Source organism: Triticum aestivum, chromosome 1A (genome assembly GCF_018294505.1).
Source record: "Triticum aestivum cultivar Chinese Spring chromosome 1A, IWGSC CS RefSeq v2.1, whole genome shotgun sequence".
Lineage (NCBI taxonomy): Eukaryota > Viridiplantae > Streptophyta > Magnoliopsida > Poales > Poaceae > Triticum > Triticum aestivum.
In genome coordinates this window covers 596,843,786-596,915,226 of record NC_057794.1, presented here as the reverse complement: position 1 = coordinate 596,915,226, position 71,441 = coordinate 596,843,786, and the positions used below count along the sequence as shown (strand labels likewise).

Genomic DNA, 71,441 nt, shown 5'->3' with positions numbered 1-71,441 from the left:
AAAAAATCCTGCCGAGTGGAGAGCAATCCTCCCACTCGGGGGCTTAGCTGCAGTCCAGTAGTCGCCTAAGTTTAAAAAATCCTACCGAGTGGAGAGCAACCCTCCCACTCAGGGGCTTAGCTGTAGTCTAGTACTCGCCTAAGCTCTCCCACTCGGAGGCTTAGCTGCAGTCCAGTACTCACCTAAGTTTAAACAATCCTACCGAGTGGAGAGCAACCCTCCCACTCGGGGGCTTAGCCGCAGTCTAGTACTCGCCTAAGCTTTCCCACTCGGAGGCTTAGCTGCAGTCTAGTACTCGCCTAAGTTTAAAAAATCCTACCGAGTGGAGAGCAACCCTCCCACTCGGGGGCTTAGCTGCAGTCTAGTACTCGCCTAAGCTCTCCCACTCGAAGGCTTAGCTGCAGTCTAGTACTTGCCTAAGTTTAAAAAATCCTACCGAGTGGAGAGCAACCCTCCCACTCGGGGGCTTAGCTTCAGTCTAGTACTCTCATAAGCTCTCCCACTCGGAGGCTTAGCTGTAGTCTGCTACTCGCCTAAGTTTGTAAAATCCTACCGAGTGGGGAGCAACCCTCCCACTCGGAGGTTCGGAGCTACACCACAAGTACAACGTGCGCTTCATCCCTATCCGCAAGGACGACGAGGTGCAGGTCGACTGCAACCTTCTCCTTCGGAGCAACGCCACAAGTACAACGTGTGCTTCATCCCTATCCGCAAGGACGACGAGGTGCAGGTCAACTGCAACCTTCTCCTTCGGAGCTACGCCACAAGTACAACGTGCGCTCCATCCCTATCTGCAAGGACGACGAGGTGCAGGTCGACTACAACCTTCTCCTTTGGAGCTACGCCACAAGTACAACGTGTGCTCCATCCCTATCCGCAAGGGCAACAAAGCGCAGGTCGACTGGGGTCGCCACCTCAGAGCTGCATCTCCAGCACAAAGACTATTCCGAGCAGAGAACAAAGTCCACTTGAAGGCAAAACGCAAGCATATTCGGAAATAAACCAAATTCGGATAAATCCTAAGGTTCCAAGCAGCAAGCCAAAAGTATTCGAGCATCAAGCCCGAAGGAGTTTAACGGTTACAGCAACCACTCGGCATTCCGAGGCAAAATTAAAGCAGATTCAAGTCTCATAAGTTTGTTCACTCGATAGGAGGAGGGCTGGCAGGCTCGACGAATTCGTCCAGGTCGATCCCATCCGTGATCCGAGTGGCAGCAGCGATGAAAGTCTCCATGAAGGACTAGAAGTCATGCTTTTTGGTCTTACCGACCTTAATTGCCGCCAGCTTGTCTTCACGAGCTTCCATGCAGTGGAATCGCACCAAGGACAGCGCCACGTCAGCACCACACCAGGCGGAGGACTTCTTCCATTCCTGCGCTCGGTCAGGGATCTCGTTGAGTCGACCCATCAGGGATTCCAGGTCATTTTGAAGCGTCGCCCTTGGCCAGAGCAATGAGTCGACTCGTGAGACTGCCTCCTTCAGGCGTGCGAGGTAGCTTGTGACGCTGGCGACACGAGACTCCAGTCAGAGCACGTTCATTGCAGTTTCGTCGCAAACTGGAGAAGCAATAGGATCCAGACCCATCTCGACCTTTCCAGTTTCCTCGTCAAAATCTTGGCAGAATTCTGCAGCCAAAAATCAGTGAGTCGACCGGATAGGATCCGTTCGCAAGCATCAACACAGTCAGTTTAAAAGAAATACCTTCCAGCATAAGATAAAGCTTCTTGGCGAGAGTTCTCAAATAAGCCTCCAGCTTTTCGTTCAAGGTAATTTTGTCCTTCTTCAGATGAGTCAACTCTCGGTTAGACTCGTTGAGACAGGACTTCAGCTTGGTCACCTCCCCTTCCAGTGCTTCGACTGAAGCCAGCTTCTGGACTGCGAGGGCAGTTTTATCTTGGGCTTCCTTCTGTGCAGCGGCGAGGTCCAAGTCCTTCTTCTCCAGAGCCAACTTAATTTTCTCTGCAAAAGAAGCAATCAGATCAGACAAGAGTTCGAAGAAATATTTTAAAAAAGACAGTCGACAGGCAGTTACCTTCCATACCAGCAGCTTCGTCTTGAGCTTTCTTCAGATTCCGCTGAGCCAACTCCAAGTCGAGGTTGAGTTGCCTCTGCTTCTCCTCAAGTTCAGCAAACTTGGAAATGAGAGTACAAGACTTGTGCAGAAGGCAAAAGACGTGTCAATCGACAAGATCAAAGGTTGTTCACTTCCGAGTGGATAAAACTTAAAGGAGTTCGCTTAGACCCCGGCCGACTGCACACAGTCGACTGCGGTCTCGGGAGCTACACCCAGCGGGTGCACTTGGCATGCCCCCGCTGATTAAGACCCGACTCGACCGGTCCGCCCGGGTCAAGTCAAAAAAAATGTTCAGACCCCAGTCGACTGCGGTCTCGGGGACTACACCCAGTGGGTGCACTTAGCGTGCCCCCACCGGTTCCGATCTCATTCGACCGGTCGACTGGAAGAAAAGAAAGGAAGGTAAAACTCAGACCCCAGTTAACTGCCAGTAGTCGACTGCGGTCTCGGGGACTAAACCCAGTGGGTGCACTTGGCATGCCCCCACCGGTTCACATCCTACTCGCCCAGACCGAGTGGAAGAACGCAACTACCAAAGACAATAAAACACCCAGTGGGTGCACTGATTCGACGCAAACAACAGGAGATTGTATAGAAGAAAAAATTTCGGGTAGCATATCCTGATAGAGCAAGGTCGGTTGAAAGTCTACTTATCTGGACATTGGCCGGGAGAGCAGCGCTGGCGTCATAAGCAGCCTGGCTATTCTCATGCACCGTCTTCATCCGTTCCATCATCATGTCAGCTTGACGGATGGCTTCCACAGCCGCTTCCGACTGGTTGTCCGGAACGGGGTAGCTGGTGAAAAAGAGAGCAGACGACCCAGGTGTAGCAGCTTGGAGCTCCGTGGCGTGGAGTTAGATGACTGAAGGAATCACCGGTGCAGTCGACGGTGCGGGGTGCTCACTCGACAAGGGTGCAGTGAAGGTTACAGAGGCCCTACCCGTGTCTTCAGGTTGACGGACGGGTGTTGTTGTTGTGGGCCCTTTCTGAGACATCTTGCCAACTACTACCTTCTTGCTCTTCCTGGACTTAAGAGCCACATCTTCATCGTCATCTGGAAGATCGATGATGTTGGGTGGAGCTGCAAGACAGATCATTCGACCCCAAGTGAACCACTAGAATGCAATCGACTAAGGAATCAAGAACAAGATCATAAGAGTTTCTACCTGGGTTAGAGGTAACCGCGTCTTCCATCTCCTCGTCTCGATACTAGAGGGAAGAGGTTCCCGATGTAGCAGCACTGCAAGTGTCCGTACTCAGTCGGTTATGTTCTGTTGCTCGAGTCGACGAAAAGAACAAGTCAGACGATTACCCGGAGATGGTAGGGACGGTCACTTTGATCCTGGGCAAAGCTTTGGGCAGTTTGGAGGAGGTGGCCTTCGGTGCTCTTGGAGCTGGAGGCGGCGCAACCTTGGGCTGCTTTGGGGCCTTCTCAATCGGCGCTGGAGAAGACATCCGGGGGCGCTTCGAAGACTGCCCAGTCGGTGCGGTCGCCAGGTCCAGGGTGCTTGCCAGGTCGTGTGCGTGCTTGGATCTCCTCTCTCTACGAGGAGGCGTGTCGACTTCTTCGTCATCGCTCTCCTCGTCCTCCTCTGCATCCGAGTGCCACTCGCCGTTCTCGCCCCCGCTGGCTCCCTCCTTGACGTCTTGCTCCTACACTCCGTTGGGCATCGAGTACATGTCAATGAGGGCCTGAAAAGACAACGATCAAAAGAAATTCAGTCAACCATCAACAAGGTGTCACATAGTGAATCGGAAAGATACTTGGTAAAACAGAATCGTACCTGCTCCGGCTGGCACGAGTGGTCGAATGGAATCACCCTCCTAGACCCCCGGGGGTTGTCTTTGTTGCTGGTGATTCCCATCAGCCACTTCTCCAAGATGTCCTCGCTGATGTCTTCCGGGTGGATCCGAGTGGAGTCCTCGAGTCCAGAGTACATCCACATCGGATGATCATGGGCCTGAAGCGGTAGGATGCGTCGACCGAGAAAGACCTCCAGGAGGTCCATCCCAGTCACCCCGTCACGGACGAGTTGGACGACCCGCTCGACCAGCACCTTGACCTGCGCCTTCTCTTCTGGGACCACCTTCAGGGAGGAGGGCTTCTCCACTCGAGCCAGAGAAAAGGGAGGAAGTCCAGTCGACTGGCCTGGGGTCGGCTAGTCCTTACAGTAAAACCAAGTCGACTGCCAGCCCCGGACCGAGTCGGGAAGGATCATTGCTGGGAAGGTGCTCTTGTTCCTCATCTGGATCCCCAGGCCCCCACACATCTGGATCACATGCGTCCTCTCATCACTCGGATTGGCATTTTTGACCGACTGGGAGCGGCAGGTGAAGATGTGTTTGAAAAGACCCCAGTGCGGTCGATAGCCCAAGAAATTTTCACACATTGACACGAAAGCAGCCAGATAGACTATGGTGTTTGGAGTGAAGTGGTGGAGCTGAGCCCCAAAGAAGTTCAAAAAGCCCCGAAAGAAAGGATGGGGAGGCAGAGAAAATCCGCGATCAACGTGGGTGGCAAGGAGAACACACTCACCCTCCCTTGGCTGCGGCTCGGTCTCGTTCCCCGGGAGCCGCGCCGATTTGTGGGGGATCAGTCCCCTCTCCACCAGGTCGTCGAGGTCGTCCTGGCTGATCGTCCAGCGGAACCAGTCGCCCTGGATTCAGCCCGGTGGTAGACCGGATCTCGACGAGGATCCGCCTTGGCTGGTCCGCTTGCCCTTCGCCTTCGCGGTCGCCTTCTTTGCGCGCTCCAGTGCCACCGTCTTCTCTTTCCCATGGCGGCGGATTGAGTTCGAGCGAGGGTTCAGCGACGAGAGCAGAAGTGAGCGTGGCGGAGAGGTCGAAGGAAGAAGAAAAGAGAATGGGAGCGCACGGGGCAGAGACCCGGTCTGGTGCCTTTTATAAGGTCGTTCCCCGAGTGACTGACTGGTAGGCCCAGACGATCTAAACAAATCCCGCAACAGTCACGCGCGTAGTACGTGGCGAAAAAGGTGGCACGGAGATCGAGGAGACTTGCCTAATCCATCCCGATTACCATGGCCCCGCCCGTATGGCGCGCTTCTCGTAATTTGAATCCCGCGAAATCCGCGGAGAGTAGAGCAACTTGTCAGACTGAAAACGTCCTCTACATTATCATTCGGAGTTCTACCGTGAAAATTCACTCGACAAAAACCAAGAATGGACCAAGGCGACTGAAGAAGAAGTTGACGTTGTCTCCTCAGTTCATGGCTCCAGAACAAGTTAAATTCACAGCACGAAGAATGAGTCGGAAGTGTTCTCAACTCCTTCCCCCACTCAAACCCTGATCCATTCGGGGGCTCATGACAAAGCTATGTACCTAGGGTGGGGTCATGGATCTGTCCAAGATACCCTCCCCAAGGACATCTCTTAAAGAACCAGAAGCAGTCGAAGAGAAATCATCATCCACTCGACCATGAAGCTATGTTCCACTCGACAGCCTTGAAGACACTCGATCATGCGAACAACCATTCGACCATCAGAAGATGTGAAGCCACTCACTCCGCAACGGTCGGGATTTAAGTCATAGCTTTAATAATCATTTATAGCACTTTACTCCAGACGTTACCAGTAATGCTACTCCTTTATGAACATTGAACCCTGTGTAACGGAGGGGAGCTGGGGTCCTGGCGCACTCTATATAAGCCACCCCTCTCCTCTGGGACAAGGGTTCGCACCTTTTGTAATTCACATGCATATATCCAGTCGACCGCCTCCGGGCTCCGAGACGTAGGGTTGTTACTTCCTCCGAGAAGGGCCTGAACTCGTAAAACTCGTGTGTACAACTCCTCCATAGCTAGGATCTTGCCTCTACATTCCTACCCCCTATTCTACTGTCAGGCTTAGAAGCACGACGGTACTAATTTGAGGTCTCCTTGTGGAAGTTTTCGTTTGTCACTCGTTACAGGATTTTTGTACGACAAGAAAAACAGTTCAGTCTTTTTTCTCTCCGCCTCGCATACCCGATTGGGCCTCTGGCCGTCCATCAGCAGCCTGTGTATTGTCTCAAAAAAAGCAGTCTGAGTTGTGGCCCAACAACAAAACAGGCAAAAAATAGTTGTTGCTGTCAGGTATCAAACTCACCACCTACCATGGGTCTTCCTTAGGTAGATCCAACTGATCTAAGTCATGCTTGCATAAAGAGGACAAGTTTCATATGTATTGTATAGTACCACCTCGCCTCTTTGCGTATAATTACACCAATTTATATATGAGTACAAGTTGAAATCAATAAGCTTCTTGAGAGTGATAAGGAGAGGGAATTATACAGTTAAATTGGCTGAAGCACAACAGACACGCCATTCAAGGAGGGATTACTGGGAGAAAATGATGCCATTAAATGGGCTGATGCACAACGGCCACTCCATTCATGGAGCAATTAGTGGGAAAAATTTTAATTAGTGAAGTAATTAATTAACTAACGAGGAAGAGGATTTGTGAGACATGGTTTGAAGGATTCGAACCAGCATTGTGTGATTTTTCACTCGACGTTACTTGATTTTCTCATATTGTAGATACTCTGATTATGTTAATTCTAGGACCACTTCTCAAGCAAATATACAGACTAACTATTCACTTTTAATATAATTTGAAGGTTTTGTTGCATATTATTGATAAAACACATATAATTTTCCACAAAAAAGACCACACTATACCTGGCCATACCTCGGGCCGGGCCGGGCCTAGCCAAGCCCGACGCAAAAAACCCAGGCCCGGGCCCGGCCCGGCCCCATTGGGCCTATTTTTTGAGCCCGAGCCCGGCCCGAACACGTAAAAGCCCGTCGGGCTCCCGGCCGGCCCGGCCCGACCTTCAAAAAGTGCAAAAACGATGGGCACGGGCCTGGCCTGGCCCGGCCATCGGGCTCAAAATCTAGGCCCGAGCCCGGCCCGGGAGCAGCGTCGGGCCGGGCCGGGTCGGGCTTTTTCGGGCCGTGCTTCCCATGGCCAGGTATACATATAATACATATGGACTCGATTTTTTTGACAAAAAATTGCAGGTGTCTACTGTTCGACTCTATCACGTTGGATGTTAAGGAGACCGTGGTGTACGATACCTGTTTCAAATATGGCTGGGGCTCTACCCATTCGTGCTGACACCGTCGAGATAGAGGTCAGAATCATGGATGGTGACGGACGACTTATCCAATACCAGGAACCCCATCTCGCTTGTTCTGTCAATCGCATACCTAGCGTCGAGATCACATTTGCACTCGCAAAGTTTTCGGGTTTTGCGTGGAAACTGAAATGTCATCAACAGTTCACATGGTTGTGTAACTTCCCTAACTTTCATAGAAGAACTCCAAAATTCACAGCCAATAGGCCATGCGTTGTCGACCTACTACAGCCTTAACGTGGCTAACACATTTTTTAACAAGGTTCATCATCCCATTCACCAGGAGGGCCTTCACTTCCTTCACTACTTATAAGTTTAGTTGTTTAACTACATTGTTATCTACTTCACGGTAATTGGTGACTTAGTTCGTAACGATGTATGCATCAACTTTGGTAATTGGTGATTTAGTTTGGACTTGGCAGGATGCATGCACCAAGTTGGACAGAGATTGGTGTTGAATAGATGTATAAGTTGGCCACCATTTGTGATGGTAGCAAACATTAGAATTGACAACTTGGATGGGTCGGGCATGGCAGCATTTGTTTCTCCTGTTGCAACCCACTTGCACATTTGCTATGAAAAATATATGAAGCACTCTTGAACATAAGAAAAAGTGTCGGTCGCCTATCAGGATTTCATCAACCAAATTGTCCATCTTTTATTAGAAAAGGCATAGTACCATAGGAGTGCAAGGAAATTTTATTCCGTTGCAACACATGGACATGTGGCGGACTGAGACGAGGAAGGGGGGAATAAGTGGAGGCATGAGACGTGTAACAATCTCTCCTGTTGCAACGCACGGGCATTTGTGCTAGTATTATCTATTTTGCATGTCTTATCTGCATTAATATGTTATTTTATATTATTTTTTGGGACTAACCTATTAACCTAGAGCCTAGTGCCAGTTTCTGTTTTTCCTTGTTTTTGAATTTCACAGTTAAGGAATATCAAATGGAGTCCAAATGGAATAAAACTTTACGATGATTTTTCTTGGACTAGAAGACACCTACGTGACTTGGAAAGAGGGCCAGATGAGTCCCGAGGAGGCCACAAGCCTCCAGGGCATGCCTAGGGGCGCCCTGAGGGCTTGTGGGCCCCTCGGGAGTCCTCCAACCCTAATTCCACCTCTATATGTTCTCAAATATCCTACCAACATCAGAATTATCCACGAAAATACTTTTCCGTTCTCGTAAGCCTCTGTTCCCGTGAGATCCCATCTTGGGGCCTTTTCCAGCACCCTGCCGGAGGGGAATTCGATCACGGAGGGCCTCTACCTCAACCTTGCGGCCCTTCCGATGATGCGTGAGTGGTTTACCATGGACCTAAGGGTCCATAGCTAGTAGCTAGATGGCTTCTTCTCTCTCTTTGATCTTCAATACAACACTACTAGGGAAAACCCTAGTAGTAGCGCGGTTTTAAAGCCCACTAGTAGCGCGGGCAGCCGCGCTACCAATAAGGCGCTACAGCTATTACTTAGCAGTAGCGCATGAAACAAGCGCTACTGCTAAGACACATAGCGGCAGCGCTTGTTCTATCCCGCGTTGTTGCTAATCTAGCTAGTTGTAGCGTGTTTTTTATCCATCGCTACTAGTACTCTTTTTTTCATTTTTGTGTATTTATACGCCGTTATACAAATTTTGGTACAATACCAATTATGAGGTTTATATCATTATGTGCATAACAGTGTGTCAAATGAAGGTGGATTAGGTTCAAGTGGAGGCAATATGTGGTGCATGTCAAAAGTATACTTCTAATCCAAACTTGATCTAGTTTGGACTATTAGTACTTTCGATGTGCACCACATGTTGCCTCCACTTGAATCTAATCCGCCAGCACAAGCTATTTAATCATCATCATAGTCATTACCACCAACAGTATTTATTTAATCACCATAGTCATAGTGTAGCACATCATCATCTTCAAACTCATTCTAGCTAGCTAATCACCACCAACACTAGCTGTGGTAGCTATCTAATCACCACCAACACTAGCTAATAATAACCAACATAGTCATTACCACGAACACTAGCTATTTAATCATCATAGTCATAGTGTAGCACATCATCATCTTCAAACTCATTTCTAGCTAGATAATCACTCCTGCTGCTCTCTCTCTCAGGTAAAATAACATAAAACATGTATAGCACTCCTCCTTCATCAAGTTAGATCATGCAGATGAACCTGTCTCCTAATCATGGGCTACGCTTCTGATTGTTGCCCCCTAGTACTTCTCTGCGATCATTCACAATTTTGCTCCAGTCTTTCACTATTAAGCATTCCTCGTTATTAGAAATCCTGAATGCACTAAAGTGCATTGTAGGATATCTTGGCCGTAAGCTAACAATATTCATGGTACCTTTAGTCTCGATCCAATCAGGCACAACATTCATCGGGAGTCCCTGTTGAAGAACATCGTATAGTAACATACTTAGCAATGAAGTTTAGCTTAAAAAATAATGTATGCAAAAGATGAACTGAGGACAAATAGTAAAAATCTTACCATCTTTCCTAAATAGATGTGACCGTAGTTCAGTACAAACACTATTGGTCGCACGTTTTCAGTACTAACATTTCTAAGTGCAGGAAGAAAATTTGTCTTGACAGTATCAAGATCCTGAAGCCATGAAACATAATGACTTAGCTCCTTGCAGTTTAGTTCAGCCCCGGGACAGTAGTAGGTCCTATCTACCAAGCACTAGTCATGCATGTTTGCTTGAACGGAAATAAGCTGACAATAGAAATTAGTTGTCAACTATTTTTGAATAAACAATATCAAAGGCATAAATATGGTTAAGAAACTCACATAATGGTATAACTGGAGGCGTCTGCACATCGATCTAGATGTCGGTATTACCTTCAATATCATCTTCCGGACGAATATCAAAGGTGATAACCATATCAGGCTGAAATGCATAAGTCTTGCATAGTGATCGCCACGTTTTGCATCCAAAATAGGTGTAGTCATCTTTGTTGTATAATTTTGCATGGCAAATATAATCATGCTCGGTCTTCAAGTAAACTTTCTTTACCTCCATAGTACGACTGAAACCTATCTTATCCAAGACAAAAACTCTTGCATGGCAGGGGATACACTAGTAGAATAGTAAAAAAATTAAATTATAAGTTGAAGCAAATGAAGGAGATGTCATGCTTAATTACGAAAAAAGACCTGCCGTTGTGACTTAATGTATCCATTTCAAAGTTCTCGTCCATCTTGATGCTGAAGTGCCTAGCATCATCTAGGAAGATGCCATCGCACATGCCACACTAGTCTTCGCAGTACTTGCAAATACCGAAATCCTTTTCGTCATTAGACATTTCCTATGTTCATAGTTGAAACATTAATTGAAAATCGATCAAAGACAACTACCAGGATACTTAACACACAAATCCGGGACACTCATATTTCCTACATATTCTGGCACAAGTCATGCCAAAATTCACAGAAAAATCCGGCATGACCTTTGCTAAAATAGGACATATCGAGCGCCTGAAATTTGCCGGAACGGAAATGAATCAACACTCCGGCAAAACATAGGCCACTCGGAGGTGTAACCTGCACACATGATCGGCCACTTGGTCAAGCACATATCCTATTTGAGCAACACAAGATATACACTTCAAAATATCTTATAGGACTCATATTGACATGAGCATTCAATAAGCAAAACCAAATCGTAAAATAAGTAAGTATTCAAATTAGCATGCATTCAATAAGCAAAAGTAAATCATCTCACGCGTCCGTACATCATCGAATATTATCACTAATACATCCCGAATAGTATCATACATATAACATCACTAATACAACTAAAACCCTAGCGCACGACGGTTATCGGCGCGGGCGGTGGACACCCACAGAGAAGGAACCATCACAGGATCATAGCTCAAGTGAGATCCCTAGAGAACCTTCCAGGTATTGGAGAACATGTGCTCCAACGCGAACAAGTAGCGACGAACATGCGTTTCCTCCTCACTGACACGGTGACGCACCACCTCCATGGGGTCCTCGAGCCTCTGGACCGTCACTGGCCCACGCGACCGCCACCAAAGAAGGTTCGGGTCAACGACGGGCTAACTCCTCACCAACCTGCGCCCCCGGTAGGTAGCGCCTCCCAATACCACCCCGGCGGAGCCCAGTCCCGGACATGACCCATCTGGTGACGCATGTGTCCTCTGCCGACTCGACGACGAGGATGCGGGATAGGCATCGTCGACGTCGATGCGGGAATAATTGCTTTAACTAAAAAAGTAAACTAGTTCTATTAATTTTCATACTAAAAATAAAATAGTTGTATTAACTCAACTAGTTCAATTAAGCACTTACTATGAATAAAAATAAACTAGTTTTAATAAAAGTAAACTAGTTCAACTAGTTATATTAATTTTCCTACTAATTCTATTAAACACTTACTAAAAACAGTAAAAAAACTAGTTAGATGAATTCTAAAATTTAACCCTAACTGATGAACTCTAAAATTTAATGAACCCTAACTAATTTGATGAACTCTAAATTTAATGAACCCTAACTAATTTGATGAACTCTAAAATTTAACCCTAACTAATTCGATGAACTCTAAAACTAATTCTACTTAACAACTACTGCCATAATTAGCATCTAATTTGATAAACCCTAACTAATTAGATGAACTCTAGAATTTAACCCTAAGAACCCTAGCTAGGCAGAGGTAGGGGAGGAGGAGGAGGAGGGCGTGCTCACCTCTGGCGCCGGCGGAGTTAGAGAGAGGGGCACGCGGCGTCGAGGTCGGGGACGGGGTCGGGGTCAGGGAGGCGGGCGCACGGCGGAGGGCGGCGATGTAGGGGGGCGTCGAGGTCAGGGTCGGGGGCGGTGTCGAGGTCCCGGTCGGGGGCGGCGTCAAGGGTGTGCGGAGAGCGACGGGTCACGCGTGGCGGTCGACGGCGATACAGGGTGGCGATAGTGGAGGAGTAGGGATTTGGGGGAAGTGGCCGTGGGGGAAGAACGAACCGCGCGGTTAAGTTAAAAGTAGCAGTAGCGCATTCCAGGAAGTGCGCTGCTGCTACGGTGGCTATAGCGCGTTTCTTAACAAGCGCTACTGCTATTCCTTCTCTTTTTTATTTGCTTTCCATTTAATTTTATTTTCGTTAGCAGTAGCGCCTTTGTTCGTAAACGCGCTGCTACAAAACAAGTAGCGGTAGCGCGGTTCTACGTAGATCGCTACTACTATGTGTAGCCTATCGGCTAAGCCATGGGAATTTTAGTATTAGCGCTTTTGTACTTAGGCGCGCTACTGCTATAACTGTATCTGTAGCGCGGTTTAAAACACCGCGTTGCTGCTAATTAGCACCAGCGTGCATTTTTAGCCCGCGCTAATGCTAATGTTTTGTGTATAAGGTTTTCCCTAGTAGTGCAATGTTCTCCTCGATGTTCTTGGAGTTATGTCCGATTTAATATTCTTTTGTGGTGTGTTTGTTGAGATCCAATGAATTGTGGATTTATGATTTATGAATACTATTTGAGTCTTCTATGAACTCTTTTATGCATGATTAAGATATCTTTGTATTTCTCTTCGAACTATCGGTTTGGTTTGGCCAACTAGATTGGTTTTTCTTGCAATGGGAGAGGTGCTTAGTTTTGGGTTCAATCTTGCAGTGTCCTCACCCAGTGACAAAAGGGGTAGCGAGGCACGTATCGTATTGTTGCCATCAAGGATAGAAAGATGGGGTTTATATAATATTTCATGAGTTTATCCCTCTACATCATGTCATCTTACTTAAGGCGTTACTCTGTTCTTATGAACTTAATACTCTAGGTGCAGGCAAGAGTCGGTCGATGTGTGGAGTAATAGTAGTTGATGCAGAATCGTTTCGGTCTACTTGACACGGATGTGATGCCTATATTCATGATCATTGCCTTAGATATCGTCATAACTATGCGTTTTTTATCAATTGCTCGACAATAATTTGTTTACCCACTGTATGCTTGCTTTCAAGAGAGAAGCCTCTAATGAATCCTATGGCCCCCGGGTCTATTTTCCATCATATATTTTCAGATCTATAAACCAAAAAACCCAAAAATACATTGCTGCAATTTATTCATATTTACTTTAGTTTGCTCTTTTATTTATGTTTTATACCTATCTCTATTAGATCTCACTCTTGTTCATGACCGTGAAGGGATTGACAACCCCGTTTTCGCGTTGTGTGCAAGTGTTTGTTAGTTTGTGCAGGTACATAGATTGGAGACTTGCTTGTGCCTCCTACTGGATTGATACCTTGGTTCTTAACTGAGGGAAATGCTTATCTCTACTTTGCTGCATCACCCTTTCCTCTTCAAGGGAAAAATCAACGCATGCTCAAGAAGTAGCAATGCCCAGTCCCGAAATCAAAAAATCCAAATAATTAAACAAAACTCCCCCAGGATTGGTATTGGTATGGACGGTACCCGTGGATTCGGCTAGCTGTGGAGTGTGCTTGTTGGCGGAGGGGGAGTAAACCTTTACTTTTACTGCTTGGGAACCGCCACTAATTTTTTTAGCATGGAAGATATTGATAACTCTTGGACGTAACATTGACAGGAAGGGTGTACCTCCCAAAATTATATTTATCTCTGTTTTAAGCTGTGAGCACTGGCACCTCTGCAAATCCCTGCTTCCCTCTATGTAGGGACTATCTATTTAATTTTATGTTGAGTCATCACCTTCTCAAACAAGCGCCAGATCTAAGAGCAATTTTTTCATCCTCGTGCCTTGTGTATAGTTAATGTTGGATGCATCATGACCGGATCTTTTCTACCATGAATTACAATGTTTAGTCGTTGCTTGAACTTTGGAGGTGCTCTGCATTTATGTTTTGCAGTCTCAGAAAGGGCTAGCGAGATACCACTGTTGTCATATTATATCATGATTGTTTTGACAAAGTGTTGGCATTTGACATATCTTATTATTGCTCTCTAGTTGATTATGCTATTGATATGAGTTAGTATAATTTCTAAGAGCTACTGTTGACATGGCTAGTCATGATCTTTGTTGAAGACCAAGGTGCTACTTAAGCTTATTTATGTAAACAAGAACAAAAGAGTTCTTAAAAGTTTTTCTTTATCACTTTCTGTTTGTCAACTGAATTGCTTGAGGGCAAGCAAAGGTTTAAGCTTGGGGGAGTTGATACGTCTCCGTCGTATCTACCTTTCCTAACGCTTTTGCTCTTGTTTTGGACACTAATTTGCATGATTTGAATGAAACTAACCTGGACTGACACTATTTTCAACAGAACTACCATGGTGTTGTTTTTGTGCAGAAATATAGTTCTTGGATTGGAATGGAACTTTCTAGAGATTTATTTGAGAATAAATAAAAAATTATGGGACCAAGAACCACCAGAGGGGGTGCCCTGGCTGAGCACGATACACCATAGCGTGCCCTGGTGGGTTGTGCCCACCTAGTGGCCCCCATGACCCTAATTCCAACTCCATAAATACCTATTTTCAGAGAAAAAATCAGGGAGGAAGTTTCATCGCGGTTCATAATACGTAGCCGCCGCCACCTCCTGTTCTTCATCGAGAGGCCAGATCTGGAGTCTATTTGGGGCTCTGGAGAGGGGAATCTTCGGTCTTTGTCATTACCAGCCCTCCTTCATCACCAATTACATGATGCTCCCCACCGGGAGTGTGTAACTCCTTCGTAGGCTCACTAGTCGGTGATGAGTTGGATGAGATTCATCATGTAATTGAGTTAGTTTTGTTAGGGCTTGATCCCTAGTATCCACTATGTTCTGAGATTGATGTTGCGATGACTTTTCTATGCTTAATGCTTGTCACTAGGGCCCGAGTGCCAAGATTTCAGATATGAACCGTTTATGTTTTCACCATTATATCTATGTTCTAGATCCGATGCAAGTCATATGCACCTGCTGAAGGAAATATGCCCTAGAGGCAATAATAAAGTTGTTACTTATATTTCCTTATATCATGATAAATGTTTATTATTCATGCTAGAATTGTATTAACCGGAAGCTTAGTACATGTGTGAATACATAGACAAACAGAGTGTCACTAGTTTACCTCTACTTGACTAGCTCGTTGAATCAATGATGGTTATGTTTCCTAACCATAGACATGAGTTGTCATTTGATTAACGGGATCACATCATTAGAGAATGATGTGATTGACTTGACCCATCCGTTAGCTTTGCACGATGATCGTTTAGTTTGTTGCTATTGCTTTCTCCATAACTTATACATGTTCCTATGACTATGAGCTCATGCAACTCCCGAATACCAGATGAATACTTTGTGTGCTACCAAACGTCACAACGTAACTGGGTGATTGTAAAGGTGCTCTATAGGTGTCTAAGATGGTGTTTGTTGAGTTGGCATAGATCGAGATTAGGATTTGTCACTTCGATTGTTGGAGAGGTATCTCTGGGCCCTCTCAGTAATGTACATCACTATAAGCCTTGCAAGCAATGTAGCTAATGAGTTAGTCACGGGATGTAGCATTACGGAACGAGTAAAGAGACTTGCCGGTAACGAGATTGAACTAGGTATTAGGATACCGATGATCAAATCTCAGGCAAGTAACATACCGATGACAAAGGGAACAACGTATATCGTTATGCGGTTTGACCAATAAAGATCTTCGTAGAATATGTAGGAACCAATATGAGCATCCAGGTTCCGCTATTGGTTATTAACCAGAGACGTGTCTCGGTCATGTCTACATAGTTCTCGAACCCATAGGGTCCGCACGCTTAACGTTCGGTGACGATCGTATTATGAGTTTATGTGTTTTGATGTACCGAAGGTAGTTCGGAGTCCCGGATATGATCCCGGACATGATGAGGAGTCTCGAAATGGTCGAGACTTAAAGATCGACATATTGGACGACTATATTTGGACATCAGAATAGTTCCGGGTGAGATCGAGCATTTACCAATGTACCGGGAGGTTACCGGAACACCCCAGGAGGTATATGAGCCTTATTGGGACATAGTGGGAGAGAGGAGAAAGGAGCAAAGGAGGGGGCACCCCCCCCAAGCCCAATCCAAATTGGGAGGGGGCGGCCCCCCTTTCCTTCCTCCTTCCTCCCCCTTCCTTCTCTCCTAATCCAACTAGGGAAGGGGGGATCCTACTCCCGGTGGGAGTAGGACTCCCCTTGGGGGGCGCCTAGGAGGCCGCCCCCCTCCCCCTCCTCCACTCCTTTATATACGGGGGAAGGCGGCACCCCATAGACACACAAGTCGATCTTTGATCTCTTAGCTGTGTGCGGTGCCCCCCTCCACCGTAATCCACCTCGGTCATATCGTAGTTGTGCTTAGGCGAAGCCCTGTTCCGATAGCATCATCATCACCATCATCATGCCATCGTGTTGATGAAGCTCTCCCTTGACACTCTACTGGATCGTGAGTTCATGGGACGTCACCGAGCCGAACGTGTGCAGATCGCGGAGGTGTCGTACCTTCGGTGTTAGGATCGGTCGATCGTGAAGACGTACGACTACATCAACCGCGTTGTCATAACGCTTCCACTTATGATCTACAAGGATACGTAGACAATACTCTTCCCTCTCGTTGCTATGCATCACCATGTTCTTGCGTGTGCGTAGGAATTTTTTTGAAATTATTGCGTTCCCCAACAGTGGCATCCGAGCCAGGTTTATGCGTAGATGTTATATGCATGAGTAGAACACAAAGGAGTTGTGGGCGTGGGTATATACATATTGCTTGTCGTCACTAGTTGATTCTTGATTCGGCGGTACTGTTGGATGAAGCGTCCTAGACCGACATTACGCGTACGCTTACGCGAGACTAGTTCTACCGATGTGCTTCGCACACAAATGGCTGGTGGGTGTCAGTTTCTCCAATTTTATTTGAATCGGATTCAATGAACATGGTTCTTTCTAAAGACAAAAAAGCAATCACTATACCGCGTTGTGGTTTTTGATGTGTAGGTACGAAGGGTTCTTGCTCAGCCCGTAGCAGCCACGTAAAACTTGCAACAACAAAGTAGAGGACGTTTAACTTGTTTTTGCAGGGCATGTTGTGATGTGATATGGTCAAGACATGATGCTAAATTTTATTGTATGAGATAATCATGTTTTGTAACACAGCTATCGGCAACTGGCAGGAGCCATATGTGTGCTTTATTGTATGAAATGCAGTCGCCATGTAATTGCTTTACTTTATCACTAAGTGGTAGCGATAGTCGTAGAGGCAATAGTTGGCGAGAAGACAACGATGCTTCGATGGAGATCAAGGTGTCAAGCCGGTGACGATGGTGATCATGACGGTGCTTTGGAGATGGAGATCAAAGGCACAAGATGATGATGGCCATGTCATATCACTTATATTGATTGCATGCGATGTTTATCCTTTATGCATCTTATTTTGCTTAGTTCGACGGTGGCATTATAAGATGATCCCTCACTAAATTTCAAGGTATAAGTGTTCTCCCTGAGTATGCACCGTTGCTACAGTTCATCGTGCCGAGACACCACATGATGATCGGGTGTGATAAGCTCTACATTCACATACAATGGGTGCAAGCCAGTTTTGCACATGCAGAATACTCGGGTTAAACTTGACGAGCCTAGAATATGCAGATATGGCCTCAGAACACTAAGACCGAAAGGTCGAGCTTGAATCATATAGTAGATATGATCAACATAGTGATGTTCACCATTGAAAACTACTCCATCTCACATGATGATCGGGCATGGTTTAGTTGATATGGATCACGTGATCACTTAGATGATTAGAGAGATGTCTACCTAAGTGGGAGTTCTTAAGTAATTTGATTAATTGAAATTTAATTTATCATGAACTTAGTACCTGATAGTATTTTGCATGTTTATGTTGTTGTAGATAGATGGCCCGTGTTGTTGTTCCGTTGAATTTTAATGCGTTCCTAGAGAAAGCTAAGTTGAAAGATGATGGTAGCAACTACACAGACTGGGTCCGTAACTTGAGGATTATCCTCATTGTTGCACAGAAGAATTTCGTCCTGGAAGCACCGCTAGGTGACAAACCTGCTGCAGGAGCAAAGCCAGATGTTGTGAACACCTGGCAGAGCAAAGCTGATGACTACTCGATAGTTTAATGTGCCATGCTTTACGGCTTAGAACCGGGACTTCAACAACGTTTTGAACATCATGGATCATATGAGATGTTCCAGGAGTTGAAGTTAATATTTCAAGCAAATGCCCGGATTGAGAGATATGAAGTCTCCAATAAGTTCTACAGCTGCAAGATGGAGGAGAATAGTCCTGTCAGTGAACATATACTCAGAATGTCTGGGTACCACAACCACTTGACTCAACTGGGAGTTAATCTTCCTGATGATAGTGTCATTGACAGAGTTCTTCAATCACTGCCACCAAGCTACAAGAGCTTCGTGATGAACTATAATATGCAAGGGATGGATAAGACAATTCCTGAGCTCTTCGCAATGCTAAAGGCTGCGGAGGTAGAAATCAAGAAGGAGCATCAAGTGTTGATGGTCAACAAGACCACCAGTTTCAAGAAAAGGGTAAAGGGAAGAAGGGGAACTTCAAGAAGAACAGCAAGCCAGTTGCTGCTCAAGTGAAGAAACCCAAGTCTGGACCTAAGCCTGAGACTGAGTGCTTCTACTGCAAAGGAACTGGTCACTGGAAGTGGAACTGCCCCAAGTATTTGGCGGAGAAGAAGGATGGCAAAGTGAAAGGTATATTTGATATACATGTTATTGATGTGTACCTTACTAATGCTCGCAGTAGTGCCTGGGTATTTGATACTGGTTCAGTTGCCAACATTTGCAACTCGAAACAGGGGCTACGGATTAAGCGAAGATTGGCTAAGGACGAGGTGACGATGCGCGTGGGAAATGGTTCCAAAGTCGATGTGATCGCCGTCGGCACGCTACCTCTACATCTACCTTCGGGATTAGTTTTAGACCTAAATAATTGTTATTTGGTGCCAGCGTTGAGCATGAACATTATATCTGGATCTTGTTTGATGCGAGACGGTTATTCATTTAAATCAGAGAATAATGGTTGTTCTATTTATATGAGTAATATCTTTTATGGTCATGCACCCTTGATGAGTGGTCTATTTTTACTAAATCTTGATAGTAGTGATACACATGTTCATAGTATTGAAGCCAAAAGATGCAGAGTTGATAATGATAGTGCAACTTATTTGTGGCACTGCCGTTTAGGTCATATTGGTGTAAAGCGCATGAAGAAACTCCATTCTGATGGACTTCTGGAATCACTTGATTATGAATCACTTGGTACTTGCGAACCATGCCTCATGGGCAAGATGACTAAAACTCCGTTCTCCGGAACAATGGAGCGAGCAACAAAGTTATTGGAAATCATACATACTGATTTATGTGGTCCAATGAACATTGAAGCTCGTGGCGGATATCGTTATTTTCTCACCTTCACAGATGATTTGAGAAGATATGGGTATATCTACTTAATGAAACATAAGTCTGAAACATTTGAAAAGTTCAAAGAATTTCAGAGAGAAGTGGAAAATCATCGTACCAAGAAAATCAAGTTTCTATGATCTGATCGTGGAGGTGAATATTTGAGTTATGAGTTTGGACTTCATATGAAACAATGCGGAATAGTTTCGCAACCCACGCCACCTGGAACACCACATTGTAATGGTGTGTCCGAACGTCGTAACCGCACTTTATTAGATATGGTGCAATCTATGATGTCTCTCACTGATTTACCGCTATCGTTTTGGGGTTATGCTTTAGAGATGGCTGCATTCACGTTAAATAGGGCACCATCTAAATCCGTTGAGACGACACCTTATGAACTGTGGTTTGGCAAGAAACCCAAGTTGTCGTTTCTTAAAGTTTGGGGTTGCGATGCTTATGTGAAAAAGCTTCAACCTGATAAGCTCGAACCCAAATCGGAGAAATGTGTCTTCATAGGATACCCAAAGGAGACTGTTGGGTACACCTTCTATCACAGATCCGAAGGCAAGATATTCGTTGCTAAGAATGGATCCTTTCTAGAGAAGGAGTTTCTCTCGAAAGAAGTGAGTGGGAGGAAAGTAGAACTTGACGAGGTAATTGTACCTTCTCCCTTATTGGAAAGTAGTTCATCACTGAAATCAGTTCCAGTGATTCCTACACCAGTAAGTGAGGAAGCTAATGATGATGATCATGAAACTTCTGATCAAGTTACTACAGAACCTCGTAGGTCAACCAGAGTAAGATCCGCACCAGAGTGGTACGGTAATCCTGTTCTGGAAGTCATGTTACTTGACCATGACGAACCTACGAACTATGAGGAAGCGATGATGAGCCCAGATTCTGCGAAATGGCTTGAGGCCATGAAATCTGAGATGGGATCCATGTATGAGAACAAAGTATGGACTTTGGTTGACTTGCCCGATGATCGGCAGGCCATAGAGAATAAATGGATCTTCAAGAAGAAGACTGACGCTGACGGTAATATTACTGTCTACAAAGCTCGACTTGTTGCAAAAGGTTTTCGACAAGTTCAAGGAGTTGACTACGATGAGACCTTCTCACCCGTAGCGATGCTTAAGTCCGTCCGAATCATGTTAGCAATTGCCGCATTTTATGATTATGAAATTTGGCAAATGGATGTCAAAACTGCATTCCTTAATGGATATCTTAAAGAAGAGTTGTATATGATGCAACCAGAAGGTTTTGTCGATCCAAAAGGTGCTAACAAAGTGTGCAAGCTCCAGCGATCCATTTATGGACTGGTGCAAGCCTCTCGGAGTTGGAATATATGCTTTGATAGTGTGATCAAAGCATATGGTTTTATACAGACTTTTGGAGAAGCCTGTATTTACAAGAAAGTGAGTGGGAGCTCCGTAGCATTTCTGATATTATATGTAGATGACATATTGTTGATCGGAAATGATACTGAATTTCTGAATAGCATAAAAGGATACTTGAATAAGAATTTTTCAATGAAAGACCTCGGTGAAGCTGCTTATATATTGGGCATCAAGATCTATAGAGATAGATCAAGACGCTTAATTGGACTTTCACAAAGCACATACCTTGATAAAGTTTTGAAGAAGTTCAAAATGGATGAGGCAAAGAAAGGGTTCTTGCCTGTATTACAAGGTGTGAAGTTGAGTCAGACTCAATGCCCGACCACTGCAGAAGATAGAGAGAAAAATGAAAGGTGTTCCCTATGCTTCAGCCATAGGCTCTATCATGTATGCAATGTTGTGTACCAGACCTGATGTGTGCCTTGCTATCAGTTTAGCAGGGAGGTACCAAAGTAATCCAGGAGTGGATCACTGGACATCGGTCAAGAATATCCTAAAATACCTGAAAAGGACTAAGGATATGTTTCTCGTATATGGAGGTGACAAAGAGCTCGTCATAAACGGTTACGTCAATGAAAGCTTTGACACTGATCCGAATGACTCTAAGTCACAAACCGGATACATGTTTTTATTAAATGGTGGAGCTGTCAGTTGGTGCAGTTCCAAGCAGAGCGTCGTGGCGGGATCTACGTGTGAAGCGGAATACATAGCTGCTTCGGAAGCAGCAAATGAAAGAGTCTGGATGAAGGAGTTCATATCCGATATAGGTGTCATACCTAGTGCATCGGGTCCAATGAAAATCTTTTGTGACAATACTGGTGCAATTGCCTTGGCAAAGGAATCCAGATTTCACAAGAGAACCAAGCACATCAAGAGACGCTTCAATTCCATCCGCGATCAAGTCAAGGAGGGAGACATAGAGATTTGCAAGATACATACGGATCTGAATGTTGCAGACCCGTTGACTAAGCCTCTCTCACGAGCAAAACATGATCAGCACCAAGACTCCATGGGTGTTAGAATCATTACAATGTAATCTAGATTATTGACTCTAGTGCAAGTGGGAGACTGAAGGAAATATGCCCTAGAGGCAATAATAAAGTTGTTATTTATATTTCCTTATATCATGATAAATGTTTATTATTCATGCTAGAATTGTATTAACCGGAAACTTACTGCATGTGTGTATACATAGACAAACAGGGTGTCACTAGTTTGCCTCTACTTGACTAGCTCGTTGAATCAGTGATGGCTATGTTTCCAAACCATAGACATGAGTTGTCATTTGATTAATGGGATCACGTCATTAGAGAATGATGTGATTGACTTGACCCATCCGTTAGCTTAGCACGATGATCGTTTAGTTTGTTGCTATTGCTTTCTCCATAACTTATACATGTTCCTATGACTATGAGATCATGCAACTCCCGAATACCAGAGGAATACTTTGTGTGCTACCAAACGTCACAACATAACTGGGTGATTATAAGGGTGCTTTACAGGTGTCTCTGATGGTGTTTGTTGAGTTGGCATAGATCGATATTTGGATTTGTCACTTCGATTGTCGGAGAGGTATCTTTGGGCCCTCTCGGTAATGTACATCACTATAAGCCTTGCAAGCAATGTAGCTAATGAGTTAGTTACGGTATGTAGCATTACGGAACGAGTAAAGAGACTTGCCGGTAACGAGGTTGAACTAGGTATTGAGATATCGACGATCAAATCTCGGGCAAGTAACATACCGATGACAAAGGGAACAACGTATATCGTTATGCGGTTTGACCGATAAAGATATTCGTCGAATATGTAGGAACCAATATGAGCATCCAGGTTCTGCTATTGGTTATTGACCGGAGACGTGTCTCGGTCATGTCTACATAGTTCTCGAACCCGTAGGGTTCGCATGCTTAACGTTCGGTGATGATCGTATTATGAGTTTATGTGTTTTGTTGTACCGAAGGTAGTTCGGAGTCCCGGATATGATCCTGGACATGCCGAGGAGTCTCAAAATGGTCGAGACATAAAGATCGATATATTGGACGACTATATTTGGAGATCGAAATATTTTCAGGTGAGATCGGGCATTTACCGATATACCGGGAGGTTACCGGAACCCCCCGGGAGGTATATGGGCTTTATTGGGCCATAGTGGGAGAGAGGAGAAAGGAGCAAAGGAGGGGGCGCCCCCCCCCAAGCCCAATCCGAATTGGGAGCCCCCCTCCCTTTCCTTCCTCCTTCCTCCCCCTTCCTTCTCTCCTAATCCAACTAGGGAAGGGGGGAATCCTACTCCCGGTGGGAGTAGGACTCCCCTTGGGGTGCGCCTAGGAAGCCGGCCCCCACCCGCTCCTCCACTCCTTTATATACGGGGGAAGGGGGCACCCCATAGACACACAAGTTGATCATTGATCTCTTAACTGTGTGCGGCGCCCCCCTCCACCATAATCCACCCCGGTCATATCGTAGCGGTGCTTAGGCGAAGCCCTGTTCCGGTAGCATCATCATCACCGTCATCACGACATCGTGCTGACGAAGCTCTCCCTCGACACTCTACTGGATCATGAGTTCGTGGTACATCACCGAGATGAACGTGTGCAGATCGCGAAGGTGTCGTACCATCGGTGCTAGGATTGGTCGATCATGAAGACGTACGACTACATCAACCGCGTTGTCATAACACTTCCGCTTACGGTCTACGAGGGTACGTAGACAACACTCTTCCCTCTCGTTGCTATGCATCACCATGTTCTTGCGTGTGCATAGGATTTTTTTTTTGAAATTACTGTGTTCCCCAACACCTGCTACGTGTTATGATCCGTAATCCCCGGGGTGATAGTAATTGGGATACTTTCCGGTGATGATATAGTTTGAGGAGTTCATGTATTCACTATGTGTTAATGCTTTATTCCAGTTCTCTATTAAAAGGCGGCCTTAATATCCCTTAGTTTCCTTATGGACCCCGCTTCCACGGGAGGGTAGGACAAAAGATGTCATACAAGTTCTTTTCCATAAGCACGTATGACTATTTATGGAATACATGCCTACATTATATTTATGAACTGGAGTTAGTTCTGTGTCGCCCTAGGCTATGACTGTTATATGATGAGTATCATCCAATGAATTCACCGATCCAATGCCTACAAATTTTTTCACATATTGTTCTTGCTAAGTTACATTTGCTATTGCTACTGTTACAACTGCTACAAAACTATCACTATTGTTACCGTCACCACTACTATTGTTACCACTGCTATTAAACTATCATACTATTGTTCTACTGATCACTTGGCCGCATATATTTAATCTCCAGGTGTGGTTGAATTGACAACTCAACTGCTCACACTTACTAATATTCTTTGGCCCCCCTTGTGTCGAATCTATAAATTTGGGTTGAATATTCTACCCTCGAAAACTGTTGCGATCCCCTATACTTGTGGGTTATCAGTGCCAAGGGAGCCCATCAGTTTATATGCAAAAAGAGTGCCCGGTGGGCAGGGTAAAATGACGATGGATGCTAGGTCGATGGCAGGATTGAGCCCGGCCCCGGGTCGGCTTCACTACACTATAGCTATAGGGAGATGAATAGTGTGAACATGCACGCAGCCGCCATGCCCTGGCATGTCCGAGGCTTGCCTCTGCCCTAGATGATGGTCATTTGAGGCACGCAAATAAGATGAAAATGAACGACAAAAACAGATGGATAAAGGGTTTGGTGGAAGATAAACATACAACCAATCGGCCACCTGGCTAGGTGGAAGGTAGTGGGTTGTAATTTGCATGCTGAGATCGAAAATAGTGTGTACGAGCACCTGGACATCACACCCCGATGTACCTGGGGCTTGTCTCCGCCCCTGGGATGGATGGTCATCTAAGGCACGCAAAAAAGATGAAATGAGCGACAAAAATGGATGAGTAAAGGGTTTGGTGGCAAATAAACAGGCAACCAATCCGCCAGCTAGCTAGGTGAAAGGTAGCGGGTTGTAATTTGCGTGCTTAGATCAAAAATAGTGTGTACGAGCACGTGGCCATCACGCCCCAACGTGCCTGGGGCTTGTCTCCGCGCCCTAGATGGATGGTCATCTAAGGCATGCAAAAAAGATGAAATGAACGACAAAAACGGATGAGTAAAGGGTTTGGTGGCAGATAAATAGGCAACCAATCCGCCAGCTAGCTAGGTGGAAGATAGCGGGTTGTAATTTATGTGCTCAGATCGAAAATAGTGTGTACGAGCACGTGCCTTCACGGCCCAACATGCCCGGGGCTTGTCTCCACCCCTGGATAGATGGTCATCTGAGGCACACAAATAAGATGAAAATGAATGATAGAAATGCATGAGTAAAGGGTTTGGTGGCATATAAACAAACAAGCAATCAACCAGCTAGCTAGGTGGAAGGCATCGAGTTGTAATTTACGTGCTCAAATCGAAAATAGTGTGTAGAGCACATGGCCGCCATACCCCGATGTGTCTGGGGCTTGTCTTCTCCCCTGGATGGATGGTCATATTAGGCATGTAAATAAGATGAAAATGGACGACAAAAATGGATGAGTAAAGAGTTTAGCGGTGTTTAAACAGCCAAGCAATCAGCCAGCTAGCTATGTGGAAGGCGGTGAGTTATAATTTTCTTTAAATGTTGCTTATATGTAACATATAGACAATAAGAGGTAGCTAAAGGTAAATTACTTGACGATTAATCGAGGATGAACTCCAATTAATGTGAGTGGGTGGAATGGATGACCATCATGGGTCTATGCCCTTATTATTTTTAAGTGTGTCCTTTTATTTCCTTTTATTTGACCATAATGAGGGTGCATGTTGTCTGGTTAGCTGCAATGCACTATGGCAGTCGGTCCAAAAACAACTGAGTGCTTCTTCTCCTTCTAGTATCATGCTATAATAGGAATTACCAAGGGTGCGATCATAATGGCGATGTGATATTGCTAGCTACTGGCAGTAATCAGATGAGTGAGTTTTTCTGTTTTATTTTGAGGCGACACGAAGAGTGAGTGAATGAGAGGGAGATGTAGAACGGATGGGCCCATATGGTTGCTTCCTTGCTAGTTGTTTACCAGTCCAGCCCACCACCTAGATGGAGACACCAGCGTTGCTTTTCTTTCTTTTTTGTCTCTTTCTTACTCCTCCCCTCCCCCGCCGCTCTTTCTTCTTCCTCCTCTCCCCTGGTTCTCCTCCTCCTCCTATAAATCCTTCCTGCTGCAGCCTTTCCAAACTATCCCAACCCATTCGTTCATACACCAAAAATCCATCCACCCCCCTTCCTCTTACAAGCTAAGAAGCAGAGATCCAACAATCAACAGAGAAGAAGAAGAAGAAGAAGAAGAAGAAGAAGAAGAAGAAGAAGAAGAAGAAGAAGAAGAAGAAGAAGAAGATGTTCGCCGACATGGGCTTTAGCTTCTCCGCCTACTCTTCTTCGCCATCGGACTACTCCTACTCATACTCCCCTGTCTTCTCCCACCCCCACTCAGACTACTCCTCCTTCTTCTCTCCCTCTTCCTCCGCTGCTCTGGCACAACCATCATCGCTATCTCTGCCTCTCCTGCATCAACAACATCAAGCCACTGTTGTTGCTGCGCCCAACGACGTCGCCGCCGCCGCCATGTACCACCACCTCGTGAGTACCTTTTCCCCTGCTATCCTAATCTTTGCATACAACGGGTTGTAGTTTTCCTTAAATGTTGCTTATATGTAATATATGGAAAGTAGGAGGGAGCTAAAGGTAATTTACTTGACGATTAATCGAGGATGAATTACAATTAATATGAGTGGATGGAATGGATGAACATCGTGGGTGTGTGCCACTATTATATATAAGAGGGTACTCTCTTATTTCCTTTTATTTGACCATAATGAGGGTGTACGTTGTCTGGTTGGCTAAAAGCACTTTGGCAGACGATCCAAAAAGAACCGAGTGCTTCTTCTCCTTGTATCTTGCTATAAGAGGAATTACCAAGGGCGCGATCATAATGGCGATGCGGTATTGCTAGCTGCTGGCAGTAAGAAGAAGAGTGAGTAAGTGAATGAGAGGGAGATGCAGAAGCAAACATGCTAATATGGTTGCTTCCTTGCCATCTTGCTTGTTGTTCGCCAGCAGCAACAGCCCAGCACCGCGTGAGTGTCATGCCCTGGCTTGCCCAAGGCTTATCTTCGCCTTGGATGGATGGTAATTTGAGGCACGCAAATTATATGAAAATGAGAGACAAAAACGGTTGAGTAAAGGGTTTGGTGGTAGATAGATAAGCAAGCAATCAATCGGCCAACTAGCTAGGTGGAAGGTAGCGGGCTGTAATTTGCGTGCTCAGGTCGAAAATAGTGTGGACGAGCACATGGCCGTCATGCCCCGACGTGCCCAGGGCTTCTCTCCACCCTGGATGGATGGTCATTTGAGGCACGCAAAGAAGATGAAAATGAGCTACAAAAACGGTTGAGTAAAGGGTTTGGTGGTAGATAGATAAACAGGCAACCAATCGGCCAGCTAGCTAGGTGGAATGTAGCGGGTTGTAATTTACGTGCTTAGATCAAAAATAGTGTGGACGGCTATGTGGCCGTCATGCCCTGACGTGCCCGGGGCTTGTCTCCGCCTTCTGGATGGATGGTCATTTGAGGCACGCAAATAAGATGAAAATGAATGATAAAAAAAGATGTGTGAAGAGTTTAGGCATATAAACAGCCAACTAGTTAGGTGGAAGGCAGCGGGTTGTAATTTTCTTTAAACATTACTTATATGTAATTTACTCAATGATTAATTGAGGATGAATTGCAATGAACATTTGTGGATGGAATAGATAAACATAGTGGGTGTATATCAGTAATATATACTCCCTTCGTCCTATAATATAAGAATGTTTTTGACACTGGTGGGAGTATAAGAGTGTGTTCTCTTATTTGCTTTTATTTGACTATAATGAGAGTGTATGTCTGGTTGGCTACAATGCACTCTAGCAATCGGTCCAAAAATAACCAAGTGCTTCTTCTCCTTCGAGTATCATGCTATAAGAGAAATTGCCAAGGGTGCGATCGTAATGGTGATGCGATATTGCTAGCTGCTGGCAGTAAAAGTGGGATTTTTGTTGTTGTTGTTGTTGTTGTTGTTTAGGCGACAAAAAGAGTGAGTGAAGGAGAGGGAACCGGACGGCCCATATGGTTGCTTCCTTGCTTATTGTTTAGCAGCCCAGCCCACGACCAAGATTGGAGACACACACCAGCTAGCGTGGCGGCTTTTCTTTCTTTCTTTCTTTCTTTTGTCCCTTAATTTCTTCCTCCTCCCCTCCTAAAAAAAGAGTCATCCTACTACTCCCGTCAAAAAATAAAAAAAAATCCTCCTACTCCTCGTATATATAATAAATCTTTCCTGCGGCGGCTTCCATCCTTTCCAATCTCTCTCTACCCGTTCCTTGTCGTTCGTTCATCCATCCCTTCTTCTTCCTCTTCTAACAAGCCAAGAAGCAGAGAAGAAGAAGAAGATGATGCTCGCCGACGCGGGCTTCAGCTCTTCTTTTCCGCCGAGGCCGGGCTACTCCCCCACAGTCTTCTCCCACCCCCACCCAGACCACTCCTCCTCCTCCTCCACCTGTGCCTTCGCTGCTCCGGCGCAACCGCCGCCAGCACTGCCGCTCCTGCATCAACAACATCAATAAGCTAAGCAATCTCCTGGATCAGATCACATCAACCCACTGCACTGAAGTTCCTGCTTCTTCTTGCTGCACTTCAGTTTTGGAGATCAAATAAAAGGTGCTCGCTCGCTCAAGTTGGATTCTTCTCCTCTCCTGTCCTCTCCGTGGAGGCAAATTATAATGTCGCTTTCTTTCCCCCTTGTTGTTTCCGAGCCCCACCTGCGATATCGACGGCCACTTTAGATTCATCTCCCGATTTTTAATAATACTCATCCACTAATTAACAAAAATAACATCTCTAATAAGTAGTACTTACTGCCCACCTTTTATTTTTAATTAACCACTCATTGCTTCCTCCTACCTCCTTTCCTTTCCTTTACTTACTTTTTTCTTGTTGCAAACTCATATAATATCTATGTATGGACTATGGACCAGTGCTACTTTACTGATTGTCATCAACATGCATCAATCACACTGTCAAGCTGCAGCCTGCACATTTTTAGCTACTGATAGATACCTTGTGATTTCATTCACTCATTCATTCAGGAGAAAACAGATGCATGCCTTGTGATTTATCATATCGAAGAAATCGACGGCAGATTTTATGACCCTCGCTGTTTTCTTTTATGTAATATAAAGATCCCAGATAGCACTTGGTCATGTTGCCTCCCAACTTTGAATCTTCTTCTTCTCACACAAAGGCCAGCCAGGTCACTGCTTTCTTTAATTTGGAAGGAGGGATCGAATTAGCCTGAGATTTTGGCCAATTTGAGATGCCACTGTCCCTGGGCGGTATATGCTCTTCCTCTTGTCATCTGCTCTCATGTGCTCTGGTGGTACCAGCACATGCCGACAGTTGACATGTGCTCCTACACTAGAATACAACTACAAATAGTACGTACCACCTAGAAGCTACAGCACCTCTTATTTACACTCTCCCTGCTCATGAAAACAATTTTTATTTTTGTTTTTGAAAAAGGAGAAAGACCCCCGGCCTTTGTATCTAGGCGATGCATGCAGCCACTTTATTAATTATGCATAAAAAGACCTTACAAGGTAATACAATAGTAAGACTGAAGCCACCGTCTAGGCAACATTTGTCGCTACTCTTATCTAGTTGATAAAGGGATGCTAATAGTCTGGGCCTAATATCAAATAGACCTCGCAGTCAAACCTAACATTTAAGACCTGAAGCCCCAACCAGGACGCCTACCGGGTATGGAGCACCCACCGGTCGGCGCACACTCATGAAAACAATTGTCTTTTTATTTCTCCCTTTCTACTCAATGAATGGATGAATCAGAAATAACTAGTTAAGTTTCCCTAATAATTAAGTGTTTGTAGTAGGATTATTAAATAATTAAGTTGACTTCTCTGCTCTAATATTTTGTTTCATGTATGGAAAAAATTATTAACAGGGAGACATGGGGCAGCCATCCCTGATATCAGAGTATGACCTTGGAGCAGAAGGCGACCTGTTCAAGGCTCCGGAGCCCATAATCGAGGAACCGCTGCTCGCCCTCGACCCGGTCGCAGAGGCCATCTCGATGATGTCCGGCAGCGGCAACACCATCAAGGCGTCGGACATGAGCCTGAGTGAGGCGCTGTACGAGTGCGAGAAGGAGCTCATGGAGGAGTCGGCCATCGAGGAGACCATATCCGAGCTGCTGGACGCCAAGATCCCCATGCTGCAGGTCGAGGACATGCCCGGAGAGCTCATGTCGACAACGACTGCTGCCGCCGGCGAGTGCTTGGTCCAGAAGAGCGTCAGCTCCGGGTGCCTCAACTCGGCGGACTGGATCAACGGTTTGGCGATGCAGCCCAACTTCTTCAACTTCCAAGGGCTCGACTTGGAGGCCGCGTTCGGGCTCCGGCGAGCCTACAGCGAGGGTGACGTTCAGGTATGTTGCACTGCACTGCACAACACAACACTAGATGAAAATGGAAAATGGAATTATTGTGATGAGCTTTCACCTTTGTGACTCTAAGTGAGCACAGCTGTCGACAAAAGAGACGCCAAGTACACTTAACCAAACTAACTAAAAGGCGTTGCTTTCTCATGGCATTGGACAAAAACCTCACTGTAGATGCAAGACTGAGTTTAGCTCAACATGAAAAGGCCGTTTTATATTAAAAAAAAAAGACTATGAAGGACACGCACTAGGTAGCTAGTGATGTGATTTCAGAGGTTACTAATTCTACCCAAAGCCACCTTTCCCTTAATGGCCTCATCACTGCTTTAGCTGATAGTACTACTGGCACTGGGCATATATACCTACCCTGCGCACTCACCACTAGTCTAGCTATAGAGCATCTCTAGAGATACGGCAAAAACGTGTCTCCTAAAAATAGTATATGGCTCTCCCTAAACCGGATTTGTGGTACCGCGTGGCATCGGACAGAACAATGCCCTAAAAATTGTTTGGGGGTCACATGTGGAGGCCACTAGTCAGTAGTTGAATTTACAATAAGGTCCCTACAAAATTGCACAACACACCCTAAAATAGAAAGATAGATTACGATTGGTTCACGGAGCACAACACAGCCTAAGATGACTTATTAGGATCTTTTTACCTCTTTTTTTGACAGATCCTTGGTGCCAACACCCCTCCAGCTGGGATCGCGGCAAATGTGCACGCAGCTGGTGAGAGGCTTCTGACCATCAGTGACCTGAAACGTGAGGAAAGGAAACAGAAGCTCAACAGGTACAGGGAGAAGAAGATCCAGAGGAACTTCGGCAGAAAGATCAAGGTACACAAACTAATCTCTCTTCCTTTTTCTTCTTCTACTAGTACACATGTAATTCACCAAGAAGATTGAAGAAGATCAGAGAGTGATAGATGCTTTATATTCTGTGCTCTACAGTATGCTTGCAGGAAGGTTCTAGCAGACAGCCAACCGAGGGTGCGAGGGAGGTTCGTCAAGATGGATGTCGGCGACATGCTCAAGCCAAGGAAGTAGACCGCCATGGAAGGTCGCTGCGAAGCTGATGAGGAAGTTAAGCAAGGTTATTCCAGGAAGCTGATGAGCGTGTTGAGGTGCAGTGTGTAGGCGTCAAGCATGTCAAGTTTGGGGTTCCTTCTTCACCAACAACGGTAGTGAACCATTCATTTGCTGTTATACTTGAGAGCACTACAGGTACTAAGAGGCGTCTCTCTCATGGCCAAGATCTTGTCTTCAACATGAACAACCGTAGTACCGAGACTCTGAGAGTGTAGAGTTTAGGAGTGTCTCGTGTAAAAGAGTTTGCATTGAGAGAATTGAGGTTGTGTTAGGAGCAGAGTGTTCTGTCACTCATGTTACTGAGGAAGTGGATGGAGCTGAGGAGGTGTTACTGGTTAGTAGTAGGGAATTTGTGCGAGAGTAGAACGATGTCGATGATGTGGCAAAGGAAGCTACCGATCAACTAACGGGCGCACATGATGACGCCCATCGGGAGCCATGAAAATGATGTGTTGGATCTATCAAGGCTTGGCTCAACCTCGCATAGTCCCAGAACTTGTGCGCCTCTCCAAGACGCACTGACTCAATGTTATCTTCCTTTCTGAAACTAGACAAAATAAAGGGTATGTTGAGAGTTTGCATTGTTGTTTTGGTGTGAAAAATGCTTTAGTGTTTCTGTTCAAGGCAAAGGTGGAGGTCTGGCCGTGTTTTGGGATGAGCTATGTTCTCTTGAGTTAAACAAACTTAGGAAAAAGTTTTTCTCTTAGGGTTTCTTGTGCCGCCGTCGCCGCCGCCACCAATTTAGGTCCCCTCACCTCCGGCTACCATCTTGGCACTGAGAGGTGAGGGGACCTCAGATCTTCAAGACCTCCATGTTCTTCGTCAACGTCTAGTGATCATCGTAGTTTCGTGAGAATAAATTTCCTCTCGTTCATTTGGCGGTGCTATGAGGTTAGAAAGTTTTTTGTCCTCGCAGATCCGATTATTCGGATCTGACGAGTTTATGTTTATGTGTCAAGTTTTTTTTGTTAGCATGGTTCTTTGTGGAGTTGAGATCTTTCATCGACATCATGGTGAAGATATATTGATTCGACGACCTGCACTTCTAGGGGATCATCCCCGGCCAAGTACGTTCATCGATTAAGGTTTCCCATCTTTTTGGATGGGGGACACAAGGCGCTTTCAAAAACCATTATTGGTAACGTTCGTGTGGGTGAAAGAGTGATAACATCATTGCTCCTGTCCAATTGCAGCCTCTTTACCGAAGTCTTTGGAGTATTCTTCGAGCAGAGATTGATACGCGAAGAAGGTGTTTTCAATAGATTTCATTGTAATTCTTAGTCATAGGAGTTACTTTGTATTTTTTGGATCTTAGCTCCAAATCAGTGCACACGTAATTGTTATGTGTATGAATAAAGTTACAGGTGTTTCTGAAAAAAACTTATGAAACATTCTATTGACATCTATGTTTGCAATGGAGATTGCACAAAATGGGGGAGCATCTTCGTTTATGTGTAACGAAAGGCAAGCCAAAGTACTTTACTTTTTCCATATGCCGAAGTTGTTGTTCTCCAGGCAACCTCTAAACATCCCTCATCTCATACCGCGCAGCTTTACTTTTTTTTTTGCATGAAATCAGTGCATGGAATTCATCATCTTCTCCATTGCCTTAGATAGGACTCTCCATTGCCACGGATAAGACATGTGATATCGTTCTCTAAGGTACGCCTCCATCTGTTCTTTTAGCCAAAGTACTAGTTGCATCTCTCCACACAAAGACTAATTTTGGGGGTTGCTGCTATGTCTCTTTTCGGTACCGCTCATTCCACTATGACTTCTTTTTGTTAAATCACTGTCGATTGAGTGTCACGTTGGCTTTTCCTATGTTGTATTTATCTTATTCAAAAATATAAAACAAGAAGAAAAAAAGTGCAACGATTTGGTGCCAAGGTGCATCTCCGCCTAAGTGTAAACAGTAAATTTAAATAAAGTACCAAAAAATTGAAACTTTTGCAATGCAAGACGCTCGAATGCGTGTTGCGCGTGCAAAAAAGGTGTGGTGTTTAAACATTCGAGGATGTCGTGGTAAAAAAGACAAAAAATGGTTGTGAAAGAAACTTTGAGAAAGAAAACTATTTGGACCCAATTGTTTTTCCTAGAGGTCCTGGAATATCCCAAAACTGTAGAAATTTGCACTCTCCTTGTACACCTGAGCAGCTTTGATGGCAGAAAAAATCAGATATTTTAAAATTACTCTACTACTTTTTTTGAATTTACTATTCAATGGAGGTAGATGAGCCCGGGCTCAGAAGTGAATTACCAAAAAAATTGATGCGGTTACGAGAAGACATTTCAAGTTTGCTGGGCTATTGCTCCAGGTGCGGTTACGAGGCTTTAACAGAAAACGTCTCCAGAACGGGGACATGTACTAATTGAAAGTACATTATGATATTCTTCAGGATCTTTAGTCCTCATTTTTCATCCTTTTTGGTCATTCGATGACAAAGGGGGAGAAATTTGAGTTAGTCTTTAAGCGGGTCTCATTATATGGGTGTTTCTTTGCTAAGTTACAACTCTTATTCTTCTGAAATATTTGTTGGATCGAGTTGTAAACTTCCGATGATGGCTTGATACTTTTGCTCTGTTTTTCTGCATGCTATTTCCTTATATATGTTAATGCACGCATGCTGAATTACATCAGTCGTCATATTTCATCACGCATTTCAAATTCTTCATATCATATGTTAAATGCGTGTATGAGTTACAAGATAGGGGGAGATCTCCATGATTCCACTCTACAATGTGCATTTGCTATTCAAAGCAAATTCCTCACATATGCACATCTTCAGGGGGAGTTCTTATATATCTTGCAATCAAATTCCTCAATATCAGTGTTTACATTTCATATGTTTATCCCCATTGAAAACTTGACCTATATTGTCATCAATCACCAAAAAGAGGAAGATTGTAAGTGCATCTAGTGCCCCTTAGTGATTTTGGTGTATTGAAGACTTATAGATTAAGGGACTAATGAGTTTGTGAGTGTACACAGGTCTATAAGTCTATGAGGAGTTTGATATTTACGATGAAAGTCGACCCCTAAAAATGAATGTCTTCAGCTGAAGACTTTTTTTTTTCTTGAAGACTTTAAAGTGAATAAATTAGTGTGACCGTGAAGACTTGATATTCATGCGAGGATTATGAAGCATGAAGACTTTTGTTTTCGTAGTTTCATTTTCTCTTTCTTGAGTCATAGGAGAAACTAAGGAAAAATTTCCAAGTGATGCTCGTCTCAAAATCCTACACCTACCCAATCCTTTCGAGTGAAGCCATTGGAAATCTTATACAGTTCAGTCAATTTCTTCAGTGACAGAGACGAAGATCTTCTGTTCTCTGAAGAATTTGTTCTGACTGAGGAGTTAGGAATCGCCAGTACGGATTGCCTACAAGTGAGGAACATGATAGCCCTGAGGAATTTGAGACTCAAATATCCCACCGTTGCTGTGTTACGCGCCAGCTGTCCCAAAATATCTACCCACCTAACGGTCATATCATTGAAGGGCATTTATGGCTTATCATGTCGGGCTGTTCCCTAGGCTATAAATAGTCGCCCCCTACAACCACTAGCTGGTTGGCTGCTCCGCGAGAAACTGACACTTGTCATTGAGAGCAACCCATCCTCCGAGGACTATGAACGAAAATCATCAAGTGAGGAAAACCGAAACCCAAACACCTACCAACCCAAAGTGATTGAACATCACTGAGGAGATTGTTCCTGTGTAGAACCGACGCTTTTTACCTTTGAGGACTATGCATCCTCCAAACGGTTAGGCGTTATGGTCTAGAGCATCCAAGAGGAAATTGTGGATCGCTGAGTGACCGAGTCTGTGAAGGTTGGGAAGTCACCTGAAGACTTACCACGAGTGATTGGGCGAGGTTTGTGTGACCTTAGCTCAAGGAGAATACGGTGAGGACTGTGTGTCCTCAGGTTTAAATACCTAGCCGCTCCAACCAGACGTACGACTGTCACAGCAGTTGGAACTAGTCTACCAAATCACTGTCTTCACCATGCTACTACTTCTATTTCCTCAACCCTTTCATTTCCTCATTTCTGTGTAGAAGTACTTGATCGTTACTGTTTGAAGACTGACTGAAGACTTTCTCAATTTCCTCAATCTTAATTCTTCAGTCACTTTGTCTTCAGCCTGCTTATCATGTGTTTACGCTTCTTGTATTCTATGCTTGTTTTCATTTCATCATAATGACTGTGCTACTACTCTGTTATGCTTGCATCTGAGTACTTATTTCGCTGCTAAGTAGTTTATTGCTTAGGAATTTCCTCACCCTGAAATTCCTTAGTGGCGAATTTGTAAAAATCGCCTATTCACCCCCTTCTAGTCGATATAACGCACTTTCAAAGGATCATATCGGGGTTACTAGGTATCTATGCGTGTCTATATCTAGTATGTATGTCCGGACCGTCCCCGCGTCTGTCGGGACGAGGCCATTCCACACGACCATCGTGACAGTGCGTGAACTGGGTGCAACTATGTGTGTGCCTGGGCGAGGGGGTGGGGGATGAGTTTATAGGCGCATCGTGTGGAATGGCCTCTTCCCGGCAGATCCATCTATGTCCACATCAAGTTTTTTTCTTCTGATTTACATGCAGACACAAAGTATAGATAAATGGCATTTTATCCCGATATGTGTTTAGGTAGGATCATCATGTAAAGTTCCCCCGCGGGCGTGCTGGGGTTGCTTAGCGACCACCTGGTCGTTCTGCTGGAGATCGTGTTAGGAAACGTGGTAGAAAACAAAAAAAAAACAATCGCCATACGATCACCCAGGAACAATATGAAGATGCATATAAGGTTTGGGTCAATGATCGTTACTAACTCCGGAGTGTAGCGGAAGTGGATGGGTCGGTGTAGATCGTACTTAGAGTGCCCTCAAATCTGCTCCGTCACCCAGTGGTAAACCGTCCGTGCCTAGAGCCAACTGACGGAGCAAAATCCTGTCAAATCCCTCAGTATGGGTCCAAGCGCAGCTGGAAGTCATGGATCGGTGGTCAAACGAGGGGTTTATATATCCAGGTTCGGGCCTCCGGAGAGTAATACCCTATATCCTGCTAGTTTTGATGATTCATAATGGAGGGATACGGGATACCTCGTGCGAGGGGTTACAATGGTGTATGAGATTGCTACCGAGAGTTTTCCTATCCGTGGATAGATGGTCAATGAGGCCATAGAGCTCCCTTTATATAAACAGGAGAGGTCTAGGGTTTACATGGCAGATGCGATCAGGGGCGCTGCCGCCCTCTATTCTTGGCGACGAGGTGCCCAGTTATATAAGAGGCTGGGAGTGAGTAGGTACTACTCGTGCATAGCTTTGCAAGCAACGAAGCAAAAGTTGGTCGCGCTGGAGGGAAAGTCCGACCTGACCCTGACCTGGCATCATCCGTCGTCTTGTTGCTCTGTATCTGTATCTGTATGTATCTCCCACCCCTCGAAAAAATAAAAAAAAATCTGTATGTATCAAGTCAAGGACCTCCCCCCCTCAGCTCCATCTCCACCTCCCAATCCCTACCACTTGTTATCGACATACGTATATATCATCCACATGAGACGTTGCTGCTCTACAGGCCGCGGTTCCCCTAGGAATCATCGGTTAGACTAATGATAGATTCAACAGATTCCTCTAGTCTAGTACTGGATGGTCTAATATGTGGCAAACCACTTTGATTCGAATTGTCTTACGATTCTTAATTTAATTCTACACTACATTCTACCATTAAACAGACTATGCAATTTCTTCCCACAGCACTTGCGCCGTTGGATGGATGATGTTTACGGGAGAATAGAGGTCTTCCCACAGCACTTCACTCCCAACAAAGTAAGAGCAACATGGATCCTTCACCAAGGTGATGATACGCATGGCAGAATCAACTATGGCTGTCAAAGACTTTTCTAAACTTTCAACCTCTTTCTTTAATGCTGGGTGTACTGACACGCTTGCTGTTTATATTAAGTGTGTCTGTCTATATTAAGTGTTTTTTTACTCCATCAAATGTGATTCATAAAGTTTAGCATTGCAGGTTAGAGAATATTGACCAAGTCTTGAGATATGCACGCCTTTCTGGGTACCTCCATATTACAAGTGTAAGTAAGAAACCAGTGCACTTTTGTTTGCCCCAAATACCTTCATTGGTCTGACAACTGTTCAATAGACTGATGACTCTAAATGATCTCTTGCCGCATGCAGAGATGGACTCGACTTCCTGGGGAGCCGCCTATCATAGACGATGCCGATGTGGATGACTGGCTTCCCCGCTTTGTTGTCCTACAAGGACAGTGTTTATACTACTATCTGAAGTCTACAGGTAAGATAAAAACTTTTGACATACTGGTCTTGGTCATCCAATCACAGATGAATACGCAGCACTACTGGTCTTTCTTGCCATGCTGAACCTGAATTCAAGTAATCAAGTTACAGATGAATACACATCATACTTGCTCACTAGACATTAAAAACCACATTTCTCTTGGTGGTATTTTCTTTGTCATACTGAACCTGAATCACATTTCTCTTGGTGATGTGTTGTTTGTCATATGGAACCTGAATCACATTTGTCTTGGCGTCCTGTTATTTGTCGTACTGAAGCTGAATCACATTTCTCGTGGTGACGCGTTCTTTGGCGTACTGAACCCGAATCACATTTCTCTTGGTGTCGTGTTCTTTGTCGTGCTGAACCTGAACTTGAGTCTGATGATGGTGAACTCTGCGATGCATTTTCAGACCTGAGCCCGCAGGAATCGACGCTGCTGCGCGACGTGGTGGAGGTAGGGCAGCTCCCCAACTTTGTGGCGGAGGACGGGAAAACGAGATACGCCTTGTTCATACTGACCCGGCAGGGCCTGAGGTTCGAGTGCTCGAGCAGCTGCGAGATAGAGGTGAGTAATACAGTGGTTTCCCCTAAGGCCCTAACCGAAACAACAATTGTTAGAAGGGAATTTATTTATGTGAAGGATTCATCGCATTGCCATGCACGGATTAATACAAGTTTTTGTTGTCGTGCGATTTGTGGTGTGGCAGGTGGATTCGTGGGTAAGGGCCATAAGAAGCGACTGCAAACTGGCAGAAGCAGGCGCCGAGGCGAAGAGCAAGACGAGCGGGGGATGGTGATGCATTAAAATTGTGTAGTAGCTGTAAGCTAAACAGAAGGGGGCTTGCTTTAGTCTGTACTGTAGAGGCTGTAGGAGTATATGCAGATGTATGTATATAAAATTTGAGAAGCGTGTAAGCAGCTGTAGGTGACAGGCTTGTTTGTGCAGTATGAATTATGATTAACAGGTTTGTTGGTTGATTCAGATCTGAAGAAGAAAACAATGAAGAAGAAGCAGCAGCGAGGGGCAAAAAGGTACTCCCTCTGTAAACTAATATAAGAGTGTTTAGATCACTAAAGTAGTGATCTAAACGCTCTTATATTAGTTTACGGAGGGAGTAACTAACTAACTCACTTGAAGGGAAGGGAAGGGAAGGGAAGGGTATGGACGAGAGGAGGCATCAGATTCAGATCTGATCTACTGAAGCAAAGCAAAGCAAAACCAACCAACCAACCAAAAGCAGATCTGATCTACATAAGAGAGAGAAGCACCCATCACTAGCCTCCTCCTGCAAAACCAACCAACCAACCAAAAGCAAAACCTCTCCCACCCACACAAGCAGGAGATGAGCAAGCTCTTCCACTCCGCCTGCAAGGCCGCCAGGTCCTTGATCGCATCCTCCTCCGCTCCGGCCCCGCGCGCCGCCTCCTCCCTCCTCGCAGGTCAGTCTGTCACTCACTCACTCCCAGATCCAATCCAATCCAATCCAATCCAATCAACCACCAATCCAATCGAATCACTTGATCAGGGTTGAATTGAATTGAATTGAATTGCATTGCATTGCATTGCAGACGGGAGGAACGCCGCGCTCGCCACCCTCGCCAACCTCGGCAGGAACTCCACCCTCCCCGCCGCATACGCCCACCACCTCCACACCAACGCCTCCTCCCACGGCTACGCATGGATCGCCGCCATCCCCGCCGCAGGTCTCACTCTTCTCTCTAACAACAACTTCTGATAGATAGATTCATTTCATACATCCATAAGTAAGGCCTACTGATTCTGAATTCCAACCCACCTTCCCTTCCCTTGCTTACAGCCTACATGCTCCAGGATCAGGACGTGCATGCCGCCGAGGTCCTATCTTCTTCTCTTCTATGTATTGTATTGTATTGTATTGTATTGTATTCTACTCTACTCTAGTCCCCTTGAATCGATGCAAAAGAAACAACCATGTACAGTATGTATGTATTATAATCCTCACTCTGAATCTCCCTGCCTGCCTGCAGATGGAGCGCACCTTCATCGCCATCAAGCCCGACGGCGTCCAGAGAGGCCTCGTGAGTACCCAACCTATACCACCAACACACACATATGTCATATCTGTTATCAATCATATTACTCCTGCAACATAACATCCATACTATACATATATTGTTTCTGCATCACCGCTTCACTATTTATGCCTGCACTCAAGGTTCTCTGCTGTTTCATACATATACGTACACATCAATCGAATCGTTATTACATTCTTGGATACGCGAATTCTAATTTTCACACACCTACCTTGTCCTTGAGATCTATCTCTTCTCGGTCAATCATTAACAATTAATTTCCTACTCTTGGATCACATTTGGACTCTTTCTTTTTTGTACAGTATATAATAAGAGACACTCCACCAGCTATGACTAACTTGGGGGGTTGGAATCAAACACTCTTGCTGGACAAAAAAAAACACAAGTTTGTTAGGAACAGCAGATAATCATATAGATGCTATCTTGTTGGACCGTGCCTTTCATTAATTCATTTGCATCGATAAGTAGGCGTGTGCGATGCAATAGACCATTATGCTTCAAAATCCTGCTCTGTGCTTCTAGCTACAGTTAGGCTCATATGCAAATCCACCTACAATCAAATAATATATGCAGCCCATCACAACCCCTTTCTAAAACCAACATATATGAATAGGTCAATTGAATCCTACACCCATTCCTGGTCTTGAAATGCTAACATATTCCGTTTCGCCCACCGACAGCATTTTTCTTGAGATCTGTTCTAGACCAACCATTAACAACTAATGTTGTACCTACCCTTGGATCCATTTGGATCTATCTGTATATTATATAATAATTAAGGTACACCACCTAGCTAGGAGCCTAGGACAAGCTTGGGGATTTGGAGAGGAACCTTACTATTCTATCTTGTTGGACCCTGGTGGCCTTTCCTTATTTCGGTAGCATCCGTAGTAGGGGACCCACTAGCCCATTATGCTTCACAATCAAGGTTTGGTAATAAGGCTAGGCATGCTTCTAGTTACAGTCAGGCTGATATGCAAATCCAGTTCCACCATTCAGCCCATCACAATTCCTTAAATCCAGAATGCAAAAATACACAGCCCATCACATTCCCTTGAAACGAATACGTGCAGTCCATCACAGTCCCCTGAAACCAAACTGCGCAGCCCATCACAATCCCTTAAAACCAAATTGTGCACAGCCCATCACAATCCCCTGAAACCAAACTGCGCAGCCCATCACAATCCCTTAAAACCAAATTGTGCACAGCCCATCACAATCCCTTAAAACCAAAATGCATAGCCCATCGCAATCCCTTAAAACCGAACTGCGCACAGCCCATCACAATCCTTTGAAACCAAACTGCGCACAGCCCATCACAATCCCTTTAAACCAAACTGCGCACAGCCCATCACAATCCCTTTAAACAAAACTGCGCACAGCCCATCACAATCCCTTTAAACCAAAATACACAGCCCATGCCCATCACAATCCTGTAAGACCAAAATATGCAGTCCATCACAAGTTTCTACTGTTTAGTGTTCTCCCCCATGTCAGGTGTTCAGTAGAAGGTGTCACAGTTTGTTTCAAACCTCTTTTATCCTTTGCTGTAGCGCCGTTAGCCAACAAGAGCTGTGGCATTTGGTTTCATTCTATGAACAGAGCCAGGGAAATACCCCTGATTTTCGGGATACAAAAAGTGTTCTCTCCATATACATGTCTTTAATTTCCTACTGTATCATGATGGATGTCTCTGTATCTTTTCTCTCTGGCAACAGATTTCTGAGATAGTGTCCCGATTCGAGAGAAAAGGATACAAGCTTGTTGCCATCAAGCTGGTGGTTCCATCCAAGCAGTTTGCCGAGAAGCACTACCATGATCTCAAGGAAAGACCTTTCTTCAGTGGACTGTGCGACTTCCTCAGCTCCGGTCCCGTGCTTGCCATGGTAATCAAATCCCCCCATCTTTTGTCCGTACACAAATAACCCTGTGTTTGCCGCCAAGTTGCGGTTTATTAATCTGTTCCGTATTCTGAAGGTATGGGAAGGAGAGGGCGTTATCAAGTACGGGAGGAAGCTGATCGGTGCCACGGACCCATCGAAATCTGAGCCAGGAACCATCAGGGGTGACCTTGCTGTTGTTGTTGGAAGGTATGCTTCATTCTCTCGTCAGTAGGCCCAGCTAGCGATGATCCATGATTTGCACTCATTCAGAAAAGTGTGTCCATGCATCTAATCATCCATCATTTGCACTCATCACTGCTTAGTTTCAGTCTTTTAGAATAGACAGACTGAAGCAAAAAAAGAAGAAAGAAAGGCCTGATGTAGGGTTCGATTCCGCATTTCTTGAATGCCATGATGCACTCCCAGAATAATTCCTTTGTGCTCACATTCATTCTGTCGTCTGAACGTCAGAAACATCATCCACGGGAGCGATGGCCCGGAGACAGCCAAGGACGAGATCGCACTCTGGTTCCAGCCCAAGGAGCTGGTCTCTTACACCAGCAACGAGGAGAAGTGGATCTACGGTGTGAACTAACCGCTGCATCGTCTTCAGAAGAGCCAAAGAAGCTCCAGTCCCTTTCCGTAATCGCCTCTAGACCATGGCAGAGTGCAATAACACCGCGACCCGGGCGACCTTTCAGTCGGTGTCGCCCTTGCCCTTGTCTCGTTCTGATGCAATAAGGCCCGAAGAAATTTAAAGAGCTTGTACCTTTGAATATTATAGAGCGTGCACCGAGCAATCGTGATGTTCAAATCAAACCGTCGCCTTCAGGCACTTGATTTTGATGGATGCTGTTTGTTTTCATGTGTTGTCCAAATTCAGGCCTATATTCTCTGCACTTTTCACTGTCACTGTAGCCGGATGTCCATTTTAATTTCGTTTCCGTTCCTTGGTGCATGACTGTGGGATGATTTTTGGGGGCTTAGAGGATGGGGCCAAATCTCGACCGCTTTCACCTTTCGAAGTCTTTGAGGATGCAATTTTTGCCCTTGTTTCTTAAAATTGTGACATTAAGTCTGTACTAGCAATAAACACTAATGAATTATCCCTGATAAACAGATATACAACGATACAATCTAGATAGATAGTTCGGGGCATGTTTGTTGCGGTGGATTTTTTTTTAAACGAAGGTAAAAGATTTGCCTGTATAGTACGTAACTAAGAGAGAAGAAGAGTTTGTGTTACAAATACACCCCTTGCTAATAATACAACAAATGAATTACTCTCCCATCCCAGCAAAATTGTCCCTAGTTCATTAGCGACGGATTTATGATAGCCCTGTCCCACCCAATTTTGCCTGTTTTAGTGTTTGTTGGACCAACTTTTATGTATTTTTGGCTGATTTTCTGTAAATGTTATAAAATAGGCGCGTCACAATGATAGTCCCGCAATCATAAAACTGATCTTAGAACGTTGAGAAAGCTTGTCGACATAAAAGGACATAGTTTTGGTTTGGAAGTTGGGGCCTTGAGACTGATAGGTCAATTTGTAAGCAAGCACTTCACCAACCATCATCATCACAAGAGTAGTACTACTAGTAGGATTATTAATAGCAATAACAACAAGATTATCACATGGCGGCAAGCAAGTGACAAGAGAGGGGCCTGGGTTTTATTTATTTAGTACCAACTTCAAGTTCAAGCCTTTGTACACAGAGAAGCTAGGGAGGGCTCTCCACTCTCTTGCACCACAGGGAGGAGGACCATCATATTATTATTACTACTACTACAAACGAACGCGAAAATAGAAAATGTCACCCCAAGGAACGGATTTGATGGATCGACTGAAATGAATTCCGACGGGCGGCGCAGCGTGGCACAACAGCCATGATCCTAGAAGGCGGTGCCGCCTCACCTAGAAGCTTCTAGACGCCAACAAAGCCGCTGGCAGCAGCTCTCAGCAGCAGCAGCAGCAGCTTAATTCCCTCCTTGCAACAACCTTTGTCTTCCATCCTCATCGGCTTGGCGGCGGCCTCCATGGCCCCGTCTACTTCCTCGGCTTGAGCATGTCGCCGTCGTCCATCTTGGCGAACCTCCCTCGCACCCTCGGCTGGCTGTCTGCCAGAGCCTTCCTGCAAGCATACTGCAAACACACAGAATTGCAAACAGTCATCACTCTCTGGTCTTGTTCAATCTTCTTGCTGAATTACTTGTGTAGTAGCTAGTAGAAGAAGAAAAGAAAAGAGGTATGTTTGTAATATACCTTGATCTTTCTGCCAAAGTTCCTCTGGATCTTCTTCTTCCTGTACCTGTTGAGCTTCTGCTTCCTCTCCTCGCTTTTCAGGTCACTGATGGTCACAAGCCTCTCACCAGATGCCTGCACATTTCCTGCGATCCCAGGTCGAGGGTTGTTGGCACCAAGCTTCTGTCGAAAAAAGAGGTAAACATATTAGCCTTGCAAATTGCAATCCTCGTACAAAAATCCTCGTACAAACATATTAGCAACCCTCTTGTAAATTAGAAATCATATTAGAAATTAGAAATCATATTACTAGTATCTTGCGTGTCGAAAAAACTAGTAAGCAACTTGAAAGATACCACACACACAGTAAGTGGTGAGTGTGCAGGGTAGGTATATATGCCCTGCAGTGTCAGCTAAAGCATCGAGGAGGCCGTTAAGGGAAAGGTGGCTTTGGGCAGAATTAGCAACCTCTGAGATCACATCACTACATAGCTATGTAGCTAGTGCCTCTCCTTCCTTCATATCATACAGTAGCTTTTATCTATCTATAGTATAACGGAACGGCCTTTTCATGTCGAGCAAAGCACTACATTGATTTTAGTACATGTACAGTGAGAAGGTTTTGTGGAATGCCATGAGAAAGCGACGCCTTTTAGGTTTGTCTTTTGTCGACAGCTGTGCTCACTTGGAGACACAAAGCTGAAAGGTCGATCAGTGGTGCTTGTCACAGGCAATAATTCCATTTCCATCTCCATCTCCATCTCCAGTGTTGTGCTGTGCTGTGCAGTGCAACAGGGAGATAGAGAGAGAGAGAGATGATCATCACCATGTCATACATACCTGAATGTCACCCTCGCTGTAGGCTCGCCGGAGCCCGAAGGCGGCCTCGAAGTCGAGCCCTTGGAAGTCGAGGAAGTTGGGCCTCACCGCCGACCCGTTCATCCAGTCGCCCGAGTTGAGGCACCCGGAGCTGACGCTCTTCTGGAGCGAGCACTCGCCGGTGCCGGCAGCAGCAACCGTCGACGACGATGATGCCCTGAGCTCCCCGGGCACGTCCTCGACCTGCAGCATGGGGATCTTGACGTCCAGCAGCTCGGATATGGTCTCCTCGATGGCCGACTTCTCCATGAGCTCCTTCTCGCACTCGTACAGCACCTCGCTCAGGCCCATGTCGGAGACCTTGATGCTGTCGTCCATGGAGTTGTCCCCGCCGGACATCATCGAGATGGCGGCGGCTACCGGGTCGAGGGCCAGCAGCGGCTCCTCGATTATGGGCTCCGGAGCCTTGAACAGGTCCCCCTCTGCTCCCAGGTCGTACTCTGATATCAGGGATGGCTGCCCCATGTCTCCCTGTTATTTATTTTTTTACCATACATGCATGAAACAAAATATATTATTAGAGGTGAGAAATCAACTTAAAACATTTAATCCTACTAGAAACACTTAATTTCTGGCACCCAGAACCAGAATGACTTAAATTTCTGCAAATACAATGAACTGAAGAAGATAAGTAAGCAGTAGGAAGAAGAGTGGAAGGTCAAGAGTAAAAATAAAAAGGGCAAGTGGTGGTAGCAGTAGAGAATAGTTTTGATGAGTGCTGTTGTATTCTAGTGTGGGTGCACATGTGAGCTGACGCCAAGTCCCTGCCATGCTTTGCTATTGCTATTGCTATTGCTACCACCACACCACATGACTACATGAGCAGGGCAGAAGAAGAGCATATGCCGCCCATGGACAGGACAGGACAGTGGCATCTCCTCCAATGGCCAAAAACACATCAACCTAATTCCATCCCTCTCTTCAAATTGGCAACTACTAAAGCCTAAAGGTGAGTGAGAAGAAGATTCAAAGCTGGGAGGCAACATGAGCAAGTGTTATCTGGGATCTTTCTTTCCATAACACATAAAAAACAGTGAGGGTCATGAGGATTTATGGCATGGTGCTGGTAAATTAGGACAGTTTGTTTGAATTAGGCAAAAATCAGGTGTTTCCCATTTTTGTATGGCAGTGCAGTGGTGATGGACGTTGACGTATGAATACTGTATACCACTAGTAATATTAATTATAGCAAGACATGATAAGCAATCTTTATCTATCAAAGTAGCTAAAAATGTGCTTGTGTGTGACAGTGTGATTGATGCATGTTGATGACAATCAGTAAAGTAGCACCGGTCCATAGTCCATACATAGATATTATATGAGTTTGCAACAAGAAAAAAGTAAGTAAAGGAAAGGAAACAAGGATGGAGGAAGCAACGAGTGGTTAATTAAAAATAAAGGTGGGCAGTAAGTACTACTTATTAGAGATGTTATTTTTCTTAATTAGTGGATGAGTATTATTAAAAATCGGGAGATGAATCTAAAGTGGCCGTCGATATCGCAGGTGGGGCTCGGAAACAAGAATGGGGAAAGAAGGCGACATTTTAATTTTGTCTCCACGGAGAGGACGGACGGACGGACAGAGAAGAGAAGAATTGGAATTGGCGGCGGCGGCGGCCTTACAAGTGGTGCAGCAACCAATTTCAATTTCCAAAATTGAATTGAATTGAATTGAATTGCAGCCAAGAAGCAGAAGCAGACAGACAGGAAAAATACCAGTTAGTGCTGTGCTAAAAGCAAAGCCTTTTGTTTTTTTGGGGGGGTGATGCAACATAATAGTACTAGAAAGAAGTGATGTGATGCAGGAGAGGAGATTGATGGAGTGTCATGCATGTCATGTTCTCTTATGCAAATAAGATTAAGATACTAGTAGTAGCTAGCAGGGGGAAAGGTACTCACGAGGTGGTGGTACATGGCGGCGGCGGCGGCGGCGGCTTGATGTTGTTGTTGTTGGTGGTGCAGGAGAGGGAGAGGGAGAGGGAGAGGTGGCGGCGGCGGAGCAGCGTGGGTGGATGCAGATGGGGAGGAGAAGGAGGAGGGGGAGGAGGAGAAGAGCGGGGAGTATGAGTAGCCTGGCCCCGGCGGCGAGTAGGCGGAGAAGCTGAAGCCGGCGTCGGCGAACATCTTGTTTGTCTGTTTGTTTGTGTAGTGGCTGTGTGTTTTGCGGTGGCCGGCGTGAGGAGGAGGTCTCTCTTTCTAGGGAAGGGAAGGGAAGGGAAGGGAAGGAAAGGGAAGGGGAGGGGAGGGGAGGGGAGGGAATGGGGGTTTAGGGTTGGGAGAGATTGGAAAGGATGGAGGCCTCCGCAGCCGGGATTTATAGCAACAAGGTGCAAGCAGAGCGGAGGAGGAAGAAAGGGACAAACAAAGAAAGAAAAGTAAAGTAAAGTAAATAAAAGCCATCCCATCCATCACATCACAACACCAGCGCCAACGCCAACGCCAACTCCATATCCAACTCCAACGCGGTGCTGCTGCTGGGCTTGGGCTTGGGCTGGCCTCAAAACAAGACAAGACATGAATGTAAACTTCTTCTTGTTCAATCAGTGAGGCAGGCCAGGGCAGGGCAGCCACATGGATGGATGGACTCACCTTCACCTTCCTTGCGCAATCAACACACGCCTCTCTCTTTCCCCACTACCCCTACACTGCCCTGCCCTGCCTGCTACAGTGTTTACTACTAGCACTGCCCTTGGTTTTTTCTTCTTTTCCACGTGAATTTGCTTGTCTGTTTTACCTTTACTTTCTTTTGGTGCAACGTAATACTAGTGATCTAAACACTCTTATTATGTTTATTTACAGAGTTCATAACCAGTTTCAACCAATCAGTCCATTTCTTCTACTTGTACTGCTTCCTCCCTCTCCCCGTCCATCCATCCATCGCCATTTACCCGTCCTAATCACCAACCACATAGAAGTCTTATAATATAAGAACGTTTTTTCTACTAGTATAGTGCCAAAAAACCTTCTTATATTATGAGACGGAAACGGAAGGATGTCAAACCCAAAATCTAATTACTTAATCCCAATCACACACACGCACGCACGCACGCAGTCAAAGACATCACACACTTCCTCCCAGCAAGTTCTATTTGTTTCTTTCGCTCATACCTCCTACGGTGACTTGCTTTGTTTTCTTTCACCACACTGCTGCCTCCTTTTTTTTTAGCATCAGTACAGACACAAGCGCTCATATACACGCGCATACACTCACTGCTGCCTCCTTGCTAGCTAGTTCACCCCAACTAACTACTCTAGCAAGTTGCATGTACCCACGTCCAGTCCACCACCATGCCCATCCATGCATTCCACTCCACTCACGCACTTCACTTCAATCCCGATCCGTCCGTCCCTGCATAATTAAATTAACTTCCTTTTGCGACAATGTATTTGTCTATATGTTTGTTATTACAAATAAGTGGCGCTCAAAGTATAAATAATCTCTATAATAGATCTCTTCCTTTTCACAAAAAACAAGTCTCCTACTTCTCCCTCCCCTCCCCTCCACCGCCACATCATATCTCGTCACCGGTACCGACATCATCTTACTTCTTTTCATACCATCACTGTTCCTTCCTCCTTCATGTACACTGGCCCGCAACTAGTGACATCGCATCACCATTTCGATCACACACTTGGTAATTCCTCTTAGCATGCCGCAAGGCCAAGAGAAGCACTCGATTGTTTTTTGGACAGACTCTCACAGTGCATTGTAGCCAACCAGACAACCTACACCCTCAATATGGTCAAATAAAAGGAAATAAATAGAATACACTCTTATGTAGTGGCATACACCCACTATGTCCATCCACTCACATTAACTGAAATTCATCCCCGATTAATCATCAATAAATTACCTTCACCTTCCTCTTATTGTCCATATATTACATATAAGGAACGTTTAAAGTAAATTACGACCCGCTGCCTTTCACCTAGCTAACTGGTTGATTGGTTGGCTGTTTATACGCCGCCAATCCCTTTACTCATCCCTTTTTTACATTCATTTTCATCTTATTTATGTGACTTAGATGACCATCCATCCAGGGGCGGAGATAGGTCCCATGCACGCCGGGGTGTGACGGCCATGTGCTCGTACCCATCATTTTTCAACCTGAGCACGCAAATTACAACCTGCTATCTTCCACCTAGCTAGCTGGTCGATTCATTGTTTACATGCCACCAAACCCTTTACTCATCCATTTTTGGCGTTCATTTCATCCTATTTGCATGCCTCGGTTGACCATCCATCCAGGGGCGGAGATAAGTCTCAGGCACGCCGGGGCGTGATGGCCACGTGCTCGTACACACTATTTTCGATCTGAGCACGTAAATTACAACCCGCTATCTTCCACCTAGCTAGCTGGTCGATTGGTTGCCTGTTTATACGACACCAAACCCTTTACTCATCCGTTTTTGTTGTTCATTTTCATCGTATTTGCGTGCCTCAGGTGACCACCCATCCAAGGGCAGAGATAAGTCTCATGCACACCGGGGGGTGACGGTCGCGTGCTCATACACACCATTTTCGACCTGAGCATGCAAATTACAACCCGCTATCTTCCACCTAGCTAACTGGTCGATTGGTGGCCTGTTTATATGCCCACTACGTTCACACTATTCATCTCCATGTAACTACAGTGTAGTGAAGCCGTCCCTGGGCATGTCTAAATCCTGCCTCCGCCCTTGCCACCCATCTCCCGCTTTTTTGATATATTAGCTGATGGGCTGCCTTTGCACCAACCTACACCTTGGACCAACCTTAACCCTATCTATCTCCTAACAACAAAATTCATTGGAGTCCCATCCATCTAATTAAATTACCTTCGATTTCATCTCTAAAAAAGACCACCTTCACTTTTCTTCTTATATGATGCCAAATCCTTTTACTCACCCATTCTGATGTCCTATTCATCTTATTCGCGTGCCTCAGATCAACATCCATTCGCTTACATGGACAGAACCAACCTATACCATGGGCCAACCTTAACCCCGTTTATCTCCTCACCTACACTGCCTCATCCCAATCCCCTCCACCACTATATCATCATATCAAATAAAAAGAAAGAAAAGAATAGTGTATACTCTTATGTAATGGCATACACCCACGATGTCCATCCATTCACTCACATTAATTTGATTTCATCCTCGATTAATCGTCAGGTAAATTACCTTCACCTTCTCTTATAGTATTACATATAAGGAACATTTAAATAAAATTACAACCTGCCGCCTTCCACCTAACTTGCTGGTTGATTAGTGTTATTCTTTGATTTTACCGTTCATTTTCATCTTATTTGCCTCAGATGCCCATTCATCCAGGGGCAGAGACAAAGCACAGGAGGCATATCGGTCTGCGGCCAGGGCATGATGCCCACGTGCTCGTACATACTATTCATCCCCCTGTAGCTACAGAGTAGTGAAGCCCTGCCCCTGCATCCATCGTTGTTGTTTTTGATATATATATCAGCCTTGTGCCAACCTTAACCCTATCTATCTTCTAACTGAAACCGCCTTCCCACATTGTTGCAACCTATTTGTTACCGTTATTTATTGCTTAAGTCCTTGCCGACTAATTCTATATTGGCCATGTTAATGATAGCTTAATTAATTATCACTATTGGGCCCTTGTTGCTTACTCTGGGGTATCTCCTTTGGCTATTCATGGTTGAGTACGCATGCAGTTGACCCTATATTACATAAACATAAATTATTTCATATACTAGTCTGGTGCAACACCAGAGCAAATATCAACAAAAATACGACAAAAAGGAAAATGCATTGCCCCTGGCTGGAATGACTTAAATCAATTCCAGCAGCAGTAGAGACACATGAGAATCGATTGAGCCGTCATCATATTGACAGAGACGCCAATGATATTTTTTTTAATAATAACTTGTATACTTTTAATGAACAACTTGATACCAGTAAATGACCCTTTCGACTGTAGCCACTGATATCAACGCACACGTCAAATTGTTTTTACTAATCGACATCACTGTCACATGTCATCTCTAATCAGATATATATGTTACCTAAGGTGCATGATGTAGATGCATGGCTCCTTTATTCCTTCCCTCCGGTATAGTATAAACGAACAAAACAAAAGTAAACCATGAGCTAGCAGCTAATTCCTTCCTAATCTCATAATATAAAAGTAACTGAACGTCATCAGAGAGGCATCATGCATCTATCGCCAAGTCATGCGTCCACCCATCAAGTTGCACTGTTTGAGGACGTATATGTTACTCCATCCAAGGCACCTAATCATCATCTTGTTGGCCAAAATAACATGCATGTCACGATTGCACAAGTGACCAGAGATGTTTTTTTTAATATTAAATAGAGTATGATTAGTTGGGAATGAGCCGAACTATCTATAGTGTATGGGCGAATTTGGTAGCTAGTTAGTTTTCCGTATAGGGTGAGAGCATGGGCAGTGTCACTACGTATGCATTAAATTAAGATTAAATTGTGGGTTGGTGCGTGTTATTGTGAAACAAGTCATAACAGATATACTATTAGTTTAATTTGCAAAACAACATCACTTTTAAAAGTTGTTTCACAAACTCTACGGACTCGCATATCTGAATTAGAACAACTTCTCCACACTACTGCAAAACTGATACTAGTTGTAATTATCGACTTGTTTTTACTAGCTGTAATTTTATTTATATGATTCTGATTATTTAACTGAAATAAATTTTAACTCATAATATACATAGAATATGGACTGGAACATTGGATGTACAAAGAAGAGTGCCGTTTAACCAAAGAGTACATTGATCGAATCTTTGGATCCATGACAGGCGCCATGATGGATATGAGGAGGAAACCACCCACCGAACGGAGTATGTTCTGTCCATGTCGTGATTGTGAAAATATCATGATCTTTAAGAACCACCGGCAAGTCAAGTCGAAGCACAATTGATTAGAAGGGGTTTCATGGAGGGCTATATGCATTATTGGACAAAGCACAACTCAATTGACACAATGGAGCAAGATCAAGATAACACATGCGCCAACCGTTGAACTGTATGTATATATTAAATCCATTAAAGGCACCTAAGCATGGTCTTGTTGGGCAAAATAACATGCATGCCACAATGGTTTAAGTAGCTGAAGATATTCTTTAATATTTAAAATAGAGTATGATTTGTTAGGAATGAGCCAAACTAGCTAGTAGTATATGGTCGAATTTGGTAGCTAGTTAATTTTCCATATAGGGTGAGAGCATGCATGGGCTTTGGCATTATGTATGCTAGCTTGTAAATTATGAAGATATATATTTTTAAGAAAATAGAGTACGATTATAACAGGAATGAGCCAAACTAGTGTCTGATCGAGTTTGGTTGCTAGTTAATTTTCCAAGCAGGGTGAAGACGTGATGGCTTTGGCATAGCATGTAGATTGATTGAGAAGATCTTGGGGGTTGGTGCGTGTTTATGGGAAGGAACTCAAAATATCTCAATTTGCAATTTAGCATCTTTTCAACATTGTTTTGCGAACTCTTCAAGCGGGCTCGCATTTCTGAATTAGAAGGAATTTATAATTTCTCCAGTTCACAACTCAGAATCGAAATTCTCTCTTGACGCAGCGGTGGCGGTGGCGGTGGCGGCGGCGGGCGGTCGTGCACGAGTGGCCGGACCAGATTCTTGGGGAATTAAAGACAGACATCAATCCGGTTGGTTGGCAACACAAATTGTCTTGCAAAAAGGAGACGCGTGATGTAGAGTTCAAAGTACAGTATGCTTGCTTTTGCAAAAACAAAAAGCAAAAAGAACATGCCTGTACACAGCTTGCAGCATGTTATTCACTTGGGAATATGCATCCATCCTGTCCTCCTCCAACGTTTCAATTCATCCATCACGCGGCTTTCAACAGTTTGTTCGGATTCCATGTGTGCATCACCCTACCTATATATCAATCTATCTAGCTAGAGGCCACTCGCAGACCCATGGCGAAAACGACCCAAATAATGCTTTCTATATACCTGCTATATATGTATTTTTGGTAAATGAATGAGGAGTGAAACATGCAATAAACAAGGAAAATGTTTATTAAATTCTTCTTTTGGATGATGCGTGAGCAAATTAAGGCCAGCAGATGGGACTGCTCCAGCTGATAAGTTTTAGCAGGGCTTTTTGTGTGTATGAATCTACGACATGTTCATGCAAGCATGCAAGTATGTATGATTTGTACATGCATGCACCTGCACGGTGTACAACTGTTACTGTAGTGCAATTTTGTGCACAATATGAAGAAAACAAAGAGGCAGCACGATCGAGCGAGTTGGATTCTATTTGTTGGCAAGGGATCTCAAGGAGAGAGGTGAGTGAGTGAGTGATTGAGTGGAATCTTTGTGTGGTGGTGGGCACTCACTCTAGTGGCGCCTTCTTCACTCCAATTTTATTTTATTTTCACCCAAGGTAAGGTACAGTAGCTAACAACAAGCTAGTGGCTAGCTATAGCAACAAAACAAGAGGGCCCTCTCTCACCTTTTATTGTCAATTTGTGAGTGTGATGTGCAGTGCCTGGCCTTTTCACACATGCCAGCTGCTGACGCTGGCTACCTCTAGCTGCAACTTGCTCGCTTGCTTGCACCAATAATCGGCGGGGTAGGTCCCACATGTCATCTTGCTTATACTATAAAGGTTCCCTTTTGCTTACTTTTTAATCTTGTTGGTAAAACACACAGAGTCTCCTTTACTTACTTTATTACTGGCAGCTTGCATCAGGCATCTGCTACATGCTGCCTTTGGTTGACAGCTTAGTTAGGTTATTATTTCATGGGGGGTGATATCACAGCTACTATATCAACATGACAACATGGGATAAGTATATTAGCTGTTTAATTCATCTCAGTGTGTGTCTAGATGCATGCATGCATGCATGCTAAAGCGTTTGTATCTAGATGCACCATGCACGCACCGATCCATGAGGAAGACACAAAGTCGTCGCTAGCTACGGGCTACAAGCTGCTTCATTATAATTATTTTACTGGTTTGCAATCCCCATAAAGAAAGAAAAGAAAAGAAAAGAAAAGAAAGTGTTGAAGAGGAAAGGGAAGATGCACCCGGTTGGTTTTCACTACTGGCTAGTGGAGAGCCAACATCTTTTGTAGAGGCACCCATTATGTCTTGTGCGTCTACACCTTTTAGAGGCAAACCAAGGACAACCCTTGTTCCTTAACCGGCAAGGTTTTTCCTTTCTTTTGATCAATTGCAACAACATCATTGGCCATGTAATTAACCACCCATAACCAATTGCTATATATATATGGTAACACCTTTTTTGTTCCTTTGGAGGGCCTCTGGTAGTGAGATCAAATCACCTAGGTCATTTATTCCATGCATCACCTCCACTTCGATGGCTAGTTCTTTTTAACCACCGAGTCATTGATTAGTTCACAAACAAGCTACGTATTCTCGCCATATGTATCATAAAAATGTGATGTTTTGGACATGTTTTCGGTCAAGCTTTCAAAATTTTGACAGTTAATATCATGTGAATAGAGGACCCCCTTGTATTGAGGAACTTTTGCCTCTTGAATGTAATTCGGAATAAAACTCTCTTTACCCTTGCAAAATGAAAACAAACAAACCATGTTAATAGTCCAGATCGGGAATTTTGTATTGAGGAACTCTTGCCTCTGGAATGTAATTCTATAACTCTGGTATAAAACTCTCTTTACCCTCGCAAAAGAGGAAAAAAATCATGTTAATAGTTCAGATAGGGAATTTGAAAAACATAGGCCTGAAGTGCAAATCATATACGCTTTTGAATATCCACTTTGAGAAAAAAAGTGCAATGACTAATATGTAGATTACAACATAATAATTGGTATCATTAAAATCACTGTTTGATGGAGTGCCAATTTTGTATCAAATAATCTGCATATATATGGTCGAACAAGGTACAATTTTGAAACAAAATGCGTGGCTTATATTTTGGTACGGGGTGTGTATAGTATAGTATAGGCGTGCATGGCTCTACGTGTCCATGTTTTGATGTGGTATCTAGCTTTAGGGCCGCCTTGGTATCTTTATGATAGAGTATACATGTCAACCTTCCTTGTTCTTCCGATCGATGCATGCATGGTGGTCTAGCTAGCCATGAAATACAAGAAGCCAAACTAGCTTCCTAGCTACTGATAAAACAAAGGAAAACAAAACAAACTAGCTGCCCAGGTGGATGTACTCTACGTGTTGTAGTACACGTAGAATCAAAATTCAGCTATAAATGAAATGATTCTTTTCACAAGTTTGAGCCACATGACTGGTGCATCAATCACCATCTACATTCCACTGTACTAGCATAACACCAGTGTTTTATTAAAGCTAGTACAAAGTTGAGACACTTATTTTATTTTGAGACGGAGGGAGTATAAAACAATTGAAATTGCATTGGATCACGAGTATACAATAACCAATGGATTTGCAAAAGGTAATAAAGAAATTCAAACAAGCCCACCTGCGTAAATGCACGGTCATTGAAGCACTGATATGTACTTATAAAATATATTCTTTCATTCAAAACATGAGTGAGGTGGCCACTTTGCTTGTTTTATTTTATTTTTTCTAACCGAAAAGGTTTGATGAGGATGAATAAGATTGAAATGGAGTGGATAGTGAACTTTTTTAAGCCAGCTCCAGTTATAAGATAAGGGTGTGGCTAGATTTTAGTACTGAGACTTAATCAAGTCTCAATCAAGTGATAGAACATATAAAAAGAAGAAAGAGAAAAATTAAAAGAAAATTTGCACAGATCTTTGTGTAAGATCTCATGAATATAACATCGACAGTCTTAGTCGACCGAGATTTAGCAATCCCGATAAGATAAAGACTGAGATCAAATGGTTAGGATTAATCAGCAAACTGTTGGTTGGATGTTACCTGGGGTTTGACCTTTTTATTTGATCTGAAGGGTTTAACTAACTGGATTTCATACTGACCCGTGCGTTGACCTGTAATATACTGCAGTAGTATATGTGGAGTAGTTGCAGTGCAGCTAGCTACAGATAGATCACACACGCGCAGTGCGTGTTGGGTTGTAGCGATGGATGTGTGGGCAAGTTGGAATGGAAGTGTGCCGCCGCTTATACGCACCGTACGTCTCGACTCTGCTGCAGCTTTGGCTTGCTTTCATTTCATTTCTAGGGCATCTCCACCTGCAGCTTCTTCGATCCTTCCTGCTCCATAGCTTTCTTTCTTTCTTTCTTTCTTTCTCCCTCGTCTCTTTACAGTCTGGGATCGATCCATACATCCACGCCCGCATGGCATGGAGCTGCCTAGCTAAGCTATGCTCATCGGTCCAGCTACCTAGCTAAGCTCCATCGGCGCTGACATTGACTAGGTTGTTTCTTTTTAACCCACTACAACAAAACAAAAGTGTACCTATATATACTTTTGAAATAGGCTTTCATGCCGCTTTAAGGATAAAGCAACAATACAACGTGATGAGAAACCTCTCTTACAAATCAGCTTTGAGAAGGAATAGGGTACGGAAACCCATAATAGAGCCTTCTGCCTGCATCCCACAACGTAGCCAGTAGATGTCACATGCCATGGATTGAAACCCTTGCTTGTAACACAGATGTGCCCATGACCGCCCCTGCCGAAGGAGTCAACGCAAGGGGAACGATGTCGCTGAGAACCATGGACGACCATCGCCGGATCTGCGTGGGATGGGAAGATGTGTTGCAAGGAACCTTGGAGACGGCGGGACAAGAGGGGAGATGGTCCGCCGCCACCCTCGGCGCACACCGACAACGGTGAGGAGGGAAGGGTCGTTAGGAGGCGCCTGTGGCGGTGGGGATGGCCGTCCGAGCAGGCGACATTTTTACCACCAAACTAGGTAAGTTGATAAAACAAATGCTAAAGTAGACAAAAACCAGTTGGATAATTGTAATCCACCCAATGGAGCCCCAATTGTTGACCGCAAACATGTATCAACCTACTCCATCTCCCGCAGCAGAATATAAGACGTGTTACGCTCACCACATGGGCTGGTTAAGTGTGTATAGTTTGGCGGCAGTGGCAGGGCATCAATTGTGCGATGATTCATCACTTGTTGGAGTATTATTTGACAAATCTGGCCCTTTGTTAAAACTAATGTCACGTCTGACCCTTTGACGCAACTATTTGTAAATCTGGCCCCTGAGGTTGGCGTCAAGGAGGATGGCGCCAAACTTGTGCAGGTCGGCGCCAAGACATTGCTACAGTCAGATGCTCTGAGGGGTCGGCTCCAAGGAGCTCGGCGCCGACCTTGCTTCGGCACATGATCCTACTGGCGCCGACCTGCACCGGTTCCGCTCCATCCTCTTTGGCGCCGACCTCGGGGGCCAGATTTGTACATAGTTTAGCCAAGGGGCCAGATGTGGTATTAGTTTCAGCAAAGGGCCAAATTTGTCAAATAATACCTTGTTGGACTGCTAGAAGGAATATGTGGTTATTATGCCCGCGGTCTGGTCAATCATGCATATGATGGTCCCTTGGGTAGTGCCATCTTTGTTCTTGCTGGCACCTATTAGTTAGTATATTGGATGGATGTGAAATCATTCATATGTCAGTCACTCTCACGCTTACGTCCTAGTTTTGTCTCGCATAGAACCTTCATCCCTCACAAATAATTGTTTCAAAAATCAAAAACTTAGAGAGCATATGTTTTTAATGACCGATTTGTTGATATCTTTCTCCCCACTAGCTAGTTATACATGCTACAATTAATCCAAGACGCACATCGATCTACCGAGAACCAAACAATCACTCAAGACGCAATATCGAGATTTGTTAACGGTGTTCATCGAACATCGGATAATCCTTGGGACATGACTTCAATTGCTCCTCCCCATTGATACCATGACAATATCAGACACCGGCCAATCGAACACCGGCACATGCCGTCGGCCCCCTCTGCGTGCTTGTGCTATTTTGGCATATGTTACATTGTGTGTCTATTCCCACATTATGCATGAGGTCTAGGATACAAGTGTCTTAATAGGACACGATTCCATACCCTGTCTACACACATCACAACTTCAAGTTCAATTGTAATCTAACTTGTACAAAATACTCTACACAACTCTAATATACACAAATACGAGTTTAATTAATTCCAAACATGTGTCAATGTGGGTGTACATGGAACTATGTTGCTCTTTCTGGTCCTGAAAAAAAAGATGTTTAAGACATTTTAGGAATATTTGATTGGACGTGCGAAAACCATTAGTCTTCCTAAATTTGTAATGATATCAAATAAAAGTAATGATCAAGATGTAGAGAACGAAGTGGTCGGTGGAGCTGCATTGAGTGAAGCTGGCGATGGAGGAGAGAAGAGAAGAGCATCCAACAACAATGTGACAACAAACAAATGGAGATGGAGATGGCCGATAATGACTCATCATTCGCCATTCATTATTGGTCCGGTCCAACCATCGCGCCCGCGGCAGATACTAGTGACCTAGTGGGTCCTCACTTTGTCCGCTGTCGACCTTAATTAGACGACCTTTGGTGTTCGCCTCAGCTAAATGGAGCAAGCTAAGCCAGACCGGACAGAGGAAGAAGAAACAAATTGAGCACTAATCAAAGTCGTTACGAGTTATACTACTTTCTCTGTTGTGTTAAAAACACTTTTATATTATTGGACGGAGGGAGTACCATATATGCATCAAAGCAAACCGTGCAGTGGTGCCAGCACCTATCCGTAGTGCCCTATGGGTTGGGACAGTCATATCATATCATCGCTGCCTAAGCGGGCTTGTTACTTATCAACAGTCGCCTGTAGTGAACCAACCTGTAGTTGGATGGTCAGAAGGACTGTGGTATCTTCAGCCCATCAGGGTTTAAATCCTAATTTCCTTTCAAGTTTTGTTTATTTTTCCTCGACATATGTTTTACATGTTTCTAATAACTTTTCAGTGTTCCTATTTTTATATTTTTTTCCACGCATAACTATACTTGTACTCCCTGTATTTCGAATTACTTGTCGCGGGTATGAATGTATCTAGATGTATTTTAGTTCTAGATACATCCATTTCTATGACGAGTAATTTAAAACGGAGGAAGTAATTTGCACGCAAATTTAGTTGCATGCATATGCCTGTCCATGTGCAACTGCATCTCTTTTTCGTGCACAACTACAGTTGCATGCACGTTCGTCTCTTACGTGCAACTATAGTTTTTTCTTCTTCCCTTTTTCGAATAAACGTGCAACTATAGTTGCACAAGAACCAACCTAGCACAAATCCATGTGGGTTGCCCACGCGCAACTAAAGTTGCATGGCCACTGCCAGCACGCGTCTATAGGTTTACAATCACCGCCTTCGCTAATTATAGCTGCACCTCGATCCCTCACCGGCGGACACAAAAAATATAAGAGAAAGTAGAAAAAAGGAGAAAATAGAAGGAAAATATCCTACGCTATATCTGATTAATTTCGAATGGGATCAAACAAATAGTCGACTTCACTTATGTTTCTTCCTCGTCTCCCATGCCATAAACAATAGGAGTGGCAGTGGCCAATCTACACACCTCACCGGCGAAATTGTTGGGGAACGTAGTAATTTCAAAAAAATTCCTACGCACACGCAAGATCATGGTGATGCATAGCAACGAGAGGGGAGAGTGTTGTCCACGTACCCTCGTAGACATAAAGCGGAAGCGTTAGCACAACGCGGTAGATGTAGTCGTACGTCTTCAAGATCCGACCGATCAAGTACCGAACGCACAACACCTCCGAGTTCAGCACACGTTCAGCCCAATGACGTCCCTCGAACTCCGATCCAGCCGAGTGTTGAGGGAGAGTTTCGTCAGCACGACGACGTGGTGACGATGATGATGTTCTACTGACGCAGGGCTTCGCCTAAGCGCCGCTACAGTATTATCGAGGTGGACTATGGTGGAGGGGGGCACCGCACACGGTTAAAAGATCAACTGATCAATTGTTGTGTCTCTAGGGTGCCCCCTGCCCCCGTATATAAAGGAGCAAGGGGGGTGCGGTCAGCCAGGAGAGAGGGCGCGCCAGGAGGAGTCCTACTCCCACTGAGAGTAGGACTCCCCCCTTTCCTAGTTGGATTAGGACTTGGGAGGGGGAAAGAGGAGGGAGAGATGAAGGAAGGGGGGGGGGGCGCCGCCCCCTCTCCTTGTCCTATTCGGACTAGGGGGGAGGGGCGCGCGGCCCAGCCCTGGCCGCCTCTCCTCTTCTCCGTAAAGGCCCACTAAGGCCCATTAACCTCCCGGGGGGTTCCGGTAACCTCCCGGTACTCCGGTAAAATCCCGATTTCACTCGGAACACTTCCGATATCCAAACATAGGCTTCCAATATATCAATCTTCATGTCTCAACCATTTCGAGACTCCTCGTCATGTCCGTGATCACATCCGTGACTCCGAACAACCTTCGGTACATCAAAACATATAAACTCATAATATAACTGTCATCGAAACGTTAAGCGTGCGGACCCTACGGGTTCGAGAACTATGTACACATGACCGAGACACGTCTCCGGTCAATAACCAATAGCGGAACCTGGATGCTCATATTGGTTCCCACATATTCTACGAAGATCTTTATCGGTCAAACCGCATAACAACATACGTTGTTCCCTTTGTATTCGGTATGTTACTTGCCCGAGATTCGATCGTCGGTATCTCAATACATAGTTCAATCTCGTTACCGGCAAGTCTCTTTACTCGTTCTGTAATACATCATCCCATAACTAACTCATTAGTTGCAATGCTTGCAAGGCTTATAGTGATGTACATTACCGAGTGGGCCCAGAGATACCTCTCCGACAATCGGAGTGACAAATCGTAATCTCAAAATACGCCAACCCAACAAGTACCTTCGGAGACACCTGTAGAGCACCTTTATAATCACCAGTTACGTTGTGACGTTTGGTGGCACACAAAGTGTTCCTCCGGTAAACGGGAGTTGCATAATCTTATAGTCATAGGAACATGTATAAGTCATGAAGAAAGCAATAGCAACAAACTAAACGATCAAGTGCTAAGCTAATGGAATGGGTCAAGTCAATCACATCATTCTCCTAATGATGTGATCCCATTAATCAAATGACAACTCATGCCTATGGTTAGGAAACATAACCATCTTTGATCAACGAGCTAGTCAACTAGAGGCATACTAGTGACACTCTGTTTGTCTATGTATTCACACATGTATTATGTTTCCGGTTAATACAATTCTAGCATGAATAATAAACATTTATCATGATATAAGGAAATAAATAATAACTTTATTATTGCCTCTAGGGCTTATTTCCTTCAGTCTCCCACTTGCACTAGAGTCAATAATCTAGTTCACATCGCCATGTGATTTAATACCAATAGTTCACATCATCATGTGATTAACACCCATGGTTCACATCGACATGTGACCAACACCCAAAGGGTTTACTAGAGTCAATAATCTAGTTCACATCGCTATGTGATTAATACCCAAAGAGTACTAAGGTGTGATCATGTTTTGCTTGTGAGAGAAGTTTAGTCAACGGGTCTGCCACATTCAGACCCGTAAGTATTTTGCAAATTTCTATGTCAACAATGCTCTGCACGGAGCTACTCTAGCTAATTGCTCCCACTTTCAATATGTATCCAGATTGAGATTTAGAGTCATCTGGATCAGTGTCAAAATTTGCATCAACGTAACCCTTTACGATGAACCTTTTTGTCACCTCCATAATCGAGAAACATATCCTTATTCCACTAAGGATAACTTTGACCGTTGTCCAGTGATCTACTCCTAGATCACTATTGTACTCCCTTGCCAAAAACAGTGTAGGGTATACAATAGATCTGGTACACAACATGACATATTTTATAGAACCTATGGCCAATGCATAGGGAATGACTTTCATTCTCTTTCTATCTTCTGCGTGGTCGGGCTTTGAGTCTTACTCAGTTTCACACCTTGTAACAAAAGCAAGAACTCTTTCTTTGACTGTTCCATTTTGAACTACTTCAAAATCTTGTCAAGGTATGTACTCATTGAAAAACTTATCAAGCGTCTTGATCTATCTCTATAGATCTTGATGCTCAATATGTAAGCAGCTTCATCGAGGTCTTTCTTTGAAAAACTCCTTTCAAACACTCCTTTATGCTTTGCAGAATAATTCTACATTATCTCCGATCAACAGTATGTCATTCACATATACTTATCAAAAATGCTGTAGTGCTCCCACTCACTTTCTTGTAAATACAGGCTTCACCGCAAGTCTGTATAAAACTATATGCTTTGATCAACTTATCAAAGCGTATATTCCAACTCCGAGATGCTTGCACCAGTCTATAGATGGATCGCTGGAGCTTGCATATTTTGTTAGCACCTTTAGGATTGACAAAACTTTCTTATTGCATCATATACAACTCTTCTTTAATAAATCCATTAAGGAATGTAGTTTTGTTTATTCATTTGCCAGATTTCATAAAATGTGGCAATTGCTAACATGATTCGGACAGACTTAAGCATAGATATGAGTGAGAAACTCTCATCATAGTCAACACCTTGAACTTGTCAGAAACCTTTTGCGACAATTCTAGCTTTGTAGATAGTAACACTACTATCAGCGCTCGTCTTCCTTTTGAAGATCCATTTAACCTCAATGGCTCGCCTATCTTTGGGCAAGTCAATCATAGTCCATACTTTGTTCTTATGCATGGATCTCATCTCGGATTTCATGGCCTCAAGCCATTTCGCGGAATCTGGGCTCATCATCGCTTCCTCATAGTTCGTAGGTTCGTCATCGTCAAGTAACATGACCTCCAGAACAGGATTACCGTACCACTCTGGTGCGGATCTCACTCTGGTTTACCTACGAGGTTCGGTAGTAACTTGATCTGAAGTTACATGATCATCATCATTAGCTTCCTCACTAATTGGTGTAGTAGTCATAGGAACAGATTTCTATGATGAACTACTTTCCAATAAGGGAGCAGGTACAATTACCTCATCAAGTTCTACTTTCCTCCCACTCACTTCTTTCGAGAGAAACTCCTTCTCTAGAAAGGATCCATTCACAACAATGAATATCTTGCCTTCGGATCTGTGATAGAAGGTGTACCCAACATTTTCTTTTGGGTATCCTATGAAGACACACTTCTCCGATTTGGGTTTGAGTTTATCAGGTTAAAACTTTTTCACATAAGCATTGCAACCTCAAACTTTAAGAAACGACAACTTAGGTTTCTTGCCAAACCATAGTTCATACGGTGTCGTCTCACCGGATTTAGATGGTGCCCTATTTAACGTGAATGTAGCTGTCTCTAATGCATAACCCCAAAACGATAGTGGTAAATTGGTAAGAGACATCATAGATCATACCGTATCTAGTAAAGTATGATTACGGCATTCGAACACACCATTACGCTGTGGTGTTCCGGGTGGCGTGAGTTGCGAAACTATTCCGCATTGTTTCAAATGAAGACCAAACTCATAACTCAAATATTCTCCTCCACGATCAGATCGTAGAAATTTTATTTTCTTGTTATGATGAATTTCAACTTCACTCTGAAATTCTTTGAACTTTTCAAACGTTTCAGACTTATGTTTCATTAAGCAGATATACCCATATCTGCTTAAATCATCTGTGAAGGTGAGAAAATAACGATATCGGCCACGAGCCTCAACATTCATCGGACCACATACATCTGTATGTATGATTTCCAACAAATCTGTTGCTCTCTCCATAGTTCCGGAGAACGGCGTTTTAGTCATCTTGCCCACGAGGCACGGTTCGCAAGTACCAAGTGATTCATAATCAAGTGATTCCAAAAGCCCATCAGCATGGAGTTTCTTCATGCGCTTTACACCAATATGACCTAAACGGCAGTGCCACAAATAAGTTGCACTATCATTATTAACTTTGCATCTTTTGGCTTCAATATTATGAATATGTGTATCACTACGATCGAGATCCAACGAACCATTTTCATTGGGTGTGTAACCATATAAGGTTTTATTCATGTAAACAGAACAACAATTATTCTAACTTAAATGAATAACCGTATTGCAATAAACATGATCAAATCATATTCATGCTCAACGCAAACACCAAATAACACTTATTTAGGTTCAACACTAATCTCGAAAGTATAGGGAGTGTGCGATGATGATCATATCATTCTTGGAACCACTTCCAATAAACATCGTCACTTCATCCTTAACTAGTTTCTGTTCATTATGCAACTCCTGTTTCGAGTTACTACTCTTTAGCAACTGAACCAGTATCAAGTACCGAGGGTTTGCTATAAACACTAGTAAAGTACACATCAATACATGTATATCAAATATACTTTTGTTCACTTTGCCATCCTTCTTATCCGCCAATTATTTGGGGTAGTTCCGCTTCCAGTGACCCGTCCTTTTTTCAGTAGAAGCACTCAGTATCAGGCTTAGGTCCAAACTTGGGCTTCTTCACTTGAGAAGCAACTTGCTTGCCGTTCTTCTTGAAGTTTCCCTTCTTTCCCTTTGCCCTTTTCTTGAAACTAGTGATCTTGTTAACCATCAATACTTGATTCTCTTTTCTTGATTTCTACCTTCGCCGATCTCAGCATGGCGAAGAGCTCGGGAATTACTTTCGTCACCCCTTGCATATTATAGTTCATCACGAAGTTCTATTAACTTGGTGATAGTGACTAGAGAACTTTGTCAATTACTATCTTATCTAGAAGATTAACTCCCACTTGATTCAAGTAATTGTAGTACTCAGACAATCTGAGCACATGCTCACTGGTTGAGCTATTCTCCTCCATCTTATTGGGAAAGTACTGTGAGAGGTCTCATACCTCTCGACATGGGAATGAGTATGAAATACCAATTTCAACTCTTGGAACATCTTATATGCTCTGTGGCGTTCAAAACATTTTTGAAGTCCCGGTTCAAAGCCGTAAAGCATGGTGCACTAAACTATCAAGTAGTCATCATACCGAGCTTTCATCAAAACGTTCATAACGTTTGCATCTACTCCTGCAATAGTTCTGTCACCTAGCGGTGCATCAAGGACATATTAATTCTGTGCAACAATGAGGTTAATCCTCAGATCACGGACCAAGTCCGCATCATTGCTACTAACATCTTTCAACTTAGTTTTCTCTAGGAACATATATAGAACATAGGGAAGCAACAACATGAGCTATTGATCTACAACATAGATATGATAATACTACCAGGACTAAGTTTATGATAAATTAAAGTTCAATTAATCATATTACTTAAGAACTCCCACTTAGATAGACATCTCTTTAATCCTCTAAGTGATCACGTGATCCATATCAACTAAACCATGTCCGATCATCACGTGAGATGGAGTAGTTTCAACGGTGAACATCACTATGTTGATCATATCTACTATATGATTCACGCTCGACCTTTTGGTCTTCGTGTTCTGAGGCCATATCTGTTATATGCTAGGCTCGTCAAGTTTAACCTGAGTATTCCGCGTGCGCAACTGTTTTGCACCCGTTTTATTTGAACGTAGAGCCTATCACACCTGATCATCATGTGGTGTCTCAGCACGAAGAACTTTCGCAAGGGTGCATACTCAGGGAGAACACTTATACTTTGATAATTTAGTGAGCGATCATCTTATAATGCTACCGTCAATCAAAGCAAGATAAGATGCATAGAAGATAAACATCACATGCAATCAATATAAGTGATATGATATGGCCATCATCATCTTGTGCTTGTGATCTCCATCTCCGAAGCACCTGTCATGATCACCATCGTCACCGGTGCGACACCTTGATCTACATCGTAGTATCGTTGTCGTCTCGCCAATCTTATGCTTCTACGACTATCGCTACCGCTTAGTGATAAAGCATTACAGGGCGATTGCATTGCATACAATAAAGCGACAACCATATGGCTCCTGCCAGTTGCCGATAACTCGGTTACAAAACATGATCATCTCATACAATAAAATTTAGCATCATGTCTTGAACATATCACATCACAACATGCCCTGCAAAAACAAGCTAGACGTCCTCTACTTTGTTGTTGCAAGTTTTACGTGGCTGCTACGGGCTGAGCAAGAACCGTTCTTACCTACGCATCAAAACCACAACGATAGTTTGTCAAGTTAGTGCTGTTTTAACCTTCTCAAGGACCGGGCATAGCCACACTCGGTTCAACTAAAGTTGGAGAAACTGACACCCGCTAGTCACCTGTGTGCATAGCACGGCGGTAAAACCAGTCTCGCGTAAGCGTATGCGTAATGTCGGTCCGGGCCACTTCATCCAACAATACCGCCAAACCAAAGTGTGACATGCTGGTAAGCAGTATGACTTATATTGCCCACAACTCACTTTTTTTCTACTCGTGCATATTACATCAACACATAAAACTTGGCTCTAATACCACTGTTGGGGAACGTAGTAATTTCAAAAAAAATTCCTACGCACACACAAGATCATGGTGATGCATAGCAACGAGAGGGGAGAGTGTTGTCCACGTACCCTCGTAGACTGAAAGCGGAAGCGTTAGCACAACGCGGTTGATGTAGTCGTACGTCTTCACGATCCGACCGATCAAGTACCGAATGCATGGCACCTCCGAGTTCAGCACACGTTCAGCCCGATGACGTCCCTCGAACTCCCATCCAGCCGAGTGTTGAGGGAGAGTTTCGTCAACACGACGACGTGGTGACGATGCTGATGTTCTACTGACGCAGGGCTTCGCCTAAGCACCGCTACGGTATTATCGAGGTGGACTATGGTGGAGGGGGGCACCGCACACGGCTGAAAGATCAACTGATCAATTGTTGTGTCTCTAGGGTGCCCCTGCCCCCGTATATAAAGGAGCAAGGGGGGGTGCGGCCGGCCAGGAGAGAGGGCGGGCCAGGAGGAGTCCTACTCCCACTGGGAGTAGGACTCCCCCCTTTCCTAGTTGGATTAGGACTTGGGAGGGGGAAAGAGGAGGGAGAGAGGAAGGAAGGGGGGGGGCGCTGCCCCCCTCTCCTTGTCCTATTCGGACTAGGGGGGAGGGGCGTGCGGCCCAGCCCTGGCCACCTCTCATCTTCTCCGTAAAGGCCCACTAAGGCCCATTAACCTCCCGGGGGCGTTCCGGTAACCTCCCGGTACTCCGGTAAAATCTCGATTTCACCCGGAACACTTCCGATATCCAAACATGGCTTCCAATATATCAATCTTCATGTCTCGGCCATTTCGAGACTCCTCGTCATGTCCGTGATCACATCCGGGACTCCGAACAACCTTCGGTACATCAAAACATATAAACTCATAATATAACTGTCATCGAAACGTTAAGCGTGCGGACCCTACGGGTTCGAGAACTATGTAGACATGACCGAGATGTCTCCGGTCAATAACCAATAGCGGAACCTTGATGCTCATATTGGTTCCCACATATTCTACGAAGATCTTTATCGGTCAAACCGCATAACAACATACGTTGTTCCCTTTGTCATCGGTATGTTACTTGCCCGAGATTCGATCGTCGATATCCCAATACCTAGTTCAATCTCGTTACCGGCAAGTCTATTTACTCGTTCCGGAATACATCATCCCGCAACTAACTCATTAGTTGCAATGCTTGCAAGGCTTATAGTGATGTGCATTACCGAGTGGGCCCAGAGATACCTCTCTGACAATCGGAGTGACAAATCATAATCTCGAAATACGCCAACCCAACAAGTACCTTCGGAGACACCTGTAGAGCACCTTTATAATCACCAGTCACGTTGTGATGTTTGGTGGCACACAAAGTGTTCCTCCAATGAACGGGAGTTGCATAATCTCATAGTCATAGGAACATGTATAAGTCATGAAGAAAACAATAGCAACAAACTAAACGATCAAGTGCTAAGCTAACGGACTAGGTCAAGTCAATCACATCATTCTCCTAATGATGTGATCCCGTTAATCAAATGACAACTCATGTCTATGGTTAGGAAACATAACCATCTTTGATCAACGAGCTAGTCAAGTAGAGGCATACTAGTGACACTCTGTTTGTCTATGTATTCACACATGTATTATGTTTCCGGTTAATACAATTCTAGCATGAATAATAAACATTTATCATGATATAAGGAAATAAATAATAACTTTATTATTGCCTCTAGGGCATATTTCCTTCAGAGACATGGTCCATCTCCCTCTGTCTGTCGCCTCGACGACCAGAAGGGTGTGAAATGAAGTCGTCTTCCCCAAGACCCATGAAACCTATAGTGACGTCAAAGTACCGGTGAACACGGAGGCTTTGTTAGTGAGGACGTCGAGTTGGCGGCGATGGAAGACTCGACATGAAGTTCATCTGCCCGTTGGTGTGGTACATAGTGTAATAGTACGTGCTCCACTCCAGAGGAAAGAAAAAGGTGCGTATCGCACTCACGAGGGGCTGCCAATGAGGTACCGGAGGAAGCGAGCCCTTAGATTTTTCGGTTCGGTGGTGGTAGAGTTGGAATAAATTTAGGTTTCTTCTCTGATCGTTGGTGGTGAGTTGATGACATCATCTTTGGCATGGAATAATATCTTCCAGCCTCAACCTCGTTTCGGTGGTGCCTCTGTGCCGTCGAAGGCACGTGGACAATAGTGCATCACTAGATATGGTCCTCTGGGACTGGATATTTCTTCTATGGGTTTGTCTTGATAGTGTTGACTCAAAGAGCGAATAACATGGTTATATGTCTTGGTCATCAGGCTCCATTTTCGACCAACGAAGGTTGGCCACTCTCGGCTTCGCCGGGGGCCGTGTGAGATTTGTGTTCCCTGCCACTGTCTACCTAGATCTGGTGCCTTCTACATCCCTCCGTAGCGTTTTATTTTACGGGATGGCTATTTAGTATGCATATTACCACCGTTGACATTTACTAGTTCAATTTTGACACAAAATACGATAGATCAACTAATCTAGACGGGCAAATATATAGATGTACATGTATAGTCTAGCGTGCCAGCCAAAAATTCTGGTTTATGCTCAGGCTATGCAGCACCATATACTACCACAAGCGTCCATTGGAAGCCGTCAACCTTCGACTTAACCCGAAACTTAACAGCAAAATCTTCCATGACAACATGGCGAACTTCCAACGCGTCTCATTTAATCCCTAGTAAAATCCCACTGGATCTTCCTCTTGGGGGTAAGCAGTGCCAATCAAAATCCACTCCTCCCGTTAAGGTGCTAAGAAACTGTGAAGTAAAATTGTCCCGCCCCGTCTCAAAGAGGGCAATAAAATCTAACTTTTGCTCAATAGAAGCATCCGCCAGAAACCTTAGTTTAGCCAAGTCTGACAGACCTCTTCTATTCCAAAAGATTTCCTTCATATTTCATCATAAAATTTTTTAGTGGTTCAGATCCTAGCGCTTCTGCGCACAGCTGAAGCCGGGAAAATCTTCCGGTTCCACTTGCACTTAGGCTTGGTTTGGTCCGCTCAGTGAGCCTAACCGCCTGAGAATCTACATGATTTGAATCCCTTGGAGAAATAGAACACTTGTCCTCCTTAGTCTCGGGATGTGAGGGATGAAGATCCGTACAAAAAATATCAAGAACCCTAACTCCCAAAGCATCTATATCCTCATTGTTCATAGGCTTAACAGCCACTAAATTTCTAATAATCTATAATGCACGCTCTGCTTCGAGATCAAGAATATCATTAACCAATTTAGCAACTTCTTGTTCATTACTACCTAGAGAGACTCCCAATTGATTTGCATTATGAATAATCTCATCATCGGAAAAATGCAAGATGGAATTGGAAGTATTAACAGACATACCAGTAGTGACCTCAATGTCATGAAGCTTGGCCGCCCATGTGGCACACCGCAACTACAAATCATCAGTATCCGTGTGATCCTGGAGACGACAACTCATCTGCCGACCTTCAGAAACGGGATCCGGAATCCTACCGAAGGCAACAATCTTGTCCCATGTCGGCCCGCTTGGAGTAAGGCCTCCTACCCGACCCCCAAGAGGAGCAATCTCTCCCAGCCTAGAGAGAGGCAAGCCAGATGTCATCTTCCCAATAGGAGAGACCGCACCCATTTCCCCCACCGCGCGTGTCAGCGTCGACCGTGGGCTGCATGGAGCAGTCATCATCGGATGCACCATAGGAGATCGTGCACATGGAGCCTCCTGCTCCACTGGCCTGCCCTCCAGCACGTCGGCCAAACTCTGAAGGGGCGCCATAGGGGAGGCTGAAGTAAGGGCCTCCTGCCTGCTTCCCCCAACCTGGTGACCTCCCTGACGTCTCGAACTCCAGCAGCAGGGCTTGGTGCCGACCCACTCAGCACCAGTGGCGAATCTTGGCCAAGAGGTTCCACATGGGAGGGAGCGGGGGCCACCTGACGATTGTTCGCCCCCTCCTTGGCACCTAACCCGGTGCCCTGAACAATCCCCGCCACGGGTACCACCGGGAGATGAGCACGCGCCACCAAGGGCTCCCCACAAGCATCGGCCAAGTGGTCACAAACGATAGTGTCAGGCGCATCCGAAACAAGTGATAACTTTGAACTAGCATGGGAGCAGAAGTTTCTTCTGGTGACGGTCCAAGCATTGTCACACGCGATCTCTGACCATACCCCATTGTTGGTTGACATGGGGGAGGCAACTCATGTGGGAAATAAAAACATCTTCACTTTTGAACTAGCATGGTTTGAAAGAGAAGGTTTCTTGGATCTGATAGCACGGGAGTGGGCTAAAGATTCAGGAAGGAGATCGAGTGTAGAAAGATGGCAGAATAAGATTAGGCACTTACAATAGTTCCTACGTGGTTGGGTCAAACATTTGAGCGGGATTTATAAGGTTGAAAAGGAACGGCTCCTTGACCTTATTAATTCCCTCGAATTAAAAGCAGAGTCTGAGATCTTAGATTCCAGGGAGCTGGAAGCTAAGGTGGAGGTGGAATTGTGTCTGAAAGAACTTCATCGAGAGGAGGAACTAAAGTGGGCTGTAACACCCTTGTGTAATGATGCTACAGTAACCCCTGGGGTTAAGTTAATCATTTTGCTAAACAAGTGTTTGATCATCCTTGGTTCTCTCTCATTTCAAATTCTAGTTGATTTCAATTTCAAATTCGGAGTGAAATTCAAAATTGCTCAAACATGGAAACTAAAATGTTCATCATGTGCCAAATAATCCACAACTAATATTGGTGGTGAACCAACATTTTTGCAAAGGGTTTAAGTGTCCTAAGCTACTAAAAACATTGACCTAAGCAATATATTAAATGCCTTTTTATTTTATAAAATTGGCATACTTTTTCAAAAAGGTCTCACAATCTTTTTGTGGCAGTGCACTTTCATTCTTTGAAAGTGTTTTGGCCAGTGGCATAATTTTGCAAGTCATTATTGGCTAAAAGGAAAAAGCAAAAGCTGCTAAAAAAAGAGAAAAACAAAAAGAAAAAAAAGGAAAGAAGAAGGGGTGGGAGAGCCCCTGGCCTCCACTTG

The 71,441-nt window shown here is 44.5% G+C and overlaps 4 protein-coding genes across 5 annotated transcripts; 3 read left to right on the top strand and 1 right to left on the bottom strand.

The window, feature by feature from the left end:
- The first annotated feature begins 26,215 nt into the window (after window positions 1-26,215).
- Window positions 26,216-32,201, top strand: LOC123183648 (uncharacterized). The gene is made up of 4 exons (XM_044596280.1): window positions 26,216-26,621; window positions 30,039-30,521; window positions 31,210-31,371; window positions 31,486-32,201. The coding sequence occupies exons 1-4, from the start codon at window positions 26,379-26,381 to the stop codon at window positions 31,579-31,581; spliced, it is 984 nt and encodes a 327-aa protein (XP_044452215.1). The 5' UTR covers window positions 26,216-26,378; the 3' UTR covers window positions 31,582-32,201.
- Window positions 32,202-37,395: 5,194 nt separating this feature from the next.
- Window positions 37,396-38,965, top strand: LOC123071131 (uncharacterized). Its single transcript, XM_044494630.1, has 5 exons — window positions 37,396-37,483; window positions 37,658-37,721; window positions 37,825-37,942; window positions 38,359-38,513; window positions 38,656-38,965. Exons 1-5 carry the CDS (start codon window positions 37,467-37,469, stop codon window positions 38,743-38,745), a joined length of 444 nt encoding a protein of 147 aa, XP_044350565.1. The 5' UTR covers window positions 37,396-37,466; the 3' UTR covers window positions 38,746-38,965.
- Window positions 38,966-39,191: 226 nt separating this feature from the next.
- On the top strand, window positions 39,192-42,803 carry LOC123071123 (nucleoside diphosphate kinase 3). Its single transcript, XM_044494618.1, has 7 exons — window positions 39,192-39,388; window positions 39,518-39,652; window positions 39,766-39,803; window positions 39,956-40,006; window positions 41,740-41,907; window positions 41,999-42,111; window positions 42,376-42,803. The coding sequence occupies exons 1-7, from the start codon at window positions 39,292-39,294 to the stop codon at window positions 42,497-42,499; spliced, it is 726 nt and encodes a 241-aa protein (XP_044350553.1). The 5' UTR covers window positions 39,192-39,291; the 3' UTR covers window positions 42,500-42,803.
- A 751-nt stretch (window positions 42,804-43,554) lies between these two features.
- On the bottom strand, window positions 43,555-47,277 carry LOC123071108 (uncharacterized). 2 transcript variants are annotated; one of them, XM_044494607.1, is made up of 4 exons: window positions 46,925-47,277; window positions 44,987-45,496; window positions 44,168-44,326; window positions 43,555-44,047 (listed from the first exon to the last, which is right to left on the bottom strand). In XM_044494607.1, exons 1-4 carry the CDS (start codon window positions 47,147-47,149, stop codon window positions 43,952-43,954), a joined length of 990 nt encoding a protein of 329 aa, XP_044350542.1. In that variant the 5' UTR covers window positions 47,150-47,277; the 3' UTR covers window positions 43,555-43,951. The 2 variants fall into 2 exon arrangements, with proteins under 2 accessions (XP_044350542.1, XP_044350534.1); XM_044494599.1 differs by having other exon boundaries at window positions 44,168-44,329; window positions 46,925-47,274.
- Window positions 47,278-71,441: the final 24,164 nt, after the last annotated feature.

What these genes read in the sequence shown, in the direction of transcription:
- LOC123183648 (XM_044596280.1), top strand. Translation starts at nt 26,379, where the DNA reads ATGTTCGCCGACATGGGCTTTAGCTTCTCCGCCTACTCTTCTTCGCCA. An exon ending in CCGCCATGTACCACCACCTC is followed by an intron (nt 26,622 to 30,038) that starts GTGAGTACCTTT and finishes AATTATTAACAG; the next exon opens with GGAGACATGGGGCAGCCATC. An exon ending in ACAGCGAGGGTGACGTTCAG is followed by an intron (nt 30,522 to 31,209) that starts GTATGTTGCACT and finishes TTTTTTTGACAG; the next exon opens with ATCCTTGGTGCCAACACCCC.
- LOC123071108 (XM_044494599.1), bottom strand. Translation starts at nt 47,149, where the DNA reads ATGTTCGCCGACGCCGGCTTCAGCTTCTCCGCCTACTCGCCGCCGGGG. An exon ending in CCGCCATGTACCACCACCTC is followed by an intron (nt 45,497 to 46,924) that starts GTGAGTACCTTT and finishes AATAAATAACAG; the next exon opens with GGAGACATGGGGCAGCCATC. An exon ending in ACAGCGAGGGTGACATTCAG is followed by an intron (nt 44,330 to 44,986) that starts GTATGTATGACA and finishes TTTTTTCGACAG; the next exon opens with AAGCTTGGTGCCAACAACCC.
- LOC123071123 (XM_044494618.1), top strand. Translation starts at nt 39,292, where the DNA reads ATGAGCAAGCTCTTCCACTCCGCCTGCAAGGCCGCCAGGTCCTTGATC. An exon ending in ACGGCGTCCAGAGAGGCCTC is followed by an intron (nt 40,007 to 41,739) that starts GTGAGTACCCAA and finishes CTCTGGCAACAG; the next exon opens with ATTTCTGAGATAGTGTCCCG. An exon ending in CTTGCTGTTGTTGTTGGAAG is followed by an intron (nt 42,112 to 42,375) that starts GTATGCTTCATT and finishes TCTGAACGTCAG; the next exon opens with AAACATCATCCACGGGAGCG.
- LOC123071131 (XM_044494630.1), top strand. An exon ending in GGTACCTCCATATTACAAGT is followed by an intron (nt 37,722 to 37,824) that starts GTAAGTAAGAAA and finishes TGCCGCATGCAG; the next exon opens with AGATGGACTCGACTTCCTGG. An exon ending in CGAGCAGCTGCGAGATAGAG is followed by an intron (nt 38,514 to 38,655) that starts GTGAGTAATACA and finishes GTGGTGTGGCAG; the next exon opens with GTGGATTCGTGGGTAAGGGC.